Consider the following 72,089-nt stretch of genomic DNA (forward strand, 5'->3'; position numbering starts at 1 on the left):
AAGCTCAGAAAACACACAATAATGTCCAAGCCAGTGAGCAAGTCTACTTGAGACAAGCAAATATTATGCCTATCAGAGGAATTCTTGTATGATGGCACTTCAAACATTGATATTGATATAATTTAAAAAAAAAAATTATGAACATCCACAATAATGTGAAAGCTTGTGCAAGTCATCTTTGACCTAAAAGTTTGCAATTATCATTGTAGCAGTTTTTATTCTGGACAAAGTTACCAATAAACTGCCAAAACAGAAAACTTTGTAATGGTATTAAATATGCTCTGGTTCTGAAGAAAGGCTTATATAATTACCTGATTACATAGGCTTATCATTATCAACATAATTATTATTTTCATCTGACCAATCCCCCCCCCCCATTCTATCCTAGTAGTTAAAGGATAAAGTAGTTACTGGATAAAGTACTTAGCATTTATTTGAGCCACCAAAACTTGTGGTTTGTGGTTATTAGGTCCCACTGGAACATAAGCAGAACTAGTATATTGATATTTTTCTGGCAGGGACTTTCTCCTTCCTGAGAAGAAGTTCAATGATATAGGACAGGTTGCACTGAGCTACTATTTCAATGTTTACAACAGATATGTTAGTCTGCAGGCACAGACACTGATTCATCTGATGAAACTAAGTGAGATAAATCTAGCACTAATACCAACTTGAGTAAGCAATACGCATGCCCCATTCAGGGTCTTTAGACTGCATATTCAAACCACTTTCCACATGTTTTAGTAGCAAGTGGATTTTTAAGTTTTACAGTCAAACATGAGGTAGTGCCATGTTATGTCCCTTTGATTAGTGATAGATTTGGAACCACTGCACTGCATTTCTTCCATTACTGTGGTTTTCATTCTTTTTATTACCATCATTGATTTTTGTTTACAGTCATTATTATAGGTGTCATTATCATTGTAATGTTGTTATTATCATCGTTGTTGTTATCAGCATCATCATTTCACTCTCGGCTGGAATTAATATTTTTAAAAATTGATATATATTGAGATATTTTCCTACAGCTAATTGAAATGCCAGTCAATGAAAATTGGGGGAGGGGTTTATTTACCTAAACTTGGCCAGGTTTGTAGCCCTACTGGGGGTGTCTTCATCAGAACAAAGTTACTGCTATAATTTATTGCTGATTAGATGAATTAGGTGAGTAAGAGATTATCAGGCTTATTTTCTGCTCCAGCCTGCTATTTTTCTCAACAAGGTAGAACAAAACATTGTGGACTTAATTAAAGAATAGATTGCTAAACCATGAATTAGCTTGTAATTTTGCTGGGTGTCGTCCCCAGACTGAAGTTAAGCCCAATCTCATGTCTTATGGAGGATCTGCTACATGCCAACTTCGTTCAGGCTTGAAATAAAAATTCAAATTCGATCTTTGTTCAGATGAAGACACGATGTAAACTGGAGCTTGCTTCAGCTGATTCACCTTACAGAAGGCTAGAACAACCACTTCATTCTGATAAAGACACAACTAGTGTTTGGCAGCTAAATATAATTAACAACAGCAATGTCATTGATAACCCCCATTGCTTGCAACTTGCTTCACCTTCTACACATTATAAAAATTACTTTTAAAAGTGCTTTTGGGGTAGACTGTATAACAGCCTATTCTCCTGTGTTTGTTTTCTACAGAACCCTATTCAATTCATTTCCCCTTACCAATCTAAGAATATACATCCACCAATTTCCTCCACAGACTAATCATAATAGATCCCTGGAAATCCCATCTCCACTTTACCCCTTCTATTCTCTCATTTACCCCTCTCTTGATTGAGCTTGGTCCCCCAAGGGGTGGTATTATTACCCATATCAACAGAGATGATTACACAGTCACCAATACCAAATCATTCACAAAACCCTGTGTATTTTGTGTTGCTCTAAACATTTGATACCCAATTCATGATATAGCTTGCTATTGAGAATGGTTTATAAAGAAATCCACAACACAGAAAATTGATTGATATATATGAGGGAATGTTTGGGGTGGAGGAGGGGGGGGGGTGTCGATAAAAGTGCATTGAGATGTATGATTATTAGAGGTCATTCACCACAGCCTCCAGCCATTTCAACCACAAAGCTATTCCAATCTCATTTAATAACCTCTCTGCACTTGAGGGTTTTACTTGAAGGTTACAGGTTCTGTACTAAATTAATATATTTTCTAGCTCAATACTTTTTGTGTAAACATATTTTTCTTAGAAACTATGAATGAGAGCCATATTTACATGCTACATGCTACATATTGTTAAGAAATGTCTATTTTAATAGCACTTATCTGTTTATTTTATGTTGGGTGCCTGATTTTAAGACTTTATCTTGTCTTCTTTGGCTCCCCCACAGTAATATACATTTCTTTGTATTACTTTTAAACAACTCGGTTCACTTTCCTTTTTTTCAGTTATGTTTGTTTGTTTCCTATTTTTGTACATATTTGCAATGTTTTTATATTATTGTGGAAATAAATGATTTGATTTGATTTGAATAGACATGATCTACAAAAATGATTTGATTCTACATTATACATGAAATTTTCTAGTATAGGCCTATATCTGGTATTCTTTGGAGGCGTGTCATTTACACTATTTTAACCCAAGAAACATGGTTTGTAATGTGGTTTAGTTCAAACCATTGTTGTTTTTAAAAAATTCTTGTTTGTCAGACATCTTTCAATACATTAATATGAAACGATGACAAAGTTGCATTTTGAGATGCAATTTTGCAGAACCATGGACGAAGTCAGATTTTGCAATCCTGGTTCTACATTAGGCCTTCCACAGTTAAAGTGAAATCCATGTCATTTTCACCAAACTTTGCGCATAGATACTTTAGAACCTTAATATTCGAAATATTCAAAAATTAACATAGGTCCATGTGCTTGATTCTTTGCTATAGAGCTTCAAAATTCACCCAAATTGATGTTCTTAAGAATTGCGCATTCAAAAGAATTTGGCATTTTTAGACCGCCCAAGATTACTACAATAAGTTTTAAACCTCTATTACTCAGTCAAAATACATTAAAAAGTCATCAAATTTCGCAAGAGAGTTAATAATTGTATCGTTAGAGTGTAGAATCTACTTATAGTGCTATTTGTTTGCAATTTTAAGTTTAACAGCACTGTCAGTTCTTAAAAATGGGGTAAAAGATAACAAAATCCCAATCTAAAAAATGTAAAATTTCAGTAACAAACTACAAACGTACAATAAATGCTGCACTTTATTTAAAATCCATGTCATTTTCACCAAAATTTGCAGAGTTGTAGAGGAAGGTATACCTAAGAGGTACAAACATTGAAAAATAGGGGTTCATGCGCTTGTTTTTAAACTATCAGCATTTTTATTATAGCAAATGTGCTTTTTAAAACACAAAAAAATGCGCCGAATGCTTTGTATCTATGTGAAGAAAAAATCCAAACCACTCTACCATTTATTCAAACTCGTGGTAATATTTGTGATTCTTGGCAGCACTGCAGAGTAAAGTATTTTGAAATTGTAGAGATTTTTTTTTTAATGTTCCATGGAATAATTCAATTTGTTAGCTTCATGAAATAACGCATCTGATCTACAGTTAAAGTGCAGAAGATGAGAAAAATCAGCTCATACCCGCAGCTAATTAATCACCTGTTCATCCATTGTGACGTCAGCGCGTAGAGTGTAAACTATGCGCAGATCATAATGCGCACAAACATAACTGTGGAACGTCCTTAAGTTCTAGCTAAGCCAAAGTTCCTTATACAGTCAATGGTCACTACCAACAACATTGAGGTTTGTATGCTAATGGGTATACCTGGGTGAAGAGTGGCCTAGTGTGGATTGATACCTTACCAAAGGACGCTAGGCGGTAATGGGATTTGAACACATGACCCTCAGACTGCAAGGCTAGCGTCAGAACTGCTACACCAAAACACTTCCAATATGCGCATGACTGAACCGTTAGCAGGCCCCAAATTGTAGGATCATGACTGAGTTCTCAATTGTGTTCTCTTGAGTTTAGGTTGCATTTATTTGACCTCATATATAAGCAGGAATCACAAATATGAATCATGATTCAAAACACAAACATAAATCACAGGAACTTCAGAATCAGGGTGGAAAACATTGAAACTGACAATGAAACTAGGATGAAAAAAAACATGGTTGGTTAAACCTAAACACAATGTTGTATATAGTTATTATAGTGCCATTATGATGAATACTAAGCATCGCATGAAAAAAACAGAATGTGGTTAGGATGGAGGAAGGGGGTCATTGCTTCTCATTCATATATCCACTTCCTGCCCACGGCCATTTACACCAAAACTACATTGGCCTTGGAGTCGTGTTGTCTCCATGGACCAAACAAACGATTCAACAGAAAAAGTTCAAAATCACACATTTGGCTTCATTTACACTAGGGCCGTCTGCACCATCCCGAAGTTTCAAATTAGCGCGCTATTTCTGATCCGGCAAATTATCCCGATCTGAAAAATCTCGAGATAGTTGGCGGTGCAGACGCAATTATCGCGCTAGTTCGTAGGATTAATCTCGAGATTGCAATCCCAAGTCAACTCGGGTTTATTTGCAAAATAGCGCGCTATTTTACGAATTATCCCGCTAATTCGTCGGTGCAGACGCACTCGAGATTGGACTCGGGGTAATTTATTCATGACGTCAGTCCATAATGCAATTCGCGTTCCACTTCCGCCTTGGTCAAAACATAAACACGTGCGGAAGTCAACTTTATACATGCGAATAGCGTTCATAAGCAACGATGGTGTCCCACCAGTGAATGGATCTTGGGAGAGACCAGACCGAAGGGGGAGGCGCTCATCGACTAGTCTGCTGGGCAAACCCTTCGCTCGAGTTAAGGGTCTGAATGTGCAGCCTACTCATGCCTTGTGTACTGAAGGCTCTCTCGCGAAGGGTCTGCTTCATCTTATGAAGTTGGGCACAAATTTTGCTATGTCAATCATTGTGAGTTTGTTACCATGACATTCCCTCTCTGAACTCTCCTCCCACTAGCTGGTCAGTTGGGCCAGTCACCTGCTGGGCAGGAGATCAACTGGTGTTTGTTTAATTACACGCTGCATCGCACTTATACTCCTGATTGAAACTCCAGTCTAGCATTATGCAATAGCATAGTGGCAAACGTATATGGCAAAATATGTCTTGCCATGGTCCCTGAATGTTGCTTTCTCTCTTTTTGAATCTTGATAGTTTTTTAATTGTGCATGTTGGTATGTTTATTCTTTTGGATCACACAGTGTTTTTTTTTAAACAAAGCCCTTTTCGTTGCTTATAATTAACACTGTACAGCAAAGTTTTATCAAACAAAAATAATCTTTGACAGCGCAGGCATAACATTTTATCCTACATGTATAGGCATCAGAAGGCAAAGAAAGTTCGGGAAATATTCTCCAAAACTGCAACATCATATATATCGATTTTGTTGATATTATCTTAATTATCAAGGTTTAGTTTGTAGGCTTATATGGGTTTGTTTTCCCCTATATGATTATTGGAAAACAGCTAAGCATTTATCAATTTACACTCACTAAATTTGATATCAAAGATACTCTCGAATAATTCATATTCATCTACAATATGCCTTTTGTGGTTCCACATGTACAAATTTGCTCAGTCATATTAATAATTTTTCATAATATATGATTACAAACAGAAGGAATTGAAATATTTCACATCATAAGATAATGCAAATGAAAATGGTGTGTGACATGGGTAATTCTCTCATTTGCATGATGATCAGGAGGTAGGCCTTCATGTACAAATGCATAAACATTAAACTCAATGTTTTGTGAAAAATTAATGTCATAACATTCTTACCTTAAACACCAACTCAATTACTTAAAATGGTAAAAGAAAGAAATAACATTTTATAGAAATTACACTAAAAATGAGACAGCAAAAAGCCGAACAAACCCTGGAAAATACAAAACTACTAAAACCTATATATCAATTGAAGTACTGATCGAAAAAAAAAATGAAAACATTAAAGGTCAAGTCCACCCCAGACAATTGTTGATTTGAATCAATAGAGAAAAATCAAACAAACATAACGCTGCAAATTTCATCGAAATTGGATGTAAAATAAGAAAGTTATGAAATGTTTAAGTATCGCTTAATATTTCACAAAACAGTTAAATGCACAATTCAGCGATTTGCAAATGAGAGTCTGTGATGTCCATCACTCATTATTTCCTTTGTTTTTTATTGTTTGAATAATACAATATTTCAATTTTTACAGTTTGACAATAAGGACCAACTTAACTTAACCATAAACTGTTAAAATAATAGTAATTCCACATGTTCAGGGAGAAATAAAACTTTGTTTCCCTTGACAAGGAGGAGAAAATTAGAATATTTCATATTTCATATAATAAAATACAAAAGAAATAGTGAGTGGGTGACGTCATCAGTCTGCCAATTTGCATACCGACCAGGATGTGCATATAACTGTTTGGTGAAATTAAGCGAAACTTTAAAATGTCATAACTTTCTTAATTTACATCCGATTTTGATGAAATTTTCAGTGTTTTGCTTGTTGGATGTTTCTCCTGTTTTGAAATCAACTATTTGTTGGGGTAGACTTGTCCTTTAAGTGATTTGCTTTTACGAATTTCAGTTGGAATTTAATTCCAAATGGCAGGGCCTTGATAAAATACTGCATTGTGAATAATACAAAAAGATGACAAGTGAAAGTTTGTTGCATTCGTTATCATATATATATATGTATTGAACTATTAACACACAAATATTGCAAAAATGTCCTTGGTAAAACATTATTGTGGCAAGAATACATGAAAATTGCCATGTTAAAATTATAATCATAGCTTCGACTTTTAGTACTATAATATTTGAAAATGTTGGTTCAGTATGAACAAGGAATGGGGCGTGATTTATTATTCTTCCTGCTATTTTTGTGTGTAAAAGGGGTAATCTGTTGATATGAAATTTACAAAAATTTCCCCAGACTTGGTATAAAATTAAAATTCCTCTATGAAAGCTGCATGCCTATTGTATACACCAACATTTTTTTGCAATCTTATTACAGATGACACCATCATGTTCACCCCAAATAAGCTTCTTATCAACAGTTCACCTAAAAATGTTAATGAAGACACCTCTTGAATTGTTTATGTCAATATTATATCTTTCTTATTTTAAAAACAAAAACATACATTACATATATGTGTTCTTGAAGTATTTAATGTTAATTAATCATTGATATTATGTTTATTTGAATATTGTGTTCCAATGAATAAAAGTAAGATCATCAACTCATTTAATGCATCATTATTTCTTACCGTGTACAGCAAGTTAACTTATCATAAGGGAGGCATATCAAACGTATGAAAATGAAAATTTTGGAATAATCATGATTTCTACATGACATAAGAAGAACTATAAAGCGGGGATGTGACATCATCAGCCCATATAATGAATATTCCTGACAATTAACATGCATTATTTCACAAAATATTGCTTACCTTTAGAATTCAATAACTTTGCTATTTTTTAAATCATACTGTGATTATACTTTAAGCATTGTGTTCAGTGAATTTTATTCTTATTTATTTGTTTAGATGATAATTTTTGCCCGAAGTACCCCATTGAGGATTGCTTAGTGTTGCAGTGACTTCCGAATTATCTCACCAATCAAAATTAGCACCAATCACCAATCAAAATTATCTCACCAATCAAAATGAGAGCGTGAAGCGGGAGCTGCAATTTATAAAACTTTAAAAAACGAAAATTCGAAGGAATAAGCACCTTTTGGAATCATGAACAGGATAGGTATCTAAATCAACAATAATTGATGCGAGCGTGAAGTGCGAGCTGAAAGGTTTTGGTATTTCAAACACCGGGCATTTTAAAGAGAAGTATACGAAAGCGATAGAGCAAACTGGAAACTTGATATTGAACACTTTTTGTAATCATGAACAGGATGATGTATCTCTCATATAACAATAATGAAAACTCGAATCACTTGTGCATATTGACTTAAAACAGAATCATGAGAATATTTAATGTTCCATGTTATCTTCCGTGCTATCTCGTTCAATAGGCAAATCCAGCATAATTTTAGGTCAAGTCCACCTCAGAAAAATGTTGACTTGAATCAATAGAGAAAAATCAAACAAGCACAATGCTGAAAATTTCATCAAAATCGGATGTAAAATAAGAAAGTTATGACATTTTAAAGTTTCCCTATTTTTCCACAAAATAGTTTTTTATTGTTTGAATCATACAATATTTCAATTTTTACAAATTTGACAATTAGGACCTCCTTGCCTGAACCACAAAATGTTCAAATAATGGAATTCCACATGTTCAGGGAGGAATGAAACTTCGTTTCATATGACAATGAAGAGAAAATAAAAATATTTCATATTTCATATAATAAAATACAAAAGAAATAGTGAGTGAGTGATGTCATCAGTTCCCTCATTTGCATGCCAACCGAGATGTGCATATAACTGTTTTGTGAAATGAAGTGAAACTTTAAAATGTCATATTTTACGTCCGATTTTGATGAAATTTTCAGCATTATGCTTGTTGGATTTTTCTCTTTTTATTCAAATCAAGTTATTGTTGGGGTGGACTTGTTCTTTAAAGGACAAGTCCATCCCAACGAAAAGTTGATTTGAATAAAAAGAGAAAAATCCAACAAACATAACACTGAAAATTTCATCAAAATCGGATGTAAAATAAGAAAGCTATGACATTTTAAAGTTTTGCTTAATTTCACAAAATAGTTATATGCACATCCTGGTGGGTATGCAAATGAGTAGACTGATGACGTCATCCACTCACTATTTCTTTTGTATTTTATTATATGAAATAGGGAATATTCTATTTTTCTCCTTGTCAAGTGAAACAACGATTAATTCTCCCCTGAACATGTGGAATGAGCATTGTTTAATACTATATGATTCAGTCAAGTTGGTCCTCATTTTCAAATCTATAATAAATGAAATATTGTATAATTCAAACAATAAAAAACAAAAGAAATAGTGAGTGAGGGACATCATCAACTTTCTCATTTGAGTTGTGCATATCACTGTTTTGTGAAAAATTAGGAAAACTTTAAAGTGTCATAACTTTCTTATTTTTCATCCGATTTTGATGAAATTTTCAGCGTTTTGCTAGTTTGATTTTTCTCTATTTATTCAAATAAACATTTTTCTGGGGTGGACTTGACCTTTAATGACCTGACAGTTTCTCTGTTTCCAATTATTCCACTCCTTATATCATCTTCACATTTTTCTCTTCATTTCTTTCTTCGTATTTTTGTCTGTTCCTTCCTTTTTTATTTACCCTTTTCCCCTATTTTCGGCAGAAGGGGGGGGGGTGCGGAGCCGCTCCGGCTCTCTGGATCCACATAATTATCGTTACAGGGAAATACAGCAATTGTAGTTTTGGCCTATAGTCTTCTTTATACAAATCATTATAATTGTGTGAATAATTGGGCATGCATCGCGAGCGCGTAGCGCCAAGGTGGCAGGGGGGGGGGGGGTGCAGTGAAATATATTGCTGTACACATGCGTAACCAAAAAAAGAAAATAGTTTAAAGGGGTGCATTTTTTAAGTTTTGGACGCGGACCGCGCATGCACTTGTTTAGGGTATCAAAAATACCAATTTTCAAAAAAGGGGTGGTTTTGAAAGACTGGTCAATGGTCAATCGCGGGGTCAAACGTAGAGTCTATGTAGGGTATGTTTTTTCCAAAGTTTTTTTTAGACTAGGCAAACGCGTTTAGGGTATGTTTTTCCTCGGGGCTTTTCCTCCTCCTTTCTGAAAAGTGTTTGGGCCTGAGACAAAACTTGTTTAGGTGTCATATTCTGGCGACAACTCGTTTAGGGGCCAAAATGTGCAAAATGAAGCCTTGTTTAGCGGGTTATTTTCAACACAGAGGAAAACTCGTTTATAGGGGGGTTGGAAATAATTTGGTCATGTGTACAGCAGTACATTTGACTGCCCCCCCCCCCCCCGGCAAGGCGGGGAGAGTTATAATGTTAACCGTCTTTTACATCCTTTCTTCACCAGGGGCTCCTTTCCCTTTTTTTTCACCCGTGACTTTCCCCCATTTTTTCTAATTCATTTAGGTTTCCTTTTTGTTTGGGAGGGATGTCCCCACCAGAAATTTAGTGTAGACTCATTCTTATGCCCCGCCCATGCTTCCACTGCCTACATTATAACTTTATTTTTTATTTTCTGTATTACTGGTACCTTATTTTCATCCTAATCGATGTGCATGTGCAATTTTTTATTATAAGCAAAGTTGATTTGAGTAAAAAGAGAAAAATCCCACAAGCATAACGCTGAAAAAAAGAAAGTGATAACAATTTACATGTTTGCTTCATTTCACCAGGGAGTTGTGATGTATTTCATAACAATTATGTGAACATCCTGGTCGGCAGTGGCGTAACTACGGGAGGGGGGGGGCACGTGCCCCCCAATCGGCTGACCCCCCCCCCCCCCAAAAAAAAAAAAAAAAAAAAAAAAAAAAAAAAAAACGGGGAAAAGGAGAAAAAGAGGGAGAAAGGAAGAGAAACGTACTGGGAAAGAAGAAATCATTGTTCATTATGATGTTTTGTTAAATTATAATTATGTTATGTTATATTACATAAGAAATATCTTTTTCATAACTTTATGAAACATTAACTCAGGGCCTATGTCTTCATTGTTCTTGGTGCTCGCATTGTCTGTTTAAGAAGATATCTAATCCTGTTGTACTAAAACCTCCCGTTTTCAAGTCAATATACACCAAATATATTTTTTCGCACTTCGAGATATTGTTTTATGCACAATAGTATGCTTCTTTTTCATGACTACTTAAAGCGATTGCCCAATTTTAAGGTCTTAATATAAAACATTTCCTGTCCGTGCTTACGTTCGCAATTAGTGGATTGGTGAGGTATAACTCTCCATGAGTTCTTATAGAATCAGTCCTTAAAATGTCCCTTTTTCTGATCTGAATGTAAAAAAAATTCAGCTCGCTCTTCGGATAATGATTACACAAATTTGATTATAATGTCCATTTTTAGGTCTGAATATCCAAAATGTTCAGTTCGCGCTTCGCGCTCGCAATATTTGATTAGTGAGATGCGTATAATGATGATTACAATTACTACAAGCATGACAAGTGCTTAATGCGTTTAGATGCAATACTAACAAAATCAGCAAGAGCTTGGCACTCGCATTAGATGACTATGGTGAGATAGTCCTTAAAATCTCCCTGTTTGAGGTCAATATATACAATATATACAAAAATTTCAGCTCGCGCTTCGCGCTTGCATTGTTTAGTGAGACAGTTACGTATAATGATTACAAAAATTTGAGTCCCTTTTTAGGTCTGAATATCCAATATTTTCAGTTCGCGCTTCGCGCTCGCATTATTTGATCAGTTAGATACATACGAAGCGCGCTCACTAAATGGCTCAGAATTTTTGCTGGTGCCCCCCCCCCCATGCCGTGACCCACAGTACGCCACTGCTGGTCGGTATGCAAATGAGGGGACTATGACGACATCACTCACTATTTTTTTGGTATTTTAATATATTGAATATTGATGTTTCAAATTTCTCCTCATCGTCACGTGAAGCAAAATTTTCTCTTCTAAACATGTGGCATTGCCATGGTACTAACATTTAATATGTTCAGTCAAGTTGGTCTTTTATGTCAAATCTGTAAACATTGAAATATCGTTAAAACTATTTTTTAATGAAAGAAGAAGAAAGAAAAAGTATAAAATGAGGGACATCATTGTCTTTCTCATTTTACATGCCATTTTAAGTTGTGAATATAAAGTCTTCACTGTTTTTTTTTAAGTATTTGAATTTAATTTTACCATTAATAACCTGCACACAGTTTTCTGTTGCCAACAGCCCTGGCTGTAGTGATGACAGATTGGAATTAAAGATGTAATAATATTTAACTAGAAAAAAGAAAAGTGATTAAGGAGTAATGAGATAGAATCAAATAAATGTGGAGAATATGAAAGAAAAATGAGAGCCAAAGAGAAATGGACTTCGTGCAAATTATATGAAATCTTAAAGGTCAAGTCCACCCTATACTTTTTTATTTGAATAAATAGAGGAAAATCAAACTAGCTAGGCTGAAAATTTCATCAAAATCGGACGTAAAATAAGAAATGTATGATATTTTAAAGTTTCGCTTCTTTTTCACAAAACAGTGATGTGACATGCACACCTGGGATGCAAACGAGACAGTTTATAACCCTAACTCACTATTTAATTTGTTTGTTATTGTTTGAATTGTGCAATAAGGACCAAGTTAACTGAACCATAGTAATAAAAAAGCTGATTCAACATGTTCAGGGAGGAATTGGTCGTTGTTTCATTTGACATGAGGAGAAAATTAGAATATTTCACATAATCAAATGCAAAAAAGTGGATAGTCTCCTCATTTGCAAATCGGACCAGGATGTGGAAAACTGTATGTGAAATTAACCGAAACTTTAAAATGTGATTAAACTTTCTTATTTAACATTCGATTTTGAGGACATTTTCAGTGTTATAAAATGTTGGATTTTCCTTTTTTTATTCAAATCAACTTCTTTGTTGGGTGAACTTGTCCTTGATCCTTAGTTATATTCATAATCTATTATAGGGCTAATAAAATACATGAAGGAAGTTCCAACCTATATAAAGTGAAAAAATGACCCGACAGAAAGATATAAAGAAACTGTTTGAAGAATATTGGTATTGGAACAAACTATAATGAGCCAATACAAGAAATAGACATTTGTATAGCTTACGTGTACTTCCCTTCTTAGGACTGGAAGATGTTGTTCTAGCAGGGATATGTGACTATTTCCTATGGTATGGCCTACAGTAGGCCCTATAATTATAACATGGACCTAGGTCCATGATTATAATGACCACTTCTGCATTTGGATGTAGACCACAAGATCCCTGGAGGGTTTTCTGGGCATGGGACATTGTTTATGTTGGATTAACTACTGGTTAAATCGTATCTGAGTTATCAATTATCTTCTCACTGGGCACTGGTAGCAGTTCCCCTGGGAGGCTGATTGACAATGTTTACTAGCCAATGGAAAGTGACTCTGAAAGAAGGAGGTGGGTCCAGATTTGGAGCGTGAGAAATGATTTTTGGAAGATTATGCAGACCCTGTATTGGAACAGCAAGTTTTGTATGTGCTAGTCTTTGCGTGGAGGCACACTTGTTGATCATAGTTCCAATCAGGGTCTGTGCCTGCAGACTACTCATCGACGATGGTCATATTCAATAACAACACTGACAGCAGTGTTGTCTTATTCCTTCGCAAAATGTGAGCAAATAGCATTTCTTTCCTCCTTCTCTCTCCCTCTCTCTCTCTGTCGTTGCCTCCTACTCCGCCATCATATTTAACGAAGAATACATCACTTCTTCACTCGCTGAGCTGAGAGGATTGTTGCATAACACCGGTTGAATTCGGCGAAAGTGCTAGTGAAAGGAGTACATTGCTTGCATATATCGCGGGAAGTTATTCAAAAGCGCGGGCCGTTGAAACTCCAAGATCCGAAAGTGCGCATGCTCGTAATATCGGGCTTGTTGCCTCGCTCGAGCAGGAATCGCTGTCGTGGGATGGTGCAGACGGGGTTTCTTGAATCTCGAGATTAATCGCGAAGAGGGCTGATCGGGCTAAAATCTCGAGATTGAGCAAACTCGGGATGGTGCAGCACCGCCTACTGTAACCAGAAATCCATTGATTGTTCATACTATCTACCATAGTTTCCAGCCCACATAGTCCATTTTTGTTTGCTTCAGAGTCTTGTTACATCTACAGGTAGTATATGTTGACAAGAGTATAGATGACTCTTTCATAGAGCTATTTTTTTCTTTAAAAATAATTTATTGTTGAGAACCAGAATGGTTCATGTAGGGTGAAAAGGATAGGCCTGTAATTCAAGATGAGCAAACTTAAATGGGGGGGGGGGGAATTATACTCCGTTTAGATCCACCTCTCCTATCTCTCGTGTCATACTAGACAATCATCTGGAGTGAACACGGCATGAAATTCCTTATCAAAACACGAGGGGCCGTTTGGATCATCTGCGGTAATCGCGAGGTACATCGTTTCCCTTTGGACTCGCGAATTGCGTTGTCATGGCAAAATGTCAATCGAGGGAGAAAGTGCGTGCTGCACAACGATCGAGACCATGCGCTCAGATAAAGGACCGTTTTCTATATGCCGAGTTTATGCTGAGACCGTTTAGATCTACAGACCAACAGTGGATCACGCCGTGTAATCTTGCGATAGTGCTAGACTGTCTAGGGTGTATTTTCCTTCGGATTCAGATTTTCAGATTCGTGCTTTGTCCTATCATGGACCCTACACGGTCCTATGTGCCGAGACCGTTAAGATCCAACAACTCATCTAGAATGACCTGCGGTAACCTCCGGAGGTACTCCAGAGTTTTGGTAGATCTAAACGGGTATTAGTGTATTTGTAGTAAAAAATTGTTGTTGATTGCATGATACTATAAATGTAATTTGTTCAGTAGTGGGGAAGTTGCCCCTTCAACTGCTTTGTCAGCTAGGATTGAAATGATTACAAATACTGATGTTCATTTAAGAATACTTCTTCAAAATATTACAATATGAAACATTAATATGGGTTCTATATAAGCTATAATTCACCTGGTTATATCAATTCAAGAGAATTTTTTTCATATCTAATGAAGATATCAAAAGAGATATTAAAAAAACAGATTTTTAATTATATATATTTCTAATATTGTTTCTAAAGAGTGAGACTTTTAGATTATAGTTGTTAATCTACAATCATATCTAATGAAGACCACGACGCGTGGGCGTGTCGTGGTCTCGTGGTTCTGACTCTCGTCTTTCAAACAGAGGGTCGTGGGTTCGAATCCTAGCCATGGCGTGTTTTCCTTCAGCAAGAAATTTATCCACACTGTGCTGCACTCGACCCAGGTGAGGTAAATGGGTACCGGCAGGAAGTAATTTCTCAAAAAGCTGTGTGCACCAGAATCGGTAGACTAGCTTAGCCGGGATAATATAAGAGCGCCTTGAGCACCTAGCAAGGTGGATACGCACGCTATACAAATCCTATATTATTATTAATCATTAATGTTCAGGTGTCAGTGTGAGATTCATAAAGCTTAATATTATCCTTAATCAGATTCAAACTTATTTCCACAATGAAGCTACTGTGAGCTTATCGAGACATGAAATATAAATTTCATGGTTACCTTCCTTTCATTATTCTATTTTGTAATTCATTTATTTCTTGTAATATCTTAGTTCGACTGTGGTTTTTATAATTGTTGGTTATGATTTATCTAGTTAGTAAGGGGAAAAAAGCAAGAAATCCTCTCTCTCTCTCTCTTTCTTGCTGGTGAACCACATATGCCAATGTCCCTGGTTATTTATGAATAGAAACAGTTATGATGTGGCTAGATTTAATCCTCCAAATAAGTAAAGATTTCTCTACAATCTTTTTCTCCTCTCATACCAATGAATACATCATCACATTTAATCCACGAATTGCTTTATTCATGATTTTGTTCTATTGACAGAATAGAAGTGAAATAGTGAGGGTGGTGTTTTCAGTCTGTTTAACAATAGGTGGTTTCAAACTGCCTCCATCACAAGAATCCCGGTTAAATTATGAGAACTTTTTCAGGCTAAAAAATACCTGTTGATTATTTGTGCATTCACACTGCCCCAAAACATACTCTTCTTAAGTTCCTGAAGTTATAAGCATGAGCAGTATGGTCTGATAAGCAAGCAAGGTGTGACATTCAAAATCACTAGCTCAGACGGTAGCCACCCATGGTGCCTGCGCCCAAACTACACGCTGGGCTAAAAGTTCCTGTAATTTGCTTCCACAAATCACACTGCCAAAATACCTGCGACCTTGGAAATATCCCCGCAAAATTTCTTGTAATTTAGTCAAATAGCTACTATTTTGCGGGTATTTTCTTTCGGGGAGATTATACATAATTTACTTTCACACTGCCAAAATACCTGGAACTGACAATTTTCGAGGCGGTCTGAAACCACCTAATGTAGATGTTTGCCAGGGACCAAGTTTCCTCAGAAATAGCATCATTACTTTACTCAAAATTAGGGTCAGGTCTGAAATTTGATAGGAAACATGTTTGTCTGGTACTTTATATCTGCCAAATCAATTCCAGGATGAAATATTACACATCCTATTTATCTTGAAAGCTTGAAGTTAGATCTCAACTCACTCAGCTTCTTTCAACTAGCAAATTATTTTGTGAAATTGAATAAGGAAAGAGTACTGTGAAGCAGTTGAATTTATGATAATGTCTTGAATTCCATTGCTTGAATCAGTTTACAATTTCATGAAATGCTCTCTGGAGGGTTGGGAATCTGCTGATCCCAACAAAATCTCAGTAAAAATAAACTCTCTAAACTATACCCTTCCTTTTTAGAAAAAAAAATGTGTGTGGGTCTTAAAGATGGATCGCATGAATTACTTGGAATCAACAGTTTCATTATTCTATGAATAGAAAAAAGGCTGCAGTTTGTACAGAAAATATGTAGCCTATATTTTAATGAAATATTGCTCATCAGTAATGTATTTGGTGACCTGCGTGAAATATTCATGAAGTAATGGTATTACACTAAACTAACTATAATTTCATATTACATTGACCTCATTACAGTAAAACAAATTTGTATAAGAAAAAAAAGACTATCGGTGAGTCTCTCGAAATCAAATATGTTATGGCGACCAAAATCTGTTTTGACTTAGGAAAGGTATGTAATACATACAAAGGTATGTAACACATACAAAGGTATGTAACACATACAAAGGTATGTAATACAATCTGGTCAGAAAAAATATCATATCAGAAAATATGCGTATGATTTTCCATGAAATGTGGCCAAATGATTGTTCAAGTTATTTGAATAGTCCTATACCACAAAGTGAAGCATTTTCCTAAACTCCCTGCCCAAAAAAAAGTATAAATTGATAAAAAAAATAAATAATGAAGCCTCTTTTTAAACTATGGACCGTTTTATATCATCCATGATACACTTAGTATTTTCACAGATTTAAGGCCTAATCTTCTCTCTCTTTCTTTTTTCTGACAATGACTTTCCAACTTTGAAAATAAGTATTTTTATATATAGGTCTACTGCAGCTTTAAAACGAAACCTGTAACATTTCTTTTGCCAAAGTATAAGGTGACAGGTGGTATGTGAATGGCTTGGGGAGGGGCAGTGAATAGATACTCCCTCCAGCATGATTGCAACATTCCTTTACAGTGCTCTGTGATATGAAGGCTGAATTTGTATTTACTTTTCATATTCATATTATCATAATAAGTTATACACTTTTTATATGGTAATTCCAAAGATAGTTTTATTAATATTTAGTTATATTTTGAAGCCTACATTTATCTGCATAAAAAGATATATCATGGTGTGTTTCAGAGTTGCATTCCTGGGGTTTTTTAATCATAATTATGTCATCCAAGACTTTTGCATGTATACAAGAGCAATGTTTATTAATTTAATCTCTGATTTAGATATGTTTATAAATCAATTCGGCATATTCAAAATCTTGCTTTTAACAGCTTACCGTGTGCCCCCCTCCCCTCTCTCTCTCTCTCTCATCCTCCCTCCCTCCCTTCTCATTCACTCTTTCTATGTTTTTCCTCCCATTTCTGTTGAATAGATCAGTAGCTGTTTTTGTTTTCACTGGTGGCACCACCACCAGGCAGTGATCAAGGCTATTGACCTCTGTGTACTGTTGAAACTGAGAATAATTGCAAAATTGCTTGTTTTGCCCCTATTTGCACAAGTGTGCAAAATGATTTAGACTCCATCCATACTCCCATTGCCATACCCCCTCAAGAAATATGGAGCGAAAAATAATATTTTCATAATCATTTTCAAATTACAAATTGATTTGCGGGCAGGCGTAAAAAAGTAAATTGAGATATGGGAGCTTGATGGGCAGAAATATGGGCATGTTTAGATTATATCTTTTGTTCTGGGATAATTGAAGTGATGAAATGATGCCGGTTGATAGGCCTATGTGATATTTACATCAATTGAATAGAATAGATATGATGCATACCTGTAGATATTATGGTTAGCTGTTTCATATTTTCTTAAATGGTGAGGTGTAATGATAGTATAATAATAGACCTAATAATATTCTGTTTTTATTTAATGCTTAATACATTGCAGTAATCCATGTCTCTAAGCACTTTCTCCACTTCCTGGGGAGCATTTGAACCAGAGTTTCTAAACTCAGTTGCTATGCATGCTATAGCCTCCTATAGGGTAGGCCTACCCGTACAACACCTGGGTGGAGAGTGGCTAAGTATGGATTGAAGCCTTGCCAAAGGACCATAGTTATATTACATTTTCTAATGAATTGATCGGTTTTAATAGTAATTCACATCTTCAAGTAAACCGCCAGTTAAATATGATCACATTTACCATATTTGAATGAAATAAGGTTAATGAACATGAGTATTTTAAAAAAATTGCAAACATTTCAAATCAACATTTTATTTTAATAAAGCATATACCTTAATAATTTACCAAGTAAGAATTATTGTTCTATCCTTCAATTTATTGATCCTCTAATTTTGCATCCATAAGATGATTTAGGTCTAACCTTCTCTTGTGATCATATATGGTCAGTTATTTTACGAACTGGCTCAAACCCAATTTTCGGTCAAATTTTCGAAAAAAAAAATTTCTGCATATTCTGGAAGCCACTGATTTACTCTATTGATTTGCCAAATTTCAGATCAAAATTTGGATTATTTAAAAAATAAGAGCATATTTAATATTTTTACGAACTGGCTCAACCCCCTCCTTTGATTTTACGAACTGGCTCAAACCATTCTTTGTGTACTATAAAGTCTCTGGAATGGCGTGCACAGGTCAAAGACCCGACCTAGATGCGGCGCGTATGCAGTGTGAACATGCTTTGCACAGGGTTTGTGCTTCTAAAATAACATGCTCATGAATGATTTTACGAAATGGCTTAAACCGTGGTTTGTGCTGCTAAAAAAATAATGCACATGCTGCGCATGATTTTTCGAACTGGCTCAAACCCCCTGTTTTGGGTAAAAATTAGCAGCTTCTGAAATGCATACAAGCGCTTCATTTCAAATATTGACAGAATAAATACAAATTGCGGACAAAATTTTGTATATTACAAAAGAATAGAATGTATGCTTTAAATTGGTATAAATAAAGCACGAAGTTATGAGCATCTGAAAAACATCCAAACTTTGAACCAGATTATCTCAAAATCATGTTTTGGAGACCGGCTGAGGTTTGAGCTAGTTCGTAAATTCACTGACGATTTGCTCTTTCACTAAAATCCATGGTGATGTGAAAACTAATATGTGGCCAATCAGTTGATGCCTGTAAGAAGGTAACCCTTTCTTATAATGAAGAATGACAATGCTTTACACTAAACAGCATGAGATGTGTTTACTACCGTTCTCTCATTGCGTATTACAGGGCAATGACTGACCAGTCGTTAGAAAAGGTTATTAGAAAAGATTTTGTTAATTCACCAATTTTATTGTGGATCAAAGTGGAGTGGGATTGTTCTTATTAATGTTTTTTTGATACATTTAGCATTCTAGGGAGAGCTTTTGAAACAAGTAAAATGCTTATCTTGTGAGTCCAGTTTCTGTCTTGTATCCACTATGATTTTATCAGGTCAAGCTGGTGTGAATGTATGAAATCAATTACTGTTTTCTTTTAAGCCTTAACGAGTGTTGATAATTGGCGTGTATGTTTGTAATCTGATGGATGTGAATAACTCCCCTTTTGTACATTGATGGGATTGAATAGTTTACAATCTTCATCGGATAGCAGTACATAAACCACAATGTGAAACATTACCCCTTGGTAAATTGTAACCAGATATTATTTTGTAGGGATCATTTGGATCAGGAAGAGAGATGCCTGGGGTTTGTAACATTCCAAAACACCCCATATCAACATAGAGAATAATAACATGTGGTCTTTTCACCACTGCCCCCCCCCCCTTCCCCACACACACTTACACACTCACACACACACACTCACCGTTCTCATTACACTCCTAAAATAAGTTTAGTGGAAACCTGTTTAGGAAACTAGTTTGGAAGATCGCTTTGCTAGTGATCCCAAATTTGAAGCCGCAGCGTATACATTCTACACACATTTTGTTGAGTAGCGCGCTCAAAATGTACGACGATCAGTTCCTGAAGAACGGTTGTGTCCTCACACTAAAACTAGTTTAACAAGGCAAAGTGTTCTTGAAAACTACACCGGGAGGTGGTATTCCGAACTGGTTAGGAAGATTGCTTCCAAGACCGCTTTGACTGTTCTCATTACTTGTTAAACTAGTTTCCACCAAACTTGTTCTAGGATGTTAATAAGAACAGTATCATAAACAAACCTCTTACGTTGTGATTCCTGTCTCTCAATGTCTCTTTCTTTCATTCATTTCTCTCCCCCTCCCCGTCTTCATCTTCCCCTGTCTCTCTGCCCCACCCTTCACAGCTTGTTTTGCTTCTCAATTTGAAGGTATCATTAATGTAATGGAATAAAGATGTGTTGTTAGAAGAGAGGAGCTCATCAGGGTGAGCGTTCTCATCAAGGTCACATCCTTATGCAATTACATCCCTTGTTTTCTTTTAAAGTCACATCTCATTAATCAGTCTATCATGTACATAAAACTAAACCACTGATGGAGTAGCCTTTTATCAAGGCGTTCTGAATGAGGTTATGCTGCGCAGGGAATGAGAGAAGACTATGGCTGCATTTATGCGCCACTTTTTTTTACCCAAGAATCATGATTTGAAGCCATTTAGAAACACACTTCTGTAGAACCATGGTTGCATTTAGTCAAAAGTAAAAGTAAACATGTTTCAAATCTCAAACATGAAACAGGGAACGTTTAGAAAGACGTTTCTGCAGAGACATGTTCAAAAAGGTGGAATAAACGTAACCGTGATTTGAATCATGATTCTATGACGTTATTGTGGTAGCCCACTTCCATTTTCATTCCAAACTGTGTGCTGCCAGTCATATTCTTTGCTTTTACTTCACACAGCAGCCATACACATGTAAATAAAAATCAAAGTTGTGTATCTTTTTCAATGCGCTCCATCAGAAGGGTGTGGATGAGCTAGGGGAAGGGTTCAGTTTTTTGGGGGGATGTCTAGTCTATATTTAGTTACTTGGCATTTAGTAGCATGTACTGTAGTAGCAGCAACATTGACAAAAAAGGCCTTGCATTAGGCAACCAAAGGAGAAAACAAAGTAACTATGAATGAAGGAGGAGGCCTAATGAAAGTATCAAATTATTTTTTTCACACCACGTTCCTTTATAAGCCGATAGGTAATATCCACATTTCAATAAGAATCCCTTATTATATCTCCATGGATCAATAGGAGACTAACAGTAACAACTTTCCTATATATACAGCCAGACACCTGACTTTCGAAATTTGTCTTTTCCTATTTTATACTGAATCCCCATTTCACTTTCTTATCATACTGCAAGCACAGTTGAATCAAGTTGGCAGAAGTGACCCTCTCCATTTCATAATCATGATTTCATTCCCTTTGCTGTCAAAAGATGATGGTCATCTGATTGTATTCTCTTTCTTTACTCCATCACAGGTAGACAGGGGAACACCCATTGATCTTGATATTGGATGCCATGCTGTTCATCTTATTAGGTCTTGTGGTCTACCAACAGTTTAGTTCAAGAGACTTTTCCTCCAGCAAGGTCTCCTGTCAGCATTGAGTCATCATGGATCTTCATGGTAAACCATATAAGATATGATCATTCCTAGAGAGAGCCAGAGAGAGAGAGAGAGATAGTATCTTCATAGATCTTTATGGTAAACAGTCTGATTCCTAGAGAGAGTCATGAATCGTCATGGTAAACAGCATGAGATATGATCATTCCTACAGAGAGAGAGAGAGAGAGAGAGAGGGGGGGGGGGGAGAAAGGAGTGGGTGTACAACTTGGGGGGGGGGGGCAAGCTTCCCCTGAACATGTTAAAACAATCTGCAAAATATAAACCATATTTAAATATTAAATTTAGTCATTGAGAATTTCAATGATTTGAGAAACTGTCTTAAAGTTGTTGTGGAATGTTGTTTATAAACACTTTAATATGCAAATACTAGGGATCAACTTTTAAATCCTTAGATATGTAGAAGGAATCTGTATGATTCTAAGGATTAACTTCTTAATCTGTAGAGACTTAAAAAGGTATTCTTTGTGATAAAAAATAAACAATTTGCTGTCACTATTCCAACAAATCTGGATATATTTCAAATCCTTGAAATTTAGAGAGTAACCAAACAATTAGACAAGCTGCAGTGATGCACTCCTTCATTTTATCCAATAATGAATGTAAAACTTTGGAAATGAATAATCTTTAGGTAAACAGAAAAATTAGAAAATTAACTTTGAACCAGGAACTCTTTAATAGTTCAGCAGCATGGCTAATGAATCACAGAAAAATCAAATTTCAAGTTTTTATTTCACCAAAGAATCTTATTTTAAAAATCACATATACCTACATAAATGAAAGCCGAATAACGCAAGTGTGTTTTCAACTCGGTGTGTCTCCAAACGAATCTTGAACACACCTTAGTTTATCCATGTACCTCACCCATCACCTCACCCTTCTTCCTCTTCCTATCTCTCTTCCTCTCTCTTAATCTTTTACCTTCCCCTATCAATCATCATTTTCATAGCATCCAAACTTTCTATGGAAGTGGAAAATTTCCTATCAAGCTGCTTGAAGTTTTGCTGCAGGTTCTGTGACCTGTATAGAACTCCAGAAATATACCCCTTTCAGTAAGTTGCTGGCTTGCGCTAAGTCTTGAATTAAAATAAAGGGTCGGGCCAAACAGTCCAGATCAAAACAGCACTGCTCTGGGGAATGTAGGTGCAGTCCAGACTGGGCATGGGCCAGAGATTAATAGAAAGTTATCACTTATATCTGAGCCAATATAGCAATTGTGAACAAATTATTTAATTTAACTTCTCTGTATGATAGTACTTGTAATGGTAAAATAAAAGCATTTTTCTTAATTTGTGTTGAGTTACATCCAAGAAGGTTTAGTCAATCATATCAATAAAGGAGGTTAGTAAGGAAGGATGGTAGACCAAACACTATACTTGCCTTGAAACACTCTCAGAATCATTCTTGACACTTGACATTGAAAACTTCTTCTTTAATTTACCTTAACTTCCTCTCCATCGAATATAGAGGGCATTCACCTAGCCAAATAAAAATAATAAAATTGAGATTTTATACTTTCCTTCTACTCATGTTTGTGGTGAGGGAATGCCAGCTATGTTCATACAACAGTTAAAGAATTTTGTGATTTACTGCAAAATATCTTATTAGTTTAGCCAACAAAAAAGTGGTATCTTTGAAGGAAATTAAGACAGTTTTGATTTTTTTTTCTTGGTTTGTAACTAATCATAAAAATGGGTCATATATATGGCATTTCTCACATTTTTGATATTGTATGAACATAGCATCTGTCTATTGTATAGCTGTGTGTTAAACTCATTGGTCCCCAACTTGCATTAATTTCAAACTGATTTAATACCCATTCCAATGCTCTGTGATTAATCAAGATAACAGAAGGAAAGGAAACACCCATCAAACATTGTGGTTCACAATTTGATTGTACCTAGGTTTGAAGCATAAATTATTATATAACTATGATATGATCCAAACAATGTAGATTCCAATGTTGATTACACTGAGCGTTTCAGTCTTGGTTTTAGTTTGGTTGAACCTCACAAACTGTCAAGAGTAAAATGCAAAATAAAATGAAAATGCAGACTTTTCTTTCTCCTCAATTTAAATATGTCATGGCCTTTGAAAATATCAGGCCAAAAATACATTATTCATGAGACATGTATGTAATCCATCATGTGCTTACTCACCCTTAAGACTAGGGCCCTAGTGCATAAAAGTTACCATTATGGTAACTTTGTCATGCAATGGTATCTTGCATGGAATCCTTGATTTTAATTGGTGGTTGATCATCGTTACCATGGTAGTTACCATTGGTTGGCAAAGTTACTATAATAGTAAGTTTTATGCAATGGGGCCCAGAATTATAAATGAATTACATAGAAGATTTTTAAAAGGATTTTTAAAAAATGTGTTCTATGAATGATTTTATGGTGGATAAAAGTTTTTCAACCTTTAAATATGTACATTCATCCCTGTATAATTTCCTTTTTCACAAACAAGTTTTAAATAAATGTAAATGTGTTTATAAGTTTTTAATTATCGAGTAATGTGACTTCTTTGACTCGCTTACAAATTTCAATATAAATTGATTTTGATACAGAACAGAATGTATATAGATAGCAATGTACCTTACTTAAAAGAATAGAAAAATTATAACTTATTGTTACAAATATGCACTATGTAAATAATGTATTAAACTGACTTGAGTCACCACAATATTCCTTATGTCACATTTTATTTAAAACCCAACAGAAACGGTGTGATTAAGGAATTGAATTATCAGAAGAGTTGTATTTCCTTTTGTCGTAAGGTGTGGACGTCATACTGTACCTCAGGGTATAGTTGTTTCACTTCTTAGAATCCCATTTTCTTTTGGCATCTTTCCAACTAGGGAGAGTGGATTACTGTATTTAAGCTTGTGCAATTAGATGGGGATCATACTCTAGAAAACAAGGATAGGATTGGTGACACATTGTGAATGAAAATAGGGAATAGTTTTTCACAACAAATAATGCAATATTTACATTTAGAAAAAAAATGTTATGAGCTAGTTAGTAACGTGACAAAAGCTGGACTAAAATCATACACTTTTGTATTTTTTCTTTGTGAAGATTAATAATTAACAAATGAAAAGTGGGTCCCCATTTAGCCTTAATGATAAGGGATAATTTTTCAGATTGAAATGAAAATTTATCTGTTCAAATCTTATGTTATAAAAAAGTACAAATAAGTAAATAGGCAGAAGTTTGAAACCTGCAATCAATGAAATTTGTAATTGAATTTGTGAGATAACTTGTGCTCTATAAATGCCTCTGAATTTTCAAACAATCTTGCATTTTACAGGTGCTCATATCTTAGGTTATTTGAATGATTGATTGATTGATTGATTGACGGATGGATGGATGGATGGATGGATTGATTGATTGATGAATTGAATGGCTACAATTTTGTGCACCATATCTTATCTTTTTTCTTTTTTTTTATTCTCTTACATGAACAAGGTTCGAACTAAAAATCAATTTTCAAATAACTCTTGATTTTCCCCAGAATAGAAGCTTGTCTAGAGGATGATGAGTGTATGGGTCTTTCTGAGGTCATGGTGAACATGGGTTGTGATGAAATACAAGAGAGATTGTCAGGAAACAAATCACTCACTTTATGAACGGACAAGATAAGACGAGATACAAACATCCACAAACCAGGTACGTATAGTCTTTTAAAGTTATTTGGTATATATTATCCTTTATTCAGATAGTTCTAATGAACAAAGAATTACTTAAAATCATTACAAAGTGTCACAGAAACTATTCTAATTAATTTTACTAATTGTAGACGAAGTAGGGGTCCTGTCTTTCCAAAGCTTTGACATTCCTGGTAAATATAATATACGAGGTAAATACTGGACTGACTTGTATTGAAGACACCAAGGTTCATGCTAGAGCAACAACCAACTGATGTACATCATTTCTCCAGGATTTGAGGCACCCATTGCATGCATCGTTTGTATATTTACATGCATTACTACAGTATTTCCAGGGAAATTGTCATCTCCCTAAACCATAATTTCATCACTTTTGGGATAATCAGCAAAATGAATTCCCAGTTTTTCCAAGGGTTGAATCATCCATGTATCTTGTTATTAACAGCTGATGATAATAATAATTTATTACCCTTAAACAAATTAAATGAAATTCAGTCTGAAGAAATTCTTTAAAAATGATGTACTCCCAAAAGAAAACATAAGTAATATCTAATAAACATGCAGTATTATTAGAAATTATACATCATAGATGAAATGTAGTAGAATAAAAAATATGAATAGATCCCATAAAGAAAGGCTAAAGAACTTGCATCATCAATTTTATTAAGGGGTGTGTCATTTTGAATAGGCAGCTGCTGAACAGTTTATTGATAGAGGCATGGTCCTGTGTACATAATGACTGTTTACTCATTTAAAACTTTTTTACTTTCCTGTGAGAAATGAAATAAGATTAGATTATAGAAGGGTATCTCTTATTGGTGTCATAATAATATTTTATGAAGGAGTAAACAAGATGCTACTGATTTATAATCTTATCTGAAGATAAAAGGGGTATATAGTTCCAAATGTTTAAAAACCACAGAGTCATTCAAATTAATAATCAGCTTATTAAACAGAACTTTGGATCCTTAAACAGATATGGACAGATAATAAACAAATTGCAACATGAACAGCTTCAAACTTTAATGTATACGTGTATCCTATTGACAGACCTTTAGCCTTAGATGGTTACGTCCATGATCATATTCAGGATGATTTTCATATGGTACTATGTATTCTTATCTTTCATGATTCAGATATGAACTACCAGTGTCATAAGGTGGTTTCAAACCGCCTCGATCACAAGAATCCCCGTTAAATTACGAAAAATTTTACATGCTAAAAAATACCAGATAATTATTCCTGCATTCAGACCGCCCCGAAACACACTCTTTGGGGAAATTTCGCGAAGTTATGAGCATGCGCAGTACTGTCTGGTAGCAGACGAAGAAGTGTGCGCTTTTAGCGGTACCATCAGGGGACGGCCGGGGCGGGAGATCCGCCTGCGGCCGGCCTAGCTCTAGCACGTACTATATCTACTCGATCGTATGCGCAAATCATTTGTTCCCTTGATCATCTGCAATTGCACTAGATTTCTCTCCACATTTAAATTAAGGCCTTTGTGGCCTCCTCACTCCAGTGCGATGTCATTTGGTATGAAAATGTAGAATACTGGTAAATATCACCCTTAATTCGTAAAACTATTTTTTAAAGAAGAATCAATCGCCTAGTCAAAGTCGAACCCCGAGTCACGTCGCATGAGAAGTGTACGTACAGGTATGTTTACCCCTGCATATGCATGCACTGGCGCTGGCTTACTCGCTCGGTAGGCCTCGCATCAGCCTTGCATATCCATGCATATCGAACAGCGCGCGCTATGCACCGGAAATTCACTTATCGCGGTGATCGTTGGGATACAAGTTCCCGTAGTTTGCTTTCAGATTGCCAAAATACCCACGACCTTGGAAAAATCCCCGCGAAAGTTATCATAATTTCGCCAAGTACCTTCTATTTAGCGAGTATTTTCTTTCGGGGATATTACGCGTAGTTTGCTTTCACATTACCAAAATACCTGGTATTTTCTGATCGGGGTAAATTTCCCGATCAGAGAATACCTGGAACTGACGAATTTCGAGGCGGTCTGAAACCACCTGTCGTGAATGAAAAATAGGGTTAGCACGTTCATTAATTGCAGATACAAGATAGATGGAAGTTCTGCTATATAAAGTTAAGCAACCATCTGAAGTTATGATAAATCTGTCTTTTTTCTGCCGTTGATTGTTTGTGATTTGAATTTGTATTTTTATCAAACTTGCTGATTGAATATCAGAAAGCTACATAAAATTAGATGAAGTTTTCAGCCAATTTTCTCTTTTGCAAAGTGGTTTTATATTTAAAAAAAAAATAATAGGGCCACCCCTATAGATTATAAAATTTATCTATTGTATTTTGTTTCTATTTTGTATCATCCACACCATATCAGGTTTAGGACAGAATAGGCCTACGCTTTCACATCATGTAGTATTGAAATGGATCAATGACAGACACTTCAAAAGGATTTACCGAAACTTAGAATTAGGGTTTTAAACCCTGTATTTTGGGGAGGGGTCTGTTCTGCTAAGAAAAGTACTTTTTGGATAATTTATGATTTCCCCTCTCCTGTGTCTGTGAAACTACATTTGAAGTTTATAAATTTCATTTGTCATATCATCCCAAGCATTCCCCCTTTGGGGCTGACATCACCTGTATCAGGAATACCTCCCTGTGTTTCTTAAGGTGATGTCAGCTCCTGACACCATACCACCAGCTAGACAAGGTAATACTACCAAGTCTTGACCTTATAGGTTGGGGGTATGTACTATCATTCAGCAGGAGTTCTTCCTATTCTCTTCTTACCTGTAGCCTAGACCTTGTCTTTCTTCAGTCCCTATGAAGATCATACCCACTCAATCACAAAATAAATATACATTGCTTGTTCAGGCTAAAATTACCTGATAAATCAGGTTGTATGTTCACACCCACCTGAACCAGATGAATTACTGTAGTTAAGATACAGCAGCAAGACTCTTGCATTCCTATAAGCAAACAGATAGTCCCCCTGTATACCTGTTCTTCTTGCTTTATATCTACTCATAGTTCATGTTTTTTACAGTGCCAAAAAGATCCCTTCGACTTTGGAGTAATTCCTGTAAAAGTTCTCATAACTTTGAAAAGTATCTACCAATAAGCATTTTTTTCTTCCAGAGATAAACAAGTGATTTGCTTTCATACTTGCAAAACACTTGGTGTTCTCTGATATCAGAAGAATTTATGATAAAAAAATACAATTTTTTGTGATTGAATGAGTCTGAAAGTACCCTATGTTTGTCTCCATCTTTACTGCTGTCTCTGCCATTCTGTATCACATCCCACTGTGATATCCTTTTATACAACTCTGACATACCACAGAAAATGAAACAATTTGAGAAAGAAAATCCTTGACAATAAGGCCTACTCCTTTACTTTTTTTGTGCAGTTGTTAAAGCATAAGTTATTTTAACAGAAAATGTTATAATCAACAAACTTCTGCCCAATTCTAACCAAATATTCATTGATTTCAACAAATTATGAGTTATTTGACCTATCCTTTTGAAAACTTAACTTTTCAGATTATGGCTGATGCAGATAGCATAGAGGTTTCATTGTCAATATCTGTCTATTTAGGAACTATAAAGGTTTTTTTTAATTATTCAGATTAAGCTCTTCTAAACAGAAAAACAGTTTATAGAGTCTAGGAGATTTGCCAGTCATATGCTATGGTTTATAATGAGACCTTTCTCTCTCTATACATGCTTGAGCACCCAGTATGCTTTCCTCCACACACAAAAAAAAGATTCAGTAAAACAAGACAAAATAATTTCCATCCCACTTTATTGGAAAATATAACATTTGTCATTCAACATTTCAAAATTTTCAAGTTTTTGTTGAAGGTAAGGTGAATGCCTCCTTCTATTGGTAGTAACCTTCCTACTAGGAGGTGTTAATCCCTTTCTTTAATCCCTCTAGGAGGTAGGTGGCATGCAGTACATAATAGCTGGAGCTCCATCAGCCGAGTTTATTCATTCTCAAGTTACTATTCCAGGGTTTATACCTAGCCGAAATCTGAGTGTGTCTCTGCTTGTGAATTTGTTTGATAATTTGCATAATCGCTTATTTTTTTATAAATACTAATAAGTTGCAATTACCTTTTTAAGCCTACAAAATATCCCAATAGTTGTGTCTCCATTACAAATACTCTTGAGATTGTTCTTCTTTTGGATAGCTTGCAGGATTTCTGGATAAATCGAAAACTTTAGTAGTCTGCATGATTCCCTTTTTGAACTCATGATAAAATAGTGCAGACTGTTTCAAAAATAATTAATGCAATTTGTACTTCCCAATCAGGATTTTTTAAGGGTGAATTTATTAAATAATAATAATATTCCGCATTTATATAGCGCTTAACACATCGGAACGACGTCTCTAAGCGCTTTACAGATATATTATTACCCCGGTCATCGGATCCTTGCATGCCCGCATACAATGTTTGCACCTTCTCCACTCCCTGGGGAGTATTCCAACAAGAGTTCCAAGACTCAATTGCTAGGCATACTACATAGGCTTTCACATCCTACCGGGTACCCATTTAACACCTGGGTGGAGAGTGGCAAATTGTGGATTGACACCTTGCCAAAGGACGCTAGGCAATGGTGGGATTCAAACACACGACCCTCTGATTACAAGGCGAGAGTCAGAACTGCTACACCACGGCGCTTCCACATTTGTGAAATGGGATGTTACCATGGAGATACCAGCACCTCCTTGGTATTGTTAACCTGGTATATATATTTCTTGATAACATCAAGCTGAGTACTGTGGTGGTGATTCCAAGAATCATAATCATAAAAATGAGCCTAGATGATTTCATATTGACCTGGATCCTACAATTCAAGTGCGGTCCAATCAAAAGATTAAGGTTTCAAGGTCCTAGACTCCTAGTCAACCTCTTAGGAAGTGTTGAAACTTATTGTGGTCAGTGGCACATGACCCAATCAGTTGCACACGTGCAGGAGTGAGAAAAACGGTTAGGAGGGGTTTGTTTACGCCCCTGACACATGGTAGTACTGGTGGAGGCAGGGCATCGCTGTGGTTGCATGGTGGTCAAGTTTGGACACATTGTAATATTCTAGGGGTGCATGTAATTGCCACTTTTTTACCTAAGAATCATGATTTGGAAGATGTTTCCATAAAATAACGGTTCTGTTTAATCAATAATAAAAGTAATTATATTTCAAAAATCCCAAACATGAAATGGAAATATGGGAGCATTATGAAAGACGTTTATGCGACAAGACTCTTTTGGCAAGGTCCGTGTTGCAGCCTTGACTGTCCATATAAACCCCATACATGATTGTGTAGATACCCAGCTTTGATCATATTCATACAGGTTTTGTGACAACAAGTGCAACCCAACAGATTGCTCAACTGGGATCATCTGTGTTGGGGATCGGTGAAGATGTAAAAGCCCCTTTACCAACTTAAACTTGGCAGTGTTTGAGTGCTTTATGATTTCAGAGGTAGAATCAACCCCTACTCTGCTTTGCAATAGGAATATTAAGAAATGTGGGGCGTTGAGGATTCCAAAATTTTGTAGGGAGGCTACAGCGATTGGACAGTGATGATAGGATTTGGTTGGCCGTATTCATATTGCCACTGGAATTAGCCATGTTGATATCACTAGATTGACACATGCTTCTCTATTGAAATTTTGAAAAAAATAATGCATAGACCCTATATTATTGTGCAAAATCCATGCAAAAGATCCTCCTGGCAGTGCAGTGTAAATAGAATAAATAGAACTAATGTTTTGCCACCATTTTGAAGTTGTGCAATAAGCCTATTATAATAATAAATGTGTTGCAAATTTACCTTGCTTAAGAGCTTATATTTTCATCCGATTGGCACATATCTTTTGTAAAAAAAAATTCTCACAAAATTAATAGCCTTGGGACAAATCAGAGATTTAAAAAGGTATTTTGCATTGTATGAAAAATAATAGTTAAACGAGGAGAGATGAGGAGAGACCTGGCGACCTTGTAACCATCATTCCAACTGATTACCCCATTCACAAGTCCAATTCTACCAGCTTTCTGCCTCAAGCATTCACCCCTAAATACAAAAGAAAATGATCTTATGATGGTGGAAAGAAAAACCACAAAGTATGAGAGCAGTGCATCAATCATAATTGGTTCTCGTTTTTTTGTGTCAGGGTCATAAACCTCTCCATTCCTGGTTAACTTTAGTCTTTGCTTGTTTTAACTCTTTGCTCAAAATATATGACACAATTACTGGAAAATATATGGAAAATCAGAAAAACTTAGTATTTCAGCCTATTTGATTCAGCTTTTGCAAACATAGTTCTACCTCAATATGTTATATTTCAAAATACTAATCTTTTATGTTGTTGTATCCCCATCACACTGTACTTGACCCTTTCACTCTTATTTTTCAAGGTTTTTTTTATATTAGTGAATTGCCAATTGGTCTAAATCCTGTCTATTTTCCATGTTTGTATCAACCCACATGGTCTACACCTTGTTCATCTAAAACCAGTTTGTGGATTTGGCATGATTTATCCCATTTATTATATAGCTTATCCATTTTGCCTAATATCCACTAGGTATACCACTATGGCCTGTGGTTAGATGGAAGGTTTATGAACAGAATGTTCATTTGACAATGTAAAGTCAACTAAGGGTGTGTTCAATGTCGATTCTCAAGTTTAAACAGCAACATGAATCATGATTGAAAACTCAATTCCAAAACACCGAACACAAACACGATCAGCGGTGCACCGTTCAGTGTCGAAAATATAAAGTCGTTTATATGTTGATCGTCTTTGAATTTCGTAAGCGCAACTTTAGTGCTCAATTTGATTGACCGATCACGAGAAAGGTCAGTTCTGGCACCTGTTATGTAGGCTTCCACTGCAAGAAATAGTGTTCAATGTCGCATTCGCGATGCTCAAGGTCGTAAATTTTAGCTGATCGTGTTTACAAACGCACCTTTTTTATGTTTAAATTTCCTCCGAATCTTGATTTGAAAGACGTTTACTTTCACTCCCGGGAATAGTGGACATTGAACACACCCTTTGTTTCTCATTATATGGCGTTTTGTAACCACGTTTTAAATCATGATCCATGTTGCTATTCAAATTTGGAAACTGACATTGAACACACCTTATGTAGAAATTAGACCAACTGGGCATTAGAAAAAAATGAGCATTAGACTATTGAATTAGATCAAGTGCAGCTGTGTAGACTAAACAACAATTAGGCCAGATTGATAGTAGATGAAATGTAGTACTTGACTACCTAAAAAATAGACCATCTGCTCATACGCAAAGTGACTAAGGGTGTGTACAATGTCAGTTTTCCAATTTTAAACAGCAACTTGAATCATGATTGCAAATGCTATTACAAAATATGGATATAATGAGAAACAAAGGGTGTGTTCAATGTCCTCGTAAAATTAAACGTCTTTCAAATCACGATTAGGAGGAAAATTTAAATGTCGTAAAAGATGCATTTGGAAACAAGATCAGCTCAGATTTTACGGCCTTCAGCATCACAAATGTGACATTGAACACGATTGAGTTTGAAATGTATTGAAATTTGCTCTCGCAGTGGGAGCCTACACGAGCATGTGCCAGACTTGACCTTTCCTACGAATGTTCAAACTGCGCAATAAACAAGAGTGGCAATCAACAAATATTCAATTTATATTTTCATCAATGATCAGTGCACCGCTGATTGTGTTTGTGTTCTGTGTTTTGTAATTGCGTTTTCAATCATGATTCATGTTGCTGTTTAAATTTGAAAATTGACATTGAACACACTCTATGATCACTTCAATATCCAGAATAAAGTATATCATGGTTTGAGACTTAAAGGAAACAAAGTTGATTTTTTTTACCATTGTGGCCACCACTCCCCCGGCTCCCCACCCCCCCCCCCCCCCCCATTTGACTTAATTACTCCTTTTATCATTATTCCAGAGTGTTTTTTCACATTAAGCAATTACTTAATTATACATTATTTCCTTAGTAAATATTTTCTTTATCGTATTTAATATGCAACTTGCCGTTTTTCTTTGCATTTCCAGCACCTGATATATCTTCATATTTTAGAATGGAAACATTAGAGCAGACTTTGGACTTAAGGGAAATATGATATGATTGTAAAGTACCAGTAATATGATTTGATTACTCTGTTGTTCCTAAGGTGCTTGTAATTCTTATCATTTGCTCTCAATAGATTGAAGGCCATATTTTATCATACCTCCCTGTAAGAAATTGTTTGTGAATGAATTTTATATCAACAAGAAAAAAAAATGTGCAATAAAATTGGTTGGATCCTAAAGCTTGTTATGGTTAATTGTATACTTGGATCAAAAGCTTGTCGCTCTGTTTAAACCTGTTATGAATAATTTTGTCTGGAGTATTCAAAAGTGACTAATATCATCAATAGTAAGGACAAGAATAATGATAATGATTGATGATTATAATAATTACAATAATCATAAAGATAATGATGCTGATGATAGTAATGATGATGAAAATGAAATGAAAATCCATATTTTATTGTTCGAAATAGAAATATTCTGAAAATGTATTTTGCCCAATTGACTATATTTCCTTTATATTTTTGTTCTTTTGTTTTGGTCTATTGGTGTTTTTACAATGTACTTATGACTTTATTTTTTATTTTTTTATCATAATTGGAAAAATGAGTGAATTGAATTGATAAAAATAAATGAATTGAATTGATAAACCATTGGGGACTAAGACCAACATACTGTGGTCCATGAAAATGTGTGTTCTTGAATCTTGCATAATCAGCTTGTTTATACACAAACTTTCATTCAAAGTACCAATCCTTGTGGCAATTATTTTACTTTTCAGCAAAATATCAGACTTGACAAATAACTATTCTTGTGAAGAAGAGAATCACTATTTTCTATTGTGTATACAAAGAGAGGAACAATCCCTCTTTTTCTAAGTTCTGAGAATCTTTTCTTCATGAGGGTACAAGGATATATTTTCAGACAAATAAGCAATACTGTGGTTAGATACAAATAAAACCCTGTCATTCACATCTCATCCAGTTAACACCAAAGTAGGCCATGGTTTTCAGTCACAATTAGATTCTCTTTTTTTTAAATAGTCATGGGTCATCAAGAATAATCAGTCACTTTGGTACGCTATTTCCATCATTTTTCTCCCTGATTAGAAAAAAGAAAATGGCAGCTTTTTCCTCATCCTGTTTTCATAGATGAATGATTTTCCACATATCATCAATGATGTATTCCGCTATTGTTCCTAGAATTATAGAGAAAAGGAGTAATGACTCAGCTTTTATTGTCACACCATTCAGGGCAATTGAATTTTAATAGTAAAGTTTGATAAACTAGTACTGGGACTTAGTTTCACTTCTCTTGTAATTTGAATGGTAGAAAATTAAAGGTTTTATTTCTTGGTTATATCTAGCAATTTTTATATGTTTCTTAGGGACAACATTCTGCTTTTCTTATAAATCTATCACTGTGAAGGGCAGGGCTTTGATATTCCATGATAATGGTGAATAATATTACAAGAGCTTCTAATATAAATGCTGAGTTTTGATAATGTGATATAATCATAAATGTTATTAATAACTTAAGCCAGATGTGATATGAAAAAAATATTCTTTTTTATTGGTCATCAAACTTATTAGATTTATGTGACATAAATGACAACAATAATTTTTTTGCTTTAGCAAATCCAAAACTAGATTAAAACTATCCAATAGAAATCTTACTTATTTAATTCTAAAATCGGTCCATCTAAATAAATTTGTGCAAAGAGCAAGGATATCAAACTTGTTTTAATGAAATGGGTACATATTATAGTCCGGTCTCATACATAATTCTATCATTACCCACACCCATTGAGAAACATACGGTCACTGTATGCCTATGGAACCAGTAAGGCAATGTTCACAGTAACTTAACCAATAATTATGGTTTGGACCATACTTATTTCTCATGGTCTGTCAATTTGAATATGAAAATATTATAAGAATATTCCTTTCGACTAAATGATCTGGATAAAAATTAGACTGAAACCTAGCAAAGGAAAATCTAAATAAAGACAGAGAATAGGTAAGTTAGTTATTTTCAGGGCATGTACACCATGCCTTCACCAGAAAAATAGGGGAAAGGATCCTAAATAGTCTTGTTCCTTCTCACATTACAATCTCTCATTCCCTCATTATAGTATTAACCTCAAGCAACCAACCTCCAAACCAACACTTAATGAAAAGAGGAAAAGGATGGATTAGTGCCTCTGATCTAACACTCACATCATTGACATATAAAAGGGAGAAAGAGACTGAAAGACCAACAGATTCCACAACAGCACTTGCATCCTTTGGCAAGGCATTTATCTGTATTTGCCACTCTCTACCCAGCTGTATTAAGTGGGTACCCAGTAAGAAGGATTTCCTTGAAACCTTGAGTAGCTGTGCTGAAGTCAAGGTATTGAGCGCTATAGAAATGAAGGGATCAACCACTTTCTATTCCTTCATTGATTCATTTACATTACCATGATTTGGGCTCACCAAACGAAAAGCAAAAGTTTCTCGTGTTTGAAAAATTTTAATAAAAAATTTGCCCAGTTAAAACCTCTGTCCCAACTGGCTGGCCTATAGCCGTCCTGAGCAAACTGTCAAAAAACGATTTTACTTAATTCTAAATCACATGTAAAAAAGACTGTACATGGGAAATAGGTATCGGTGCACAAAATGAAAACTGTTACGCAAATGTACATTACTATCATGGATATTGAGGACAATTATTTCTTTCTTATTCTTCTAGGATTTTACATTCAAGCTATTAAACATATAATGTTCATAATTATGATATTCCATGAACATGGTCTGAATCAATCAAGCTAGATATAACATGGAGAGGGAAAGAGAAGTTCCAAAAATGCTTCTCAGGAAATTGTTGAGAATTAATTCTGATTGAGCCTTAATTACCATTTTGACCTAAATCCCCTTGCTGACAAGTCCTTTTCCTTCAATCCTGCCAGGAAAGTTCAGGTTTAATCAAGATAAATTTTAGTATTCAGCAGAGTTAGCTGCTTTGAGTTACTTTTACTCATCCCGTTTTGTTCCTTTAATTTAAGACTTTTATTGGTCAATTTGAGATTTAAGATGAAATTGTTGAATGTTTAATAGAGATGTAATCAGTTCTTTTATTCTTTTTTAAAAATTTAATTGGACATTAGAAACAGCTTTGTTGTAGAACCTCTGAAAGTCCATTCCTATAATGTTTGACTGCCAACATATAATATTTGAACAAGTGACCAAAAAAACACGGTTTCATTTGATAAATGCAAAACTAATGATTCATAAATGCAAAAAAACCTAATATTACATTCATTGCTGGAGGCATCAAACACTTTGATGGTAACTAGAAATATCCATGGTTATTCAAATCTTTGTGATTTAGGTGAATGATGGCATAAAAGGCATAAAGTGTTTCATTTTTTCTGAGCTCATTAGAGTTTGTATTGTTATCAGCAAAATGATGTCAAGCGGTATTTGGAAAAGAACATCAAACTGGTGGAATTGGGGGGGGGGGTACTCAACTATATAGATGTTCACACACACAGAGCCGTAGGGTCTTTAAAATACCACTTAATGCATATTTTGTAAATTAATGCCCTATTAAGTAGGGGAAGGCAGGGTAAGTTGAGCCACAACCCCCAAGCCATCGCAATAAAGAATGAGTCAAACATTGTGGTGGTGTCATTTTTTGATGACCCATTGCATAACCCCTAACCCCACCACATTTTTTTCAACTTTGAAACAAAAAAATTTTAGAGGGAAAAATACAACTTTAGGCCAAAAAAGTAAAAAAGGGTTTGAAATAGATAAGTGCTTTTACACACACACGTCTGTAGGCTTTATAATAAAGACATAAGAACAATATTGTTAGTCCAGGTATGGATCTTCATTCTTGTCATAGTCTTTTACATGATGGATGCATAAGAAATGTGTGGATGCAAAATTATGCATTCAATTCGGACTGGGGTAAGTTGAGCCAGCCAACAAGGGGCAAGTTGAGCCATGGTAATTCTTATGGTAATGTATATTAAAAAAACGTAAAAAGCCATCGATATGCAGACAGAAAGGAGCGAATTCACATGACAGTTCTTTTACTTTTAGAGGATGTTAGTATTTATGAAGAATTAGCAAGTGAAAAGACTTTAAATAAAAATTGACATGCTGGTTCTTCCCGCATACATTTTGTACATAGTTTTTATGGCTCAACTTACCCCACAGATCGGGCAAGTTGAGCCATTTGACATCGTTTTTTCAAAGGTCACAATGACTTTCAGTGTGGGGGTAGAAAGTTGTATATAGGTGAAAAATATTTCCCAAGAATCAAATCTAGAGGCAAGGTACTTATTACTACAATATTATTAGTCATATCAATTCTAACATGCAAAATGCAAAAAGTGTCACAACTTACCCTGCCTTCCCCTATATATAAATATTTCCTCTATACATTTTACTCCCTAAACAAGTGTAAAAGTTGTTTAAGGAATTTTATATTTCAGGAACTACAATAAAAGGGGAAAATGTGAGTGAATATATTCCAGTAAATTTACCCATTTCCTCTGTATTTTGCCTCTTTTCTTTAAAAACACAGTTATGGACACCCCAAAGTACCATCCACACATCACCTCTTGACCAAATGAAAGCTATCCTTTACACAGGTTTATCTCGTTGAAATTGTCAACATTATTATATAGATGAGTTGCCTTCTTGGTTCTGGTTTGCTCTATTCAGTCATTAATAATTGTAGACTCTCAATGTTGCCACCCCCCCCCCTTTTAATCACATATTATGAGGACAGCCCCCCCCTCAATCTCTTTCCCCGAGGCTCTTTTGATAAAGTATGTAGGTATTGAAATGAATCACTAAACTGATGAGGTATGACACTGAATATACCAAGGCTTTATAATGCGCAACATCAAAGGAGAGAAATGAAATCTTTTATCTTCATTCAGTTCACTGCCCTCATTGTGTCTTAATGACTCAATTAAAAGATCGAACTTGAGAAGTAAGACCCTGTCACACACAGATCTATCTACCTCTGAGAGTGTTCTCAGATCACTCGATTAAAAGATCGAACTTGAGAAGTAAGACCTGTCACACACAGATCTATCTACCTCTGATAGTGGTCTCAGATCACTCAATTAAAAGATCATACTTGAGAAGTAAGACCCTGTCACACACAGATCTATCTACCTCTGATAGTGCACTGTAAAAAAAAATTAGTTGAAATTACTCAATAAAATTGTGGCAAAAAATTGCCTTAATTTTTTTAAGTATTTATGAGTTTGGCAGTTTTAAGTAAAATTTACTTATTTTCTTTGCATCCATTTTACTCAAGAAAATTAAGTTACAATAACTTAACTCAATTAAGTAAAACAATCACTAAATATTTGAAAAAATCAAATGGGGGAAGAGGGACTTTCGTGATTCGAAAGTCCGTCCCCCATCGTCCCAATTTTTGTTGGCATCATTTTCATCTGAGACATGTTGTATCTAAATATTAGACTTTGTGCATTGTCACTTACCTGTACAGGTATAGGTACTGACATTGATATTTATACGCGATCGTTTCATTCTTACAAATAAAACAGTGAGAGAGAACAATATAAGCATTTTCTGAAAACCTAAAAACAAATCTGAAATTTTCTGCTAAATTACAATTTAATGGTGATTTTTCTTTGATTCAACAAAAGAATAAAATAGTTAGCACACCCTTATCCAAAACAATTTCAAACACAAATAGATATGACATTTATTAAAAAGAAAACAACATTTACTTGCTCTAATGAATATTCATGCATTATTTAAATATGGCGTTCATTGAAAAATATAAGTACATTCAACATGATTTTATAAGTAATAATAATCTTTGCCTAATTGAGTTAGATTTACTCAATCAAAGCAAGCTATCAATACGTGAATGTTCTTAAATGTATATTGAACGCAAATAAATCAAGTAAATTAAAAGACAAGTTAAAACTACTTTAAAAAAACGATAAATAATTACAAATTGTAAATTCTACTTAAATACATTAAGTGTTAATTACTGATTCAGAATTTTTTTTTTACAGTGTGGTCTCGGGTCACTCAATTAAAAGATCGAACTTGAGAAGTAAGACCCTGTCACACACAGATCTATCTACCTCTGATAGTGGTCTCAGATCACCCAATTAAAAGATCAAACTTGAGAAGTAAGACCTGTCACACACAGATCTATCTACCTCTGATAGTGGTCTCAGATCACTCAATTAAAAGATCATACTTGAGAAGTAAGACCCTGTCACACACAGATCTATCTACCTCTGATAGTAGTCTCAGATCACTCAAAAGATCAAATTTGAGAAGACCCTGTCACACACAGATCTATCTACCTCTGATAGTGGTCTCAGATCACTCAATTAAAAGATCGAACTTGAGAAGTAAGACCCTGTCACACACAGATCTATCTACCTCTGATAGTAGTCTCAGATCACTCAAAAGATCAAACTTGAGAAGACCCTGTCACACACAGATCTATCTACCTCTGATAGTGGTCTCAGATCACTCAATTAAAAGATCATACTTGAGAAGTAAGACCCTGTCACACACAGATCTATCTACCTCTGATAGAAGTCTGAGATCACTCAAAATATCAAACTTGAGAAGACCCTGTCACACACAGATCTATCTACCTCTGATAGTGGTCTCAGATCACTCAATTAAAAGATAGAACTTGAGAAGTAAGACCCTGTCACACACAGATCTATCTACCTCTGATAGTGGTCTCGGGTCACTCAATTAAAAGATCGAACTTGAGAAGTAAGACCCTGTCACACACAGATCTATCTACCTCTGATAGTGGTCTGAGATCACTCAATTTAAAGATCAAACTTGAGAAGTAAGATCTGTCACACACAGATCTATCTACCTCTGATAGTGGTCTCGGGTCACTCAATTAAAAGATCGAACTTGAGAAGTAAGACCCTGTCACACACAGGTCTATCTACCTCTGATAGTGGTCTGAGATCACTCAATTTAAAGATCAAACTTGAGAAGTAAGATCTGTCACACACAGATCTATCTACCTCTGATAGTAGTCTCATGTCACTCAATTAAAAGATCAAACTTGAGAAGTAAGACCTGTCACACACAGATCTATCTACCTCTGATAGTAGTCTCAGATCACTCAAAAGATCAAACTTGAGAAGTAAGACCCTGTCACACACAGATCTATCTACCTCTGATAGTAGTTTCAGGTCACTCAACTAAAAGATCGAACTTGAGAAGTAAGACCCTGTCACACACAGATCTATCTACCTCTGATAGTAGTCTCAGATCACTCAATTAAAAGATCAAACTTGAGAAGTAAGACCCTGTCACACACAGATCTATCTACCTCTGAAAGTAGTCTCATGTCACTCAATTAAAAGATCAAACTTGAGAAGACCCAGTCACACACAGATCTATCTACCTCTGATAGTAGTCTCAGGTCACTCAATTAAAAGATCATACTTGAGAAGTAAGACCCATCACACACACATCTATCCAGGGGCAGATCCAGGATTTTCCAAAATGGGGGGGGGGGGGGCACATTTTCCAAAGGAAAGTTTGACAAGCAAAAAAAAAGTTTTCAATAAAAAAACGCCACATTCCCATTATCAAATTTTGGTGCGACTCTCAAAGGGAAGGGGGGCACACTCGTGATGAACAAAATAATTACTTTAAAAATACTGACTATGAATCTTAAAGGGGGGACACAGGCCAGAAATACCCCCCCCCCCCCTCTGATAGTACTAGTCTCAGGTCACGTCTGAAGGCAATCTTAAGTTGGCCTATGTTTAGACTTGAGAAACGATATTACTTTCCTATGTCACATATAACCATGTTACCACATATACAATGTATTCTTTGGTGTAACAGAGGTTACAGATCTTCAAACTACTTCCAGAATTGCAGGTGTGAGATCAGACTCTTGTCTGGTATTTACATGAAACAGGGGTCTGAGATAATTCTCAATGATCTGAGCTAGTCTACTAATGCAGACTGTATTATGAAACTTGGTCACAATTCCAAAGCATTGAGCAGAGTCTAACCATGGAGCTATAATAGCTCCATGGTCTAACGGTGCCAGACTCTGCAAGAACATCGGAAACACCAAATGTATGAAGCATAAACATGATTACATCAGTCTTGTATTATATATTAATCCACGTTTTGCAAAGTATGCAATAAGGGTTTTTCTTTTGAAACTAAATCTGACCTCATCACAGGTGCTATACAATATTTTGTTAGCTGTGTAATAAGCAATGGACCATGCACAAATATCTTTGCCTAATGAGACATTTAAAAAGAGAATTATCTGGGGGCATTTTTTCCATACAGGACATCACCATTCATATTTTTTTATTCACAGATTTGTACATTCAAACTTCTAAAGAGTTGAAGGAAATTATAGTCTTTCTTCAACCGTGTCACACTCAAAACTGTTCAGTTTATTCAGTTTTGCCTTGCCAAAGGACAGTGTTATGGAACTTTTTTATATTCACTGTAAGGGTATGTATTGTAGGTTTTCTGATCAATTGCTAGCCCCTTGTGGTTACAATCCTGCTTAAACTTCCACCTGATAACTTAGACATTTTACATCAAACATCAAAATGTACAGTGTTGATAGGCCTAAAGGCCTATACTTTGTTTTCTAAAACTCAGAACACCAAAAGAAAATACATGCTACTTGTTGAGATTACAAAAACGTTTGCAGAGATATTCCTACAATGTGAACTAGCGGAATTAAATCTTGCATCTCGTCCACCAATCATACCATACTTGTATGTTGGTAACTTTGAGAATTTATCCCGGCCAATATTGCTCAGGTGAGTATATGAATGTGAAAAATTGTTATCAATTAGGTCCCTCCATATGGTATTGAGACAAGAACAAGTTTTATTTTGATGATCCAGTCAATGTGAAATCTCAGTTTGAGGAATAGGAAATTTATAGAGCATAAATAATGGTGATGCCATTCACTTGTATGCACATTTAGTTGTATTTGTCTTTGACACCATGAGAAGGAACAAGATCAGGAAATGAAGGAGGGCAAACTATTCTAAAGATATAGAAAAGAAGAGCTTTGTTTGCATTTTATGAATTTCAATCAACGACTCAGACAAGTGTACACAGAGTAGGATGGAAGAAGCATAATAAACACTTCACTCAGACAGTATGCAAGTATTTGACTTCAACAAGTGAGCTCAAGAATTTAGGAAAAGATTTTCTGACCAAGTACTGTAGAATGCATTCTTTAATTGGCATGGTACGATTGGATCGCAGGTTACATTTTTTAGGGGATGGACAGACTTCATATAAGTTTATTGTTTTGATGCTTTTTTTCCTCTGTTGTAACACATTTAATTTTCCTTTTTTAATATAAAAAAAAGGATATGATACAATTTGTTTCAATTCATAATGTCTTTTTCTGTCATAGTTCTTGTAATGTAAATCTGATACCTTGTAAACCCTCAATAGAAGAATATGCAGATCTGAGCCAAATTGGTACTGCAGATACAAACCAATGAGAAGGGTAAAAATGGCACAGAACTGGAAGCCTGACTGCTGGGATCCACACCACTCTTCCAGAATTTTGGGTAATCCTGCTATTTATAAAGATGGCCTCAATGAAAACCTTTTTTTTTTCACAAAAAAGCAAAACAATTTTGAGGTCCTTTGAAGTCCCAATCCCATTTATAAGATTCTGATTGAGCCCCTATGGCTATACAATGATCATAAACATGACTACATTCGTTATTCTTATCCTGCATATCTCTCCCACTCTCTTCCATTTTCATTGTCTCCTGTATTGAAGAGTCTATATGAATAGATGTTCACATTCTTGTAGCCTCTTCATGTGATCTAGCAAACAGACCGAAATCCTGTCAACTTTTCCCACACTCCTCACCTCTGGAGGAGTAATCAGAGTTCTGATAGCACCATCCAAGTGGGTACGTCACTAGATCAAAGCAAGTCTTTCACGGCTCTGCATTTTCCTATTGCTTCATTCTGTGCTTTATAACAAGAAAACCAGAAGAAACTTCTCTTTAAATATGCATCGCTATTCAGGTCATTTTAGAAGGTAAACACACAAGTGTCTACAATTGTTAGTCAATTATGGTTTAGAGTGTGAAGAGTAAACTAGAGAGAGATTGCCACTGTTGGAAAAAACATATGATTCCTTCAACCGCTTTTCCAACCACTCTGATGAAACAACCATCATTTTGTTGGGGTTTTTTGGTGAAAATGAAGAAAATATGATGAAAAGAGCATTTGCTTACTTGGCAAATATAAAACCACATGTCTTTCACTTTGTTATTCTACTATTTTTTTAAAGTTTAACCCCCCCAAACCCTTCCATGGTTTATTTTTCACAGTGTTCTGTATTCATATATTCAGTTGGCTGGATTGAACCCGCCATTCATAAATGAACCAAACAACTTGTCTCCTGAATGTTTAAAGGTACACTGTTGAATAATCATAGTTTGAATCTCAACTTGTAATCAGAGGGTGCAAGTTCATATCAATCCAAGTAAATGGCATCATTTGGCAAGGCATTAATCCACATTCACTTTAGCACTCTTCACCCATGGGTTTTATTTCTGAACATACAAACAGATTGCAATGTTGATCTGATGATAAAGAATTTTTGGATATATGTGAAATTTATGATATAGAGGATAATTCCTTTAAAAAGAAGTTGGGTGCCGATGATCTGTTCTATTCTCTCTCAGCTATCACGCCATTTCATTCTGATTCAATGACTCTCAATAAACACGATTTGCCTGCTGATTTTCTATGGAAACCTTCTCGCTGTGATACCGCAGAAACTCTTTTCATAAATCATACACTTTGTAGTTATTATTTTTAATCACCTCATTGTACCTTGCTCACTCTTTTTATTTCTATCTCAGATTTTGTTCTGTCTATCTCTCTTCCTCTCATTTTTTGGTGATTGCTATTTCCTTCATTCCATTTTACCACCTATTTCCACCACCTATCTCCTCTTCTGTATTTTCTTTCTATCTCTCCCTCATTAGTTGAGTAATCACCTGTAAATATTGTGAGAACTAATGTTCTCCCATTTTATTCTACTGAAATTCATCATAAATTCTTATTTGGCCCATTTACACCAGCAAAATATACTAGTTCGCAATAAATAATAATTTTTAGTAGTCTAGCATTTTACACCGCTAAGAAAATCTGGAGTACTTTGTCTTTGTTCTTTTTGTTTTGCATAGCATTTTTTTTCTATTTACTGCATTAAATTTCAAAGGAGCAGTATATATGCACCAAATATTTAACTAAATCTTCACATGAAAAACATGTATTGAGCAGTGCAGTAGCGTACGCAGGATTTTTGAAGGGGGGGTTCAAGCTGAATGAAATGTTGACAAGCAAAAAAAAAAAGGTCTTCACCAACAATTTCACATCTTTTACTACCCTAAAAAAAATTGACAAGCAAAAAAAAAAAGGTCTTCAAATTTTTTTTTTTTTTAAGGAGGGGATTTTGAATTCTTAGTGGGTTTTTTTGGTATAAAAAAAATTAAGGGGTGTTTGAACACCAGTAACCGACCCCCGCGTATGCTACTGAAGCAGTGTTGAAATATATAGACTCTTGTTTGTTTGTTTGTTTGTTTTCACTTCTAAAATTTAAATTTTATATTCTCCATTATTTTTTTTTATTGAAACTCGGCGTACAAATAACAGATTCTCAGTTCTAATTATTTAATCCTTTCACTCCACTTGTACATTTGTTAATTAATGACAAAACTTTTGGTAGAGAGACTTGTTGAACTTATGAATTATGTTTGTATTTTGTTTTGCCTCTATTCCATAATTACACTGCATTGTATTTGTACGATATGTATAACTGATATGCTGTATCTATGATTGTTACAAATTTCTTTTGATGGGAAGTATTTCCATGTATGACAAATTGTATATTGAATAAGAGAAAAGAAAATTACTTTTCTTGATACCAATTTTCAACAGCCAAGTTCATTAAACCGTAGATTTTCAAACCATCAACAAAGTAAAAGGAATAACAACATTTTTTTTCTCAGGTTATTATAGAAGAACACAACCAACATCTCTCTTTTTCATACCCTTTTTCTTCCTTGTTGACCTTTCTTATCTTTAAAAAAAATATTTTTTCATGTTTTTTTCTACTGCTTCTCTTCTTTTTTTCACTTTTTAAAGAAATCATTGGGGCGTTTGCCCCCTCTCTCCCTCTCTTGCCAGCCCTGAGTATACCAATCCTAGAAGATGTTTATCAGAGTGAAACTAAAATAAGAACATGACTAACATTATGCTTACTTTATGATAATAATCTTTATTGATGTAATGATACTAATCTGCCTCAAAAGAGGTGAAATGAATAATGTATTCACGCATCCTGTAAGGTCTTCAGGGTTTTGATTTCTTATCAAAAAATATGATCAGAAACCCTTCCCATGATTCTCTTTCCCTTCAAGGAAGGTGAAATACAATAAGATGAAGATTATGATATGGGTGAAACATATTTAACCTCACAGAGCCATTCAATCATGATATCATCTGGAATTCAGGATAGAAAATTGTTCAGTCATTCCATTTGGACTATTCTTAAATGAAAAACATTCCTTTGAAAAACAATCATAAGAGTTTACAGATGTCATACATTTAGAATTTTTTGAGGGATTGGGGTCATAAGGCATGAAACCTATGGTAAATTTGATCATCCTATTCCCTTCAAGATCGTTTTGACTGGACTGGCCAGAATCGGGGAGGGGGGTATAATTATGACACATTTGAACAGGTCATATATCTAATCGCTTAAGGGTAATAGCAAAGAAATAGACTATATCCATCATTCTGTTCATATGAAAGATTCATATTGTTACATAATCTTACAAATTTCCTGTGATATCCCAGTAGATACTGTTTACTTTGACTGTGTAAGGGTTCAGTGTAATCTTTTCTCCTTCATGTTTGCTTCAAGAAATTTTCATGCAAGGTCTACATTGCAGCCTTGTCTTTCTGTGTAGACCCTTTACTTGATATACATGTATCATCCTTGTAAATGCCCACTTAGAGATAATATTCACACCCCAAAGTGTGATGAAAACCATGACATTGCATCCCGGAAAAAGGATGATAGTTGCAATCCCTCCCAACTCCCTGGTATAAATGCCCCTTTAGTGTATATAATGTGAACACTAAAGAAGAAAAGTACATTCACATATTTCATGATCAGTCAACCAAAATCCAATCTCAATCTCAATGATAAATGCTGAAAGCTGTCAAAAAGGGATTAAATGATTCATTCATGCAGAAGAAATGGTAAAGTATCCAACAGTTTTTTCTGCTAGATTTCACTGTAAGAGATGTCTCCTTTCATAACCTGGGAGGAATTCTGATTGATAAAACATCAAATAGTAGAAAAAAATGGTCTTAAGAATTTATTTTTAATGTTCAAATATTCTGTCATTTAAATCATTGTGTTCATTGCCTATTCATTGTGTGTTATATTTTGAGTTCCTATCGGGGGGGGGGGGGGGGGGGGGGTAGGTGGTAGCCCATCTAGGTGTTACACAAAATATCAGAAAAGGCCACCGCACATCTTACGACCCGACTGGTCTACGACTGGCTTGCGACTGAGTGAGGGGAGATGTGATGTCACAGCTCTCGTCAGCTTGAAAGTCGCAGACCGGTCAGAGACAAGTCGCAAGGAAGCTCAATCCAACTTCCAGCCAATCAGACAGCAGAGTTGCACAACGCTTATAAGGTTTACAACGTGCATACGCAGTAGTAAGCACCATTTTCTCAGTTGCTATGGCAAAAAGCATAATGCGCATGCGTGAGTCGCAGACGGATCGCAAGGTGTGCGGTGTCGAGGCTTATGACTACCTTGCGATTCATCTCTACTCACTCAGTCACAAGCCAGTCGTAGACCAGTCGGGTCGTAAGGTGTGCGGTGGCCTTTATACATCTGATGCATGACTACAAACCGTGACTGCAAAACCACCGCCGATACACTACACAAGAATCTACTTCCTATTATCGTTCATAGAGGGTATAACTCAATTAAGACTTGGTGCTTTAGGGATGGTTCATTCATGAAACAATGGAGGTAAAAGACCTCCATGATGACACTATGAACAGACAATCGTTTATTGTTGAGTGCTCTTATCTAGATATATAGGCTAATGATTTGCAAGAGTAAAGAAAGAAAAAAATGAATTTGTTCATATCTCTAAAGTTGAGAGATTTAAAAGAGGGAAACTAGTTGTAAAACCAGCAATTGACAGGTATATAAATGGCTTTGATTGATAAGTTCTGGAGCTTTTGTCAGCATAAGATACAAACATGTAAAGAAAGGGGGTATCAGAGTGATTGAGTCTGATACCTGTCTAATGGCATTATTATTTAAACAGCACATTAAATCAGGGGGAAATAGTGCAGAGCAAACTACTACCTCAGTTTTCACCCAATGCTCATAAGTCTATTGATCTTGGAGTGGAGACATGCAAAACAAAGTTATTTATTCGTGAAGAGATTCATCCGATTTTCATTTGTTCATTTTCAGTTTCTCATGGACTGCCTCGCTGCCGATACTCCCCATTTCTACGGCAAGTCAGCGCTAGTCTGAACATGGACCTAGGTCTGAAGAAGCCTGTAGAAATGAGTAGGCGAAAGCTCACATGGTAAAAATCAAAATTGATTGTGAAAAGATGAAACTTTGTTTTATTAAAGTTATTTATTTAATGTGTGAGAAATCACATTGTAATGGCAACGTCATATCATATGTTTGAATTCTGAAATACATTTATTTTTATGACCAACAACAAATCGCGTGAACACAACTTAGATTAAACTGAAAAATTGTGTTTTCTGGGTTGTAGTTTTGATGAACAGAGCCATAGTCACTTTCTCTTGTAAACACTTCTTCTCACCTTATCATGTTTTTGTTTCAGGATTAGGAACCAGCTGCAGAGACTAAAACCATTTTAATTAATCCTCATTAACTTGGCTTTGTTCAGTCTAAAAGGAAGAGAAATCTTGTCCACTCACTCATCTCCAGGAATTCCTTTCAATCCTCCTTGAGGATTAGGCCTTCCCAGTCATAGCCAACCCCTCTTTACACTAGTAAAAACAAAATCATACTATTAGGCCACCCCTTCATTTTTTATTTGAAGTTTCATAAAATCAAATAGCTAAAGTTAATTGTCAAAATTTAATCAAAGTTCTTCATTTTTTTTTATTTCAATATATTAATTGACAAAAATATATTAAAGAGCCTCTTTTACACTGGTAGTTTAAATATTTTGATTTACATTATTAAAAAGATAGTGTTGACTATACAAAAGAAAAGAAAAAGGGTATTATAAGCACTTAATGATGAGTAGGTAATAAGGAGCAGAGCTTCACTACGCAATTTTTTTTTCTGACCGTCCCTGTATGTCCAATTTTACCCCAAACCACTGAAGTTCAAGAAGGGATTTTCCCTAGTCTGAATAGGGGTTAAGAATCATTATCACATGCTGTGTATAGAACCAGCATTGAAGAGAACGTAAATCCGTGTGAGAACGTTTTGAGTTGAGAGGGGGCAATGTTTGAACATGGACCATGGTTTGAAGGAGGGGTGAACCTAATTCACATCAGAAATATAATCATCTCTAAGGGTGTGTTCAATGTCGGTTTCCAAATTTAAACGGCAACATGGATCATGATTGAAAACAGGATTACAAAATGCATATTTAATGAGAAACAAAGGGTATGTTCAACGTCCGCTATTCCCGGTCGTAAAAGTAAACATCTTTCAAATCATGATTCGGAGGAAAATTTAAACATTGAAAAAGATGCATTTGTAAACGCAATCAGCTCAAATTTACGACCTTGACAGCGCGAATGCGGCATTGAACATGATTGAGTTTTGAAACGTCTTTGAATTTGCTTTCGCAGTGGAAGCCTACACAAACAAGTGCCAGAACTGACCTTTGTTGTGATGGGTCAGATTGCGCAATAAGAAAGTGGGAAATTTAAAGACGATCAACATTATAAACAGTTTTATATTTTAAAGTTAGGAGGTGCTGTGGCTGAGTGGTCTAAGGTGCCTGGCTATACAAAGAAAGTCCGGGTTCGATCCCTGGCCGCGGCACCTATGCCCATGAGCAAGGCATTTAATCTACAATGCTATTTTATCCTGCTTTCAAATAAATGGAAATGCTATATGCATTATTGGTCAGTGGTCTCAGTTATTTTAAGGGGAAGCTCATCCTCACAATAAGTTGTTTTTATTTTTAATAAAAGCAGAAAATATAGAGAAAATTAGAGACCAAGATCAAGGTTTGATAAAAAATCCATCAAATAATTAGAGTTTTTTGAATTTGTGAAGTCATTTGCAAGCAGCTTATCCAATGTGTCAGTAATGCCCCATGTGTCATGCTACCTATAGGACCTATTCAATAAATTTCTTTTTTTTTATAATCTATGATGACTGACATTAGGTGGTTTCAAACCGCCTCGATCACAAGAATCCCCGTTAAATTACGAGAACTTTTTTAGGCTGAAAAATACCCATTAATTATTCCTGCATTCACACCGCCCTGAAACATACCCTTCGGGATAAGTTCCTGAAGTTACGAGCATGCGCAGTATGGTCTGATAAGCAGCAAGGCGCGAAATTCAAAATCACTAGCCCAGCAGCAACCCATGCACGGCGCCGCACCCAACGACACGCTGGGCTAAAAGTTCCCGTAATTTGCTTTCAGACCGCCAAAATACCCACGACCTTGGAAAAATCCCCGCGAAAGTTCTCGTAATTTCGCCAAGTACCTACTATTTATCGGGTATTTTCTTTCGGGGATATTACGCGTAGTTTGCTTTCAGACCGCCAAAATACCTGGTATTTTCTGATCGGGGTAAATTTCCCGATCAGAGAATACCTGGAACTGGCGAACTTCGAGGCGGTCTGAAACCACCTATTATCTAGATGAGCTGTGTAGAGTAGTGGTTCTGACTTTCCTTGTTATTAGAGGGCTTGTGTTCAAATCTCACTGTGGTCTAGCATCCTTTGGCAAGGCATAAATCCACTCTTTGCCACTCTCCACTAGTCTGCTGGGCAAACCCTTCACTCGAGTTAAGGGTCTGAATGTGCAGCCTACTCATGCCTTGTGTACTGAAGGCTCTCTCGCTCAGTATTGGAACAGCAAGTTTTGTATGTGCTAGTCTTTGCGTGGAGGCACACTTGTTGATCAAAGTTCCAATGAGGGTCTGTGCCTGCAGACTAACTCTCCACCCATGTGTTACACAGTTACTGTGTAGGATGTGAAAGACACCGTTCTCCTAAAACTAGTTGGTTTGTTTTATTGCCTGTTATGCAGACTCACTGTGTGATGAAGTGATTCAAACACTTTTAAATGCAGAAACTCCATAGATTCAACTTATTATTATTATTTGTTGTTGTCTAGACTTGGCCTTTAAGACATCTATCTTTACAAGATAGATGTCAAGCTTAATGATCTGTCAGGTCATCAGAAACTCACGTGATACACCAGTGAGGCCTGGCTTAATCTTACAACTCCAAGATTACTCATGCATCTTAATTAGTTACAACACCTCCCAAATTACTAATGGATAGATAAAACACAAAATAATGTGTAATTGAATGAATAATAAAAGAAAAAGTGAATGAGTAGATTATCAAATACATCTATAAATCAATGCATACACAAAGGAATTATCAGATGATTTAAAAAAAATTGTATTATGAGATTCAAAGGAGGGTATTTAATTCTTATGTAATGGATCGGTTTAGTATTTATCTCAACTCCCTGATATTGTATATCTTGTATAAATGCAGTTCTTTTTCTGCAAATTTTAGATCAAATACAAAATTCCCTGTTTTTGTAGATAGATCTGTGCCTACTATATCAGGACAGTATTTAACACAACAGATCTTGAAGCGTAATCTTCATACACTCTACTAGTATATAATCAGACTAAAGCTATTTTATTATTGGAATGACATACTATATAACTTAAAAATTAAATTCCTTCATTTTCCTCTTGTAACTTTCAAATGTGAACATGTTTGTTGCATTCCTGTGGAGATGGTCTATAGTTAGTCTCATTAATTATCTGCTATGGAGTGTGGGAACCGGCTAGTGTATATCCTCAAACCCCATCCTTTCTCTCTCTTCACCCTCTCACATTGCATTGTTTGGATATTGACAGACAACAGATGAGTGATAATAAGATTTGAGTGTGTATAGGAATGGATCAATACTGGACTAATTATACTCAGCATTTCAACTCAGTTCGTTGACTCGTCTCCAACAATGCAATCTGGCAGAATAGCATTTGAACCAACATTTTGATTAATTGTAAATCCTAGTTTTTAGCCTAAATCAGATTAAAATAAAAATAAAAAAAATTGGGAGAGCAGGCCTGAAGCACAGCCTTATTTGACCAGATATGGTAATGAATTTCAGAAGACAAACTACTCTTGTATGCATTTCATAAAGCATTTTGTCAGATTAAATGCTCTTGACCAATCAGATGCAAGGATCACAGTAGCTTTTAACAATTGTAAATGAAAATCACTGCCAAATTGTGTCATGAAATACACCCCTGATCTGCAGCATATCAATGATCCCCTATAGGCAATGCCAACATTGCTTACTTCTCCTCTAAAAACTAATGGAATAGCCAAGGTCACATGACCAGTACTATTATTACTACTATTTCAGTAGGAATAGGTACAGGCTGCTAGACTATTCCATTTACGTCCAAGGGTAGATTCATGTGAGAGGTTTAGTGTAACAGATTTTAATAACATATCATCTGTGTCTTCTCTTCTGTCTTATACTGTTTGCTTACCAATCTGTCTTGTTCTATCTATTCCTCAATTTTTCCTATTACTCTATATTTGTAGTTTTCACAAATTTTCACCCCCTCGCTCTCTCTCTCTCCATATAATTTTCATGCACAACACAGGTGATATGCAATCTGTATTCTATGATGTGAAATAAGAGAGAATATTTTATTTCTGGCAGATATAAAAATAATTGGGAAGCTTTCCATTGAATCACAATAGGTTTACCACAATGGAAATAACGCATGTTTAAGAAGCAATCAAATTCAGTTTCGAAAAGTATCAGAATGCAACATTTCTCATTCCAGACAATAAATACAAAATAAATAGTTAATGTGTTAAACCTATTAGTAGCCTGCTAATTACTTTTTTTTTATGAATAATCAATAGATTGTTCTTACTTGGATGATTTCTCTGATCAGAATTGAGAAGGATAATGTGAAATCTCAGTCAAATGGAGCTGATTGCTGTGTCCTAAATTCTTACTTTCCTCAGACAACACTCATAGGGGAAGACTGTTATGATAGGTCAATTAATCAAACTGGTCCAGACAAAAGGTCAATTCTGTACTCCTTGAGGTCACATTCTTGACCCATGTATGCACACATAGTAAACTTGATGATAGATTAATGGCTGGGAACAACCCCAATCTTGTACTGTACACTTGAACATGTATTAGATTTATCAAGACCAAGCCCAATGGTCATACATTTTTCATGCTGACCAAGGTCATTGTTGAACAAAATTCTCTGTAATGCAGTCTTGATAAAATAGATTCATAGTTTAACTTTGGTTTAGCAGTGATGGTTTATCACTCCGCTTTGAAATGGTGTAAGAAAGTTTCTAGATTTCATCCAGTTATAATAAATACTTTTTTGGTTCTATTTTCTATACCTCTTCCAGGGGATCAGTTCAAGTACCTTCATCACAATACCATGTCCTAAGGATTACAGTAGCAGACAGAGAGAACTGTAAAAAGAGATATTCAGAGCTACGCAATCTCAAAATGCAGATCAGAAAGACTTGTTTAATCAGTTTTGTAAGTTGTAAAAAATCAACAGTAATTTCAATATTCATATTGTTTTAGAGTAGGTTTTCATCATAATGGATTTGTTTTTCTCTCTATTCAGAAGAATGAAAATTGGTAGCATTGATCAGGATCACACTTTTACCTGTTTGTAAGAGCCAAAGATCCCTTGCAAGTGATTAGTCTGTGTAACTGCAGTACACTGATTTATAAGAAACTTCACGAGACCCTCTTGAATTTTGATTTCAGATTTAGACAATATTTAGCAAAATTCAATTTTTTATCATTATAGTCCTTGTTTTAAATTTGTGAAAACTTTGAAACCAATTAAATATTCCAGCATCCTCTTGTAGACAGTATAGAGAATGAAGTAATCATGCCAAAATAAGTGATGATTACAGGGGACAAAACAGTGTCTTTTATCCTGTTCTGGCTTATCTTAATGAGTTTGATTGCTTTTATCTCATTTAAAGGATCAATGAACTTTGTCTACATATAAGGTTGTCAACCCTGTTAGTCAAGGCCAGTAATTCAGTTGTGCAACTTTGAAATTATTTCATTCCGTGTGCTTATTTGAATGATCACTTTGCAAAGAAATGTGTTATTAACGTAATATTTATGTTTTTAATTGCTATCTTCGTTGAGATTTTTTTTTTAACATGTCAGGTTATAACTTGCAATTGATACAAGTTTTATGAAAAAGCTAGGGACCTTGATTATGATACAGTTAACTGATTTCTCTTTATTCTGTTTTGCTCATTGTTAATCAAGAAACCAGGTCTGTATACAGTATTTTTTTAAATGAAGAAAAAATATGCAGTTACCTCAAAGGTTATCTGAGTATTTAAATAACGTCACTGAGTATTACAAGAAATACATTAATTTCTGTCAGTGACTACTTGATTATGTGTTTCTGTAAAGTTGCCATTGTAATCAAAACCATTTCTGATTGCTTAGAGATTTATGAATGGTAAAATAAAAGCAGTAAACGTTTCCCCTTTAATTGCCCTTATTTAAAGACTACTTCAATGGCATGATACAATTCTTATCAGCATATCTTATTTAAAGGTTTAAAGTCTATCTTGTATTCCTCAATGAAAGGCAACTATTAACCAAGGAGTCTACAAACAATGATAAGAAGAGTCTACCTCATTTGAATATAAAAGATGAGAAGCATACTATATTTTATGTAAAAAACAATTGTTATCAGACAGGTAGAGAAAGATTAAAGTCATGAACTGTAGGGAATTATACTCAATTTGTTTGAAATATATAGTGAGTATTTTAATACTATATTTCAGTTAACACAGCTGTGTGGTGTTTTATAAAGCTCTTTATAAGAAAAGCAAAACTGTGAACAACTACATCTTTTCTTGTGCTGCATATAATTTGTCAGATCTTAACATCATAGCAGTGAATCCTTTTTAACCATTTAAATTTTCTTAACAATTAATCGAGCATTCTAATTAAAAAATATCACATTCAAACTTAATTTTATGGTAATAAAAATGATTGGAATCTGATTTATAACCTCAGCACATTGTGTGTGAGGTTGTATGTAACTTATATTCAGCTTACACCACCCATTAATATAAAATATATATATGTGACATTGTGTTGAGATGAGGTGGGAGTTTCTTAATTTAACCTAATTTTTGAGTGGCTTCATACACACTTGATATCATTATCATTTGTTTGTATATCAGTATCAGGTACTTTGGACTATACCTTAGACAAATGATAAGAAACCTACATTGAGCAATGGCTGTAGCAAACATTCAGCCATCTATACATTGCAGTTACAGTATAATATTAGAGTTTATGTTATAGTCTTAAAAGTTCAAGTTTTTTGTGTTAAGTATATAATGCCCTTGCATGGACTTTAAACAACAGGCGTTAATAAAGAGAGGTATAGGAGAACTAGCTTGTAATCAGTAATATCATGGAGCTATTATTCCTATGAAGAGTTATTTCACTGTGGAAACTCATAGAACAAACTAGTTAAAAGTGACTAGATTGCAAGGTTACCTGCTATGGGTTTATCTGTTTTGTTTTATTTTTTCAACTAGTATACATAGTCACATTCGATTACCACTTTGCATTTTTTAACTATGTGGTAAAAATATGGCTAGACATTTTAGTTGAACCCAGCTGAGTATGCCTACTGATGTAGTCATTTTAACTAGTTTGTTTTCAGAGAAACATTTTGACTATTGTCAAATTTTAATGATCTCAAGCTATGAATATGTTTTATGAAGAAATAAATGAATATGTAAAAGTAGAAACATTCAGCATTTTTCTCATGCCATTCTCATGTTTTCAACAATATAGAAATTATTGGAATTATTTTTTTAATTGTTGATTATTATCTAAGTGTCGTTGAAGAAGAAAAGGAAAATTAATTTGAAAATAAAAATGAAATTCAATTGTGGAAAATTTATTCTTCATAGTAGCAGGAAGAAATATTTCCAGTATATATCCCATTATGATACTATGTTCCAAAATATAATATTGGGTTAAGAGGGAGTATGAATGTGTGTTGATAAACTACCCAAAAGTGTCAGTTTATGCCGTGTTGTGTGGAAATGTATCCATTTACCTAGAAAGAACATATAATTATGTTCCCCCTAACCAACATGAGGTATGTTTTACGCAACCGTGGTGATAATGATGATGATGATGATGATTATCCTGATGGTGATCATTATGACAACGACAATGACGATGGCAGTGATGATGATGATATTGATGGTGACGATGAATATGACAATGATAATTATTACATTAATGATAGTGACGATGACGATAATGATGGTGATGATAATGAAGATGTTTATGACGATGATTATGATGATGGTGGTGGTGATGGGAAAAAAAAGAGATGAGCATTATTGGTCTCCAGCCAAAGATTCCAATTTCCTCAGTGAAGAGAAAGAAGACTGAGAGAAAACATCGATGGTATATCAAGTTGGCTAAACCAGCAGCGTAGCCAACGAGTTACCCACTTTCCTTACAAAAATAATTTGCTTTAAAGGTATTGTTTAACTTTGTGAGCAGCCGATTAAACAAATTTTCAAACCAAGATGAAACATGTGTACAAGTTGTTGTGTTTTGGTTTTGTCGTTCCTTTCTTTACACTTTATCAAATTGTCCTGCCTATGAAGCTAACCTTTATCGAAACCATGAAATTACACAATTCAATATTAAACCAAAATGACCAATTGAACAGGATCTTGACGCGTGGTCAGTCAACCATTATTTTGGTTGATCACTAACCCAGAGAGCTCCGGCCGGAGCTCTCTTCTGGGTAAGTGATCACAGCATGATATTGTTTTTATTTTCATTGTTTTTAAATATCCTATTGATCTAAATACATTTTAAGCATCGTCTTGAATTGTGACTTTTATGAATCTGAAACAATAATTGCAAATACTGAAAATATACTCGCGACCGAACTATGGGAATCGCCCGACATTTTAAACATCGTCTTGAATTGTGACTTTTATGAATCTGAAACAATCATTGCAAATACTGAACATAATTTATATACCCTCGACCGAACTTTGGGAATCGCCCGAGTATGCATGATTTCATTAATTGCCTGTATAAGTTGAGCAATTGCCAAAATGTATATAGTGGACAGAATACGACCAAACGTTTGGTAAGTGTTGGTTAAAAATTGAACAATCGATTTCTGATGGATAAGTGACCTCTGTAAAATTACTTGTCAACATTGCGTAAAGTTTTGTGTAGGTCTTGACTATATAAGTCCTCAGTATTATGTAATGGTTTATATAGGATCAGCCTATAACGGTAAGTAAAGTAAACATTGCCTATCATTCTTAAACCGTTTTCTTCGCCACCTCCCTATTTTAATCCGTATTTCATAATATCGTCGAAGTCATCCTCGCCTATTTTGTTTTGTAGACGATTGCGAGAGATATAACCCCCACAAAAAGGGGGGAAATAAATAAATTTATATAAGGAAAATAAAGTATGGAAAGAATTTAGAAATGATTTGATTATGATTTCCTACTTGTCATTGATAATTATTATTGAGTACCACACCAAACTATTCTAATGAATACACACGTCCTCTTATCACCCCCTCTGTAGTCAATGTTCGCCCCTCGTGCAAGGGAAGATACTTTCCTCAAAGCCCAAAACAAAGGATACTTATAAAAGTCAAATTAACCCCCCCCCCCCCCATTCGGTAAATTGCTGATTCGTCTATTGCCGACTCTTCCACTCATCACTTGGTCATTTCGTCTAACAATAATTGTTTTGGTCCAATAGCCATTTAGTCCAATCATCACTTTGTCTAATCACCAGTTCGTCTTAGACCATTTCGTCTCGTAACCAGTTGGTCTAATACTCATTTTGTTTTCATTCATTTCGCCCAATTAACACGTAATCCAATTATAGACCAAATGGCTATTGGACCAACTGGTTATTAGACGAAATGGTGAATATATAACGAAATTGTAATTAGACCATGTGGATAATGGACTAATGGTATAATATAGGCGAGTTGGTAATTGGACGAATTGGCAATAGACCAATGAAATCCTCATTTCACGTCAGTGTTGACTGGGTGAGTGGGACTCGGGGAGTAATGTAATGTTAATGAGTCTCCCTCTATGATGGGCTTTGACAAGGGGCCAAACTGGACCCCCCCCCCCTCCCGCCCCTCCTACATGCTCCCTTGATGAAAGTGTCTCTTCAATTTCAAACCCTCAGTAATGGCTTTTACCAGACTTGAATCATTATTTGAACATGGTCATTTTGTTAAGTGCATGGTGTATGAATAGATCTCCTAAATTAAGAAATTTTGTAGATGACCCAAGTAAAGGTTCAATAATTGATCTTGTTTTCGCTAATCGTCCTGAACTCCTTCAAAGTATTGATGTCACTTCAAACTGTGTCATTAGTGATCACCATGCAATATTAATTAGATTTCATGCTAGTACACCTCAATTACCTAAGTCAATTATTCGGAAGTTTTTGTGTTACCAAAAGGGGGACTATGAACATCTGAACAATATTCTTAGGCTTGCTCCCTGGGACCTATTCATGAATGACAATGATGTTAATGAAAGCTGGGAAGGTTTTTTGGACTTATATCAAGCTGCTATCAATGACTGTATACCGCATAAAATCCAAAATAAGAAACGATTTTGCCCTTGGATAACCCCAGAAATCAAGCGGCTAACTAATAAAGCTAAGAAGCTTTTCATTAGTGCCAAATCGCATTTGAATGATGAAGAGGGTGTAAGGAATGAATGGTGGGCTAAGTACAAAGCAGCTCGCAATCTCGCCAAGCATGAATGTAGCAAATCTTATTGGAATTATTTAAATGGGCTTTTCTCCATGCGAGATAACAGAAAACGATTCTTTGGATACATGCGCTCGCTGAGACGCAACCCAACTCCACCAATAATTTCTAGTCATAATGACAGAGTATTGAACAAGCCTGATGAGATTGCCAATTGTTTCTCTGATTATTTTGTTTCAGTGTTTAGTCCATGCGATTCTGACAATGTTCCGGAATTGCCGAGTGTATGTGATTTCCCTATTGATTCAATGAGTACCCTTGATTTCCCTGCAAGTGAAATAATGAAGCTAATTGACAACCTATCATTGAACAAATCTCCAGGTATCGATGGAATTACGGCTGTTGTACTCAAGAAAGTTAAAAAACCGATATCAGTGGTACTACAGCGTATGTTCAGGATTTCACTTTCATTAGTCAACTTCCCATTCAATGGAAACAGTCCATTGTAATCCCAGTTCATAAGTCTGGTAATCCCTCTGATTATCATAATTATCGTCCGGTTGCACTCACCTCATTAGTTTGTAAGATGATGGAAACTTTTATTGACAGATCAATAGTGTCACATGTCGATTCATATGGTTTGCTCTCTCCAAAACAACATGGTTTCACTCCCAAAAGGTCATGTGTTACCCAATTACTTAATATCACCCATGATTGGTTAACGTCCTTGGAAGTATTGCCCACTCCTTTAATCGATGCCATTTTCTTCGATTTTAGCAAGGCGTTTGACCGAATGCCGCATAGTCTTCTACTAAATAAATTATCAAAAAACTACAATATCCAGGGCGATACATGGAAATGGATTAAATCTTTTGTTTGTGGGAGAGAACAATCCGTTCAGTTCCGGGGGTCACGATCATGCTGGTCAAAAGTTACTTCAGGAATACCACAGGGAAGTGTTCTAGGGCCAAGATTATTCAATCTGTTTGTTAATGATATCACTCATGTAGTAAAATCGCAATGTGTGCTCTTTGCAGACGACACGCTCTTATACCGTATAATACGAAACGAGTCCGATAAACAGTTACTCCAAGCTGACATTTCATGTGTAATTAAGTGGTGTGAATTAAACAAAATGCAACTTAATGCTGCAAAAACTAGAGTTCTTAGGATTGCCCCTCGTAAGAAAAATGTTGGGCAAACAGAGTATACAATTGATGATACAATGATAGAACAAGTACATTCTCTCAAGTACCTCGGGGTCACCCTTAACTCTAGTGTGACCTGGGATGACCAGGTTGATAATGTAATTAAAAGGGCTAATAGAATGCTAGGTCTTATATCGAGATTAGGTAATGGCGTGTCACAACAGGCATTATTCTGTCTGTACAAATCACTTGTGTTGCCAATCCTGGAATACGGGATCCCGTCATGGTATGTTTTCACAAGGAAACATACTGAAGCCCTGGAAAGAGTTCAGCGAAGGGCAACACGAGTAATCTTGAATCAAAGGCAACAGGAAATGCCTTACCCACAGCGCTTACAGAGCCTTTCTTGGTTTACTCTTGAATCCAGAAGGAAATATCTAATGATGTCATTTGTAATCAAAAACCTGTATAACATTGTATCATGTGAGGCGGTCAATGACAATATAACTGTACGATCACGCCAGAGTGAACACACAATCCTATTCCACCACATGAAAGCCAGAACCGAACGTTTGCACCAAACTGCAATACATAGATTTCCGATTATATGGGAAAGTATGCCCTCACATATCAAAGATGAAATTGTATCTGGAAACATCTCAAAACTTCTGAACCTCCTTCGTCGTGAAATTCTTTCTGTTTTTTGAATGATTAGACGTCCGATTTATAATGGTATTTCCTTCGATAATGCTTAATTTATTATTTTCCCATTGACAAATTTCAACAAAAGAGCAAGTTTATTCATAATTTATACACTAAATCTAATCCGGCCTATTTCAACTTCAACATTATGTCATTTGATCGCTCTTACATGGTTTTATATATTCTTATTGTCTTATATCCCTTTACTTATGGTAGATGCAGTATTATATATCTATAATTTCAAACTTACGATTGCTTTAATGTTTGATGCTTATCATTCTAATGCTTGTAGATACATAATGATGTGATTGGGGGAAGTATTGTGGGGGTTGGCTTGAAGTGACCAAGTCACATGTATGACCATTGTATTTTGCCGATTCTAAATATCTTCTTTTTATTTTCACCATTGGTGTTATGACCTGGATGGGGTTGGGAGGTTTGGGGAGGAAGACCTGTGGGTTATGGCTATTAAGTTAGCCTTTTCCATACCCAGGCAGCCTCTCCAACTCTCATCCAGGTCTTATTTTCTATATCATGTACAAGTTTGATTGATACTGTCTCTGATCTGTTTGTACTCTTATTTTTTTGAATGCCAAATAAAATAATAATAATAATAATAATAAACAAAATATAAGTGTGAACAAGAAAATGTGACGTCATAATTTTCAATAATCATTATCATGATTTACCGAACATGTTATTTTCAGGGGCCGCGGAACGGTTTTCAAAGTGGGGGGGGGGGGCTGAGCCAAAAGGGGGGGCTGACCATGCAAAAAATCACAATCATATGGTCATTTTTACGTTTTTGTACACGGTTTTGGAAAAAATTGGGGGCTGAAGCCCCCAGCCCCCCCCCCCCCCCCCCCGCTTCCGTGGCCCCTGATTTTCACGCGTTTTTCAGATTCTTTATAGAATCGTTCGATCTCCCCAAAAATAGATTTGCCTTTGAGGCAATATTTCTTTTCAAGATATTCACCGGCTATCAGACCAACCTGAGCCAAAACTCATGAAATTGTAGTGGAATAATGAGTGAACATTGCAAAGCAATTCTAGTCATAATATACCCCGGGGCGATGATATTTCTTTTGCAACTCTGCGATTAGCATAAAATGTCAAATTTGAAGATATGTCGGCATCCATTATCGTCAAAATCTATTCACATCTGTATAAAAAAAAGCACAGATAAAGGATATCGCATAGAGGATATTTTTTATCAGATAAGAGAAGAGCAAAAAGCTGGATTTCCTAAATATGAAATCACCCCCCCCCCCCTCCCCTCGTTATAAAGACCTGTCTTTTTCGCAACTACTACACTCACACCGCAAGAACTTGACCATTTCTCCTATATTGCGTTGGTTATTACAGTGTTCAAATCTGTCGTTCAATAATAATATTGTACAAACTCAATATTCCTGTATTCTTTTGCAAATGGATTTAATATATGAATTTGGGCAAACTGCTTGGGCAGCCAAATTTAACTTTTCATGTGAAAATCACTTCGACCAGAAAAAAGAAGAAGTATGTAATAAGTCGATAAACATGCTTAAGATACCGGGATAATCGTGGGATAATCACCTTATTTATCAGCTTTATATCCAGGGGCGGATCCAGCCTCCACCAATAGGGGGGCCCGAAAAATGTTTCACCCATATTTTCCAAGATCAGCCGCTCAAGGTTGATTTATGTTTGTTTCTTTGAAGGGATTGTCCCAGTGGCGTAATGAGCCAAAAATTTTGAGGGGGCTTGCAAGGCGTAGCGCGTAAAATGAATAAGAAGTTACGAGCGAGCGAGCAAAATTTTTGACATTTTTATTACAAAAATCCAAGTTCGTGATAGATTTTAACATAATATTTGGAAAATTATATTATATTTCACCCTTATCCCTCTCCTTTTCTCTTTTTTTTTTCTTGATCGTGAATTTAAATAGTGTGAGCGCGAAGTGCGAGTTTTTCAATTTTGAAATTTCATGTATTTTGTCCTGAAAATTGAACATTCTGGGCAATGTTTGTGAACCTGAACAAGATGCGTATGTAACAAGATAATTACTGCGAGCGCGAAGCGCGAGCAGAAATTTTTATAATGCGTTCTGGCCTTGTCGAAAAGGGACCTGTTAAGGACGTTTTGCAGTAAGCCATTAAGACGATACATACTTAAATGATTAAATAATGCGAGCGCGAAGCGCGAGCTGAAAATTTTTTTACGTTCAGGGGGGCGTTTCATGAAAGGACTTGTCGGATGTTTTATCCGACAAGTCCCATTTTATCCGACAGTTACCATAGTAACAATACCTCTCAGTCAATCAACATCAGAGAAAGATGTCAGATCTGACAACTTGTCGGATGAAAATGTTGATGAAACACTCCCCCGGTCTAAGAAATTAACGTTCTATGCACTTTTGTAATCATGAATGGTTTAAGTATATAACCAAACAATTATTGATGCGAGTGCGAAGTGCGAGCGGAAAAAATTGAGATTTCAAACCTAAAATCGGGACACTCTCTTCATGTTTTGTAAATCATGAAAAAATTGGTATTTTTGGTATCTTCCTACATTAATAATACGAGCGCAAAGCGTGAGCAGAAAAAAAATTGATATTCTGATCTGAAACTGGATATAATTATAGGCTCATTATTGATTTAAATAGGGAACAAGCTGCGTATCTGAATAAACATGTGTGCGCGTGTTTCAGATTTCGACCTAGAATCTGGGCATTTTAAATATCTTTTTTCATCATGAAAAAACAATCAAGCGAGCGCGAAGCGCTAGCTTCAAATATTTGATATTCCGATCTGAAAAAAGGGCCAATTTAAGCTGTGTATTTCAAGCACTTTGTAAGAAAATTGTGAGGTGGATATGAATCACAGTTAAAAAAAAAGATCTAATATGTTACATTATTATTACTTTGAGTTTTGACATAGGACAGGGACATTTTGAGAACATTATGTCATCATATGAAAATGATAACTATCTTCCTTTTTCTCTTCCTAAGCGGGAGATGAAACTTTTTGATATTCCATTCTGAAAAAAAAGATTATTTTATTAATATATTATTTATTAATTTAATAAGCCTAAATGAGAGCGCGAAATTTGTTAATTTATTATGGCCTGAAAACTGGACATTTAAAGCACTTTTGTAATCATGAATAAGATGCATGAGTTAATATATTTTCAACAATCAATGCGAGCGCAAATCGCGAGCCGATTTTTTTTATAAACTGGCATGATGAGAATTTTAATTAGTTTGCTATAGAATTAATATTGAGATATATATTATCAAATCACCAATCAAAATGCGAGCATGCAGCGCTAGCTGTTACGTTTTGACAATTTGACCTGAATTGGGATATTTGAGAACTTTATGGAATACAGGAAAATAATAGGTACCTGACAAATCAAATTTTGCGAGCGCGCAGCGCGAGCAGAAAATGTTAATATTCAGAAGATAAAACATAAATTTTTACAGAGCACTTTTTAAAAATCAATTTGTAAATCAAAAAAAATAATGAAAGTTTGATTTCCGAGCTAAAATATGTTTTGTATATTGACTTCAAAATTTGATATTTGAGCTCCATATTGACCTAAAAGGCAATGCGAGCGCAAAGCGCGAGCGAAAATTTTATACTGTATAGTGACATGAACGATTTTTAAAAATTATTTTCCAAGTCTTCCACTCATCTTATTTTATTCATTCGTCTTTCTCCTTTTATGTTTCCCCTTCTTATTTTCTTCTCTCTTTTCCATTCTTTTTCTTTCTTTTTTTCTTTTCCCTTTTTTTCTTTTTTTTTGGCTCCGCCAATAGGGGGCCCGGGCCCCCACCTGGATCCGCCTATGATATCGTGTGTTGATCCAGATTCAACCGGGATGTCAGCACTGAAAATAAATGCAAATTCTTTATACAAAATTCAGGTTGTGCATGCTGCAGGTATCAGCAGGTTTCTTAAAAAAATAAAAAAATATGGGTTGTGGCTGTGAGCCGAGTGCCATTTATCCATTACCATTTGATCAAAATCATATCGCTATTTCCCATTTGACAGGTTATTTTCCCCCCGTTTTTATACGCGTCATATTACGTAAAGGAAACAGAGATTGATAATAACCAGGTCAGTTCTGTATGTACTTCCGTTTCCGGGTTGTATGACAATGACGAGTGTATGGTTTTATTACTTTGAATTTAGAAATTAAATGACAAGTATTATAGTAAGGACCATGTCATCCCGAATGTCATACGGGATGTCAAACATTGCTCTTAATTTTGTTCTTTATATAAGTATGATATTTTATTAAAAAGAAAGCCCTCATTGACGTCAAATTGGATTTCATAAAAAATAGAAAATGAGGAAAACTTTACTGAAACTGGCTCCATCATCGTCGACCACAATGATGCGATATATTTTCATACCAAAACTGAAAATGAATCTATATTTTTACGATTTTAGAGTGTATATGAAGAAAAGAAATATATTCAGTTATGATAATGAACCATTGAACAAAATATAGAATTGTTTTTAGCTCGTATGTAATATATAGGGCCGAATGTCTTAATTGAATCTTGGATGAATATTGGCTAAAATATCATTAAGTTTCGCATACGTTACTAAAACAGATTGACAATTTTCATGATACACGTACAGGGTGAGGGAATGGGAAAGTTGCCCCTCTGTACTACTCACAACGTTTGATACCGGTACCGACCTTCCGCTATAGGGCACACATGAGATATTCATTCGCGTGCAATTGCATTCTGGACAAGAAAATAATTCATCCAAAATAGACAAAATGTTTGTAGAATATCAAAGTATTAATGATAGAAATAATGCAACTGTTGCTTGATTGAAATAAAAAAGAAGAAGTAAAAAATTTCCTTGTCAGGTGTATACATACCCATAGAACTTTATTTTGAACATTCTTATTCAAAGATACGTTCATATTCTTTTTGTGTTATAGTTATAAAAAATGACTCTGCAAGTGACCAAGAATTGTGTAGCCTTTTTCTGAGCACGATGAAAGTGGCAAAAAATCTCCTTCTTAATGATCAAATTTCATTTAACCTGATTATACGATATACCAGTATAATTATTCAAAGTAGAGAATGAGGGTTGATTCTTTATGCGCACTAACCGTTATATCCAGACTTTCTTTGTCTCATCATGTCCTAACAGTGATCCCCTTTTCTCCTTGTCTCATCCCCATCCCCCTCTCACAGTTTACCTCTCTCAATCATGGCAATCGTGGCAATGTATAGGCCCGACATATTTTCATATACTTTTCAATCATCTTCAAGTAAATGGGGTATGGGCCTACATTGCAAGAGACACATTCATGCTTGCCATAATTGATACATGATCCTCCCACAATTCTCTATATTGATCAGACATAATATAGATTGCATAATATTTCTTAAAATGTGTAATCAATAGCAAGAATGGGTGCCAGGATGTATAACGAATCACGCGATGCCGTATACCGTGAATCATTCATTGACAAGCAATTATTTTTTTTGTCAGCAGCATCACGGAATTCAGTATATTTTAATAAGCCTGTTTACTATCTTGGCAATAAATGATAAAACCATGTATTTTCTTGTAAATAAATTACAATTTCATATAGAAAGCAGACGGATAATAGGCATGATGGGCATATACTTCATTTTCAAAATATGAAAATTTGAATACGCTCTCACTAATAATAATTAGACATATCTAAAATTTTATTTTAATTTGGACCTATTGATCAGTTTCACAAAAGGTGAAATTTATGTATTTTTTTTATTCTGATAGTCGAGACTTATTTACTTTGATTTCTGTCATCATTTAATGATACATGTATGTTTAATGTCGTTTTTTTTTAGCCTGTCTATGCTGCTAATCAATAATTGCAATAATTCAATTATCATAACTAATAATTTTTCAAAAACATTGCAATTTATAATTTCGGACATGATTCACACATGCATGTGATATATTTTCTCAAATTATGTTAAATTATTTTTAGCTTTGTATATATCATATTTGGTATTTTATAATGTTGGTGCTCTTATAGGTCATCATGGTGTGTCATAAAAAGTGAAGAAATCTTGACAGGAACGGGCTAACAACCAGTGTGTAATCTTTAGTGACGATTGCAGTAATCTAATTCGAGACCAACGCGAATACTGCCTATAGGCCTATGATAAAGTAGACCAAAATAGAACATTGTCGGGAAAAAAATAGAATGTAAAATGTAAAATTTGACAATGATTCATTTTCCAATCGTCTGTCGATAGTTCGGACCGCTCGTAATGTTTTTGTATGACGTCACAATAAACGTCGAGTGCACGCAACCGTACCATAAAAATAGCGATGACGTATGGGGGAATCACCCTAACCACACGATTAACGAACTGGATCGTGTATTTGTTAGTTTGTTTTTTGTTATTTTTACAAAAGAGAAAGAAACATAAAGAAATTGGTATATAATGAGATTGGAGATCAAGAATTTGGGGACTGGTTTGTTTGTGACTTATTTTATCAGATGTTATCACGCCAAGTGAGAAATAATTTTGTTTTGTTTCTATACATGCAGTCTACAGAATATTACATACGATTTCTATGTAAAATCATTAAAAGTGAAACAGAACTGTCAATAAACATAGAGTAGTGCATTGGCACTTGTCTTGGGTAATATTGTCTGAAACGTCTTAAAGAGTCTGATATTTTTCATCTTCCCCTTCTTCTTTTTCTTCTATTCTCCTCCTCCTTTTTCTTCTTCTTTTTTTCCTTCTTCTTCTTCCCCTCCTTCTTCTTCTTCTACTTCTTCCTCTTCTTTTTCTCCTTTATTATTCTATGCTTTCTTCTTCAGTAACTTTGTCTTGGGAATATTATTTGTGTCTATGATGTGAATTTTGTGGTTTACCTCTCCCCCTCTTCCTTGGTATATGTAGCTTGGACTCAGTATGATCAAATCCTAGGTATGATGCAACTAGATCATTCAAAGAAGAAAATATTTGCTCTGTTTATTTTGTCCGTATACAGATCCATGGAATTTGTTGTCAGCTAGCCGTAAGCATAATACTAGTAAGTTACTTTCAATAAGTGGACGCTTTCAAAAATCAATCATCGAGAAAATAATACCTTTAATTTGGTAGTGAGTGAGCCTATCTTACTGTAACCACATCGATCATGCTCATCATTATTGAAGCTATCATATTGTTTGTCAAGGCTTGGCTTTTCACTCTCAGTTTCGATTTAGACCGAGTCCAGTTTCCACAAGACAAGGAGAATATGATTGTGTTTACACTACCTAGTCTAGTTTCCACAAGACAAGGAGAATATGATTGTGTTTACACTACCTAGTCTATATCCACAGACTTTTAAATTTGATAAGTATCACGTCACCCCCCCCCCCCCCGACTGACTTCAACTTGAAGCAAGGAGCTTCAAATAAAGACGCTCGAGACATGACATTGACAGACTTCCGGTTGTAAATTGTAAACGCATCCCGGATTACAGTCTGATCAATGAAATGGCATCTCCCCGGCACTCTGGTACATGCAAGGGTAAACTGCCGATTCGTCTATTGCCAACTCGTCCACGCATCACATGGTCTACCTTAATGCCATTCCGTCCATCAACCTTTCGTCTAACATCCATTTGGTCGAATAACCATTCAATCCATAATCACCAGTTCGGCTATGACAATTTCGTCTCGTAACCAGTTGGTCTAATACCCATTTTATTTTAATTAATTTTGTCCAATTAGACCAATGGTATATGGACTAAATGGCTATTAAGGACCAACTGGTTATTAGACGAAGTGGTGAGTGGACGACATGGAAATTAGACCATGTGTGGATAGTGGACGAACTGATGGTAGACCAAATGATAGTAGACGAGTTGGTAATTGGACGAATTGGCAAAAGACCAATTGGAAATAAACCCATGTAAGCCATAATTTTACGGTCAAAACACACAGCAGGTGTCTGAATGTTAAGGCTACTGAAGACGGCTTCGGAAATTATGTGCTGGACCAGAGAAAAGTTTCAATCATAATTTCAACCGGAATACTGAATGGTTATTGTCTATACAAGATCTAAAAAATAAAAAGTTTTAAACAAAGCTTTTGGATGCAAACAATATGTGAACGTTATATACTGATTTCATTTGAAAACATAATTTTCAATAGTTATCCATTTTTTTTTCTTTATTCAACAGGGTAGCCCCATCAGTAATCAAATTGATACTCGGTGTCCTGCTTGAGATATCATACAAACTTTTAAAGACATAAATATTTGAACATCGATATAGCACATGTAGTAAACAAATATGTTTTGTGTTATTTTCTCACATGGATTTTATGACTTTGTAACCTTGTAAATTGTAAGTGAATGCATTATTAGTTGATGTTTATAAGTCCATTTTCCTAAGCTAGAAGGATGCTATAGGTGAAGAGAACCTTGCCGTTGATTGGACACCATTTCATTCTTGAAGAGAATGTGCAAAATCCATGGCCAGTATTGTGAATCATAACTCTGAGCATGGGCGGAAATCCCAGGGGGACGCGTCCCCCCTACCCAAAATAGTAGGGGGGCACAATATCAAATGTCCCCCCTACTATTTTTGGTCTTTTGTGATGAAAAGAAATACATTATTGAAAATCGAAATAAAACATGTATTTTTGACGAAATAACCTTATATTTGGGGTGATAACCTTTTTTTTTTTTGCTTGTCAATTTTTTTTGGGGTCGAAATTACCTTTCATTTGGGATGATAACCTATTTTTTTTTTGCTTGTCAAATTTTCCAGCCCCTTGTCCCCCCTACCTTTTGGGAGAGATTTCCGCCCCTGACTCTGAGCTAAAAATGATGGGAAGCCGAAAATATCAAAATGTTCTTGACTTGTTTACATGTTTATCGTGCTCTAGTTTTTCTGTGCTTGTGGTGAATTCAACTATTTTAGTTATCATCCTAAGGCAATATTTATGAATTATAAGAATGAGAAATGAACTGGTAAATTGAACCTACGTATAAAGGTCTAGGCCTACTGTTTTAGATTTGTGTCACAATTGGCTTTCTTTAAACGTTATACGGTACCATTGTGCGTAGGCCTATTGTCCAATATTCGTTTCATGCTCTGGAATTTGTTCCCTAATAATATGACGTCACAATCAATGGAAAAGAACTGATAGTCAGCTGAGAGTGAGATGAATGTGTTAATGAGCAATCTTCCAAACCGTAACAGCTAAAGTTCTATTGTTATTATAATTTGGGTGTCTGAACCGGAGCTCTCAATAAACAAGATCTTGTGACGTAATGGACCCCTGCTTTCAAGAGATACTAGTAGATCCGAGATTCCAGTGTTACGCGATCATTCTGGGAATGAATAGACTGCGACCACAGACCCAGAAAATCTTTAACTTTGAGACTAGCACTTCGTAGTATAAAACTTCAGATCAATTTATTTATTAGGGGAATGCGATCCCTTGGTGTTGTTGGGGGGCATGGGGTTTTGTTAATTATTAGAATGTTTTTTGACCGTTTTTTTTAATGAAATGCCTATATACATGTCCGCGCTCAAGAGCTAGTCAAATATATTGCTGTACACACGCGTGACCAAAAACGGTCCGCGCGTAGACTCGTTAAGGGTATCAAAAACACAAATTTTCAAGAAAAAGGGTGGTTTTGAAAGACTGGTCAATGCATGGTCAATCGCGGGGTCAAACGTATTTAGGGTATGGTTTTTTCCCAAAAGAAAAGCTTTTTTTTAAAGACTAGCCAAACGTGTTTTGGGTATGTTTTTCCCCAAGCTTTTTCCCGAGTTCATATTTTGGCGACAACTTGTTTAGGGGCCAAAATGTGTAAATAAAGCCCGCGAAAAACTTGTTTAGGTGATTATTTTGCACACGGATAAAAACTAGTTTAGGGGGTGTTTGGAAATTACTTGGTCACGCGTGTGTACAGCAATATATTTGACTGCCCCCCGGGCTATGAATATGATACAATAATTATTTAGTCTTTCTCCCGATTGTTGTAGGTCCCTTGTATATAAAGATCGTTGCACATTCAGATAGAACTATCATATCGCATTTTTCTGAAATTTTATGTTGCAAAAGTTTCTAGTTGAATAATCAGAATCCGATCTCTGAAGAACCCGGTGTAGAAATCTCATTACTCGATATTTGTTCAGAAGCTCTGACCAAGCTTCTTTTTATCTTTAATCTGGTGAGGTTGTGGTTTGAACTGTAGATTTAATCCTCTTATCATCTCCATCGAATGACTGGACTCCTTTTCTTACCTCCTATCAATGGCTTGAATAGAACAATTGAATCAATACTCATCACGATTTGAGATAACAAGGAAGTTGGTTTCGTAGAAAGACCCGCAGTCTGGGCCGTATCACCGACTCGTTCCCTCCTTAATTAGACCTTCCTAATTTCCAGGGGCTCTTCGTCCGGGAACTTAAAGGACAAGTCCACCCCAACCAAAAGTGGATTTGAATAAAAAGAGAAAAATCCAACAAGCACAACACTGAAAATTTCATCAAAATCGGATGGAAAATAAGAAAGTTATGACATTTTTAAGTTTCGCTTAATTTCACAAAATAGTTATATTCACATCCTGGTCGGTATGCAAATGAGGGAACTGATGACATCACACACTCACTATTTCTTTTGTATTTAATTACATGAAATATGAAATATTCTAATTTTCTCTTCGTTGTCCTGTGAAACAAAGTTTTATTTCGCCCTGAACATGTGGAATTACCATTGTGTAACATTTTATGTTTCAGTCAAGTTGGTCTTTATTGTCAAATCTTTAAAAAATGAAATATTGTATGATTCAAACAATAAAAAAAAAAAAAAATAGTGAGTGAGGGACATGATCGATTCTCTCATTTGCATGTGACTAAATTGTGCATATAACTATTTTGTGAAAAATAAGCGAAACTTTAAAATGTCATAACTTTCTTATTTTACATGCGATTTTGATGAAATTTTCAGCATTATGCTTGTCTGATTTTTCTCTATTGATTCAAATCAACATTTTTCTGAGGTGGACTTGACCTTTAAAAATAGGCAACCTGTTAGTTATGATTTTTTTTTTTTTTTTTCAGATTCACTAAATTATTGTCTACTAATTTTGTCGGAAAATAAGTTAAAGACTGGAATTATGATACCCTCACCCTCCACTATCAAAATGCAACTAATTACACAATTGAATTCAGGCCATGGTAGGCTTAAGATTCAGACCACTTGAAGGAATGGTCCGGGCTGAAAATATTGATATCTTAATACATAGAGTAGAATTCACTGAGCAAGATGCCGAAAATTTCATCAAAATCGGATAACAAATGATAAAGTTATTGAAGTTTAAAGTTTAGCAATATTTTGTGAAAACAGTCGTCATGAATATTCATTAGGTGGGCTGATGATGTCACATCTCCACTTTCTGTCTTCTTATGTTATTACATAAAATCATATTTTTTTCATTATTTCATACT

The 72,089-nt window shown here is 35.3% G+C and overlaps 2 long non-coding RNA genes across 10 annotated transcripts; both read left to right on the forward strand.

Moving 5' to 3' along the window:
- The first annotated feature begins 13,372 nt into the window (after positions 1–13,372).
- LOC135154681 (uncharacterized) lies at positions 13,373–29,256 on the forward strand. Of its 2 annotated transcripts, none has more exons than XR_010294031.1 (3): positions 13,373–13,830; positions 21,699–21,844; positions 25,361–29,256. It is a non-coding gene; the product is annotated as an uncharacterized LOC135154681 (long non-coding RNA). The 2 variants fall into 2 exon arrangements; XR_010294032.1 differs by lacking the exon at positions 13,373–13,830 and adding an exon at positions 14,071–14,449.
- Positions 29,257–41,920: 12,664 nt separating this feature from the next.
- LOC135154682 (uncharacterized) lies at positions 41,921–55,775 on the forward strand. Of its 8 annotated transcripts, none has more exons than XR_010294034.1 (4): positions 41,945–42,112; positions 43,082–43,200; positions 48,174–48,291; positions 53,367–55,775. It is a non-coding gene; the product is annotated as an uncharacterized LOC135154682 (long non-coding RNA). The 8 variants fall into 8 exon arrangements; XR_010294035.1 differs by lacking the exon at positions 43,082–43,200 and adding an exon at positions 43,419–43,554; XR_010294038.1 differs by lacking the exon at positions 41,945–42,112 and adding an exon at positions 42,296–42,429.
- Positions 55,776–72,089: the final 16,314 nt, after the last annotated feature.

The sequence above is a fragment of the Lytechinus pictus genome, chromosome 7, assembly GCF_037042905.1.
Source record: "Lytechinus pictus isolate F3 Inbred chromosome 7, Lp3.0, whole genome shotgun sequence".
Taxonomy (NCBI): domain Eukaryota; kingdom Metazoa; phylum Echinodermata; class Echinoidea; order Temnopleuroida; family Toxopneustidae; genus Lytechinus; species Lytechinus pictus.